Source organism: Triticum urartu, chromosome 7 (assembly GCF_003073215.2).
Source record: "Triticum urartu cultivar G1812 chromosome 7, Tu2.1, whole genome shotgun sequence".
NCBI classification, from domain to species: domain Eukaryota; kingdom Viridiplantae; phylum Streptophyta; class Magnoliopsida; order Poales; family Poaceae; genus Triticum; species Triticum urartu.
In genome coordinates, this window is record NC_053028.1 from 603746862 (window position 1) to 603818950 (window position 72089).

Here is a 72089-nt window from a genome sequence, read left to right on the forward strand (position 1 = left end):
ACCTTTTGAGAGAGCCATGTATGAATTGAAATTTGTTAGAATACTCTATGTGCTTCACTTATATCTTTTTGAGCGTGATAATTTTTGCTCTAGTGCTTCACTTAGATCTTTTAGAGCACGGTGGTGGTTTGTTTTAAAGAAACTTGATCTCTCATGCTTCACTTAGATTATTTTGAGAGTCGTTAATAGCATGGTAATTTGCTTAATGTTAATATACTTGGTATTCAAGATATGTGAAACTTTCTTTTTAGTGGGTTGAATACTAAGATAAGTTTGATGATTGATAATTGTTTTGAGATATGGAGGTGATAATATCATAGTCGTGTTAGTTGAGTAGTTGTGAATTTGAGAAATACTTGTGTTGAAGTTAGCAAGTCCCGTAGCATGCACATATGGTTAAAGTTGTGTAACAAATTTGAAGCATGAAGTGTACCTGGCTTGTGCATCCTTATGAGTGGCGATCGGGGACGAGCGATGGTCTTTTCCTACCAATCTATCCCCCTAGGAGCATGCACGTAGTACTTGATTTTTGATGACTTCTAAATTTTTGCAATAAGTATATGAGTTCTTTTGACTAATGTTGAGTCCATGGATTATACGCACTTTTACCTTTCCGCCATTTGCTAGCCTCTTCGGTACTGTGCATTGCCCTTTCTCACATTGAGAGTTGGTGCAAACTTCGCCGGTGCATCCAAACCCCGTGATGTGATACGCTCTTTCACACATAAACCTCTCTATATCTTCCTCAAAACAGCCATCATACCTACCTATCATGGCATTTCCATAGCCATTCCGAGATATATTGCCATGCAACTTCCACCACCACCATCATCATCATCATCATCATCATGACATGCTTTACTTTTGTCATATTGCCATTGCATGATCTTGTAGTTGACATCGTATTTGTGGCAAAGCCACCATGCATTATTTTTCATACATCTCACTCTTGATTCATTGCACCATCCCGGTACACCGCCGAAGGCATTCATATAGTCATATCTTGTTCTAGTATCGAGTTGTAATCATTATGTTGTAATCAATAGAAGTGTGATGATCATCATTATTAGAGCATTGCCCAATCAAAAAAAAAGAAGAGAGAAAGGCCAAAAAGAAAAAGAAAGGCCCAAAAAAAGGAGAAAATAAAAAGGGCAATGCTACTATCTCTTTTTCCACACTTGTGCTTCAAAGTAGCACCTTGTTCTTCATGTAGTGAGTCTCATATATTGTGCTTCAAAGTAGCACCATGATTTCATATAGTGAGTCTCATAAGTTGTCTTGTTCATACTAGTGGGAATTTTTCATTATAGAACTTGGCTTGTATATTCCAACGATGGGCTTCCTCAAAATGCCCTAGGTCTTCATGAGCAAGCAAGTTGGATGCACACCCACTAGTTTTCTTTTGTTGAGCATTCTTAGCTCTAGTGCACCCGTTGCATGGCAATCCCTACTCCTTGCATAAACATCAATTGATGGGCATCTCCATAGCTCATTGATTAGCCTCGTTGATGTGAGACTTTCTCCTTTTTTGTCTTCTCCACACAATCCCCATCATCATATTCTATATCACCCATAGTGCTATGTCCATGGCTCGCGCTCATGTATTGCGTGAAGGTTGAAAAAGTTTGAGATTATTTGAGTATGAAACAATTGCTTGGCTTGTCATCGGGGGTATAGAAGTTGGGAACATCTTTGTGTGACGAAAATGAAGCATAGCCTAACTATATGATTTTGTAGGGATGAACTTCCTTTGGCCATGTTATTTTGAGATGACATAATTGTTTAATTAGTATGCTTGAAGTATTATCATTTTTATGTCAATATGAACTTTTGTCTTGAACCTTTCGGATTTGAATATTCATACCATGATTCAGAAGATTTACATTGAAATTATGCCAAAGTATCACTCCGCATCAAAAATTCTCTTTTTATCATTTACCTACTCGAGGACGAGCAGGAATTAAGCTTGGGGATGCCTGATACGTCTCCAACGTATCTATAATTTTTGATTGCTCCATGCTACTTTATGTACTGTTTTGGACTATATTGGGCTTTATTTTCCACTTTTATATTATTTTTAGGACTAACCTATTAACCGGAGGCCCAGCCCAGAATTGCTGTTTTTTGCCTATTTCAGTATTTCGAGGAAACAGAATATCAAACGGAGTCCAAACGGAATGAAACCTTCGGGAACGTGATCTTCTCACCGAACGTGATCCAGGAGACTTGGACCCTACTCCAAGAAGTTTCCGGGGAGGTCACGGGGGGGGGGGGCGCCCCCCCCCCCCCTGGGCGCGCCCCCTGCCTCGTGGGCCCCTCGGAGCTCCACCGACGTGCTCCTTCCTCCTATATATACCTACGTACCCCCATTAGACCAAAGACGGAGCCAAAAACCTAATTCCACCGCCGCAACTTCCTGTATCCACGAGATCCCATCTTGGGGCCTGTTCCGGAGCTCCGCCGGAGAGGGCATCCATCACGGAGGGCTTCTACATCAACACCATAGCCCTTCCGATGAAGTGTGAGTAGTTTACTTCAGACCTTCGGATCCATAGCTAGTAGCTAGATGGCTTCTTCTCTCTTTTTGGATCTCAATACAATGTTCTCCCCCTCTCTCGTGGAGATCTATTCGATGTAATCTTCTTTTTGCGGTGTGTTTGTTGAGACCGATGAATTGTGGGTTTATGATCCAACTTATCTATGAATAATATTTGAATCTTCTCTGAATTCTTTTATGTATGATTGAGTTATCTTTGCAAGTCTCTTCGAATTATCCGTTTGGTTTGGCCAACTAGATTGGTAGTTCTTGCAATGGGAGAAGTGCTTAGCTTTGGGTTCAATCTTGCGGTGTCCTTACTCAGTGACAGAAAGAGTTGCAAGGAACGTTTGTATTGTTGCCATCGAGGATAACAAGATGGGGTATTTATCATATTGCATGAATTTATTCCTCTACATCATGTCATCTTGCTTAAGGCATTACTTTGTTTTTAACTTAATACTCTAGATGCATGCTGGATAGCGGTCGATGAGTGGAGTAATAGTAGTAGATGCAGGCAGGAGTTGGTCTACTTGTCACGGACGTGATGCATATATACATGATCATACCTAGATAACCTCATAACTATGCTCAATTCTATTAATTGCTCAACAGTAATTTGTTCACCCACCGTACAATATCTATACTCTTGAGAGAAGCCACTAGTGAAACCTATGGCCCCCGGGTCTATTCTCATCATATCAATCTCCATTACTTTATTTTACTTGTTTTGCTTTTACTTTTCACTTTGCATATTTATACCAAAAATACCAAAAATATTATCTCTATCAGATCTCACTTTCGTAAGTGACCATGAAGGGATTGACAACCCCTAAGCGTTGGTTGCGAGTTGCTATCGTTTTGTGCAGGTACGAGGGACTTGCGCGTGACCTCCTACTGGATTGATACCTTGGTTCTCAAAAATTGAGGGAAATACTTACGCTACTGTGCTGCATCACCCCCTCCTCTTCGGGGAAAACCAACGCTAGCTCGAGACGTAGCATGCACCAGGCGGAGTGGCACTGGCAGCACCGCGTGCCTCTGCCATACCCCGACGTGATCCTGCCGCACGACTGGCATCTGGATCCAGATAGGATCCCAGTGCCGGCGGCGCCGCGGACGGCTAGGGCGCACGCGGAGGAGGTGTGGCGCCGGCGGGCGCTGCTGACGCCGGGGCAGCGCCAAGACGCCGCCTACGCATCTGACTCGCCGAACTGGAAGAGGTGGTTCGCCTTCGAGCACGAGGAGACGAGGCGACGCGGCGTGCGCGAGGTCGACCGCAGCATGCCGCCGCCCCCGCTCGTTGTCCGCGAGGAGGACCAGGCGGCGGAGGACGCCTACCAGGCGACCCTTGCGGCGGTCTACCGCAAGAGCGAGGAGGACGAGCGGCGCAGGGTGGAGGCGGTGGAGGAAGAGGAGGCTCGGTACGAGGCGGCCATGGCGCAGGCCCTTGCCCTCTCCGCGACCGAGGATTGCGTGGTGCCGCCGGTGGCCCCGCCGTCCCCTCCCCGACGCAGCGTCAAGGCCGAGCCGGAGCCCGAGCCCGAGCCCATCAAGCGCTACTCCTGAACGGGAGTGCTACGCGAGTGGGTGTCCGCGCCACCGGTTTGGATGGGGGCGTCCCTGGCGCAAGAGCAGCCATACCTCGAGATGTGGCGTCAGCACCGGCTGGCTGAGGAGCGTCGTCGCGGTGAGTACGAGGAGATGCTCGAGCGCGACCTCGAGGAGGAGGCACGCGAGGCTGAGGAGGAGGCGCGCCAGGCCGCGGCTGCACAGGCGGCCGCACAGCCCCCCGCACCGGAACAGCTGCCCGCGGCCTACATCGCCACTGCCTGGAACACGCCGTTCCCCTGGGCTGGCACTGTGCCAACGCTCATTGACCCCGAGGACGACGACGACGTCTAGGGCAGCGCACCACCTTGTAGTTTAGTTTTTTTAGTTTTATTTAATGCTAATGTGGACGCGTGGACTCTCGCCGGCCTTCATGGCCGGCTTTCATGTTTAATTAAGTTGTTTTTATTTTAAATATGCATGCATAGTTAGTTTTTTGTCGGCGCCGTCAAAATGGGTCGGGCGAGCGTAGTGTTGGGCGCATACGCCAACCCAAACACGGAAGCGGACGTCCGTGTCCGCCTGCCGACCCGAACGGACAAAAAGCAACCGCAGAAGATTGGATTCGATGGGTAGATCTACGTACCTATCATGTCATATAAATAGGCTACAAAACCCCACGTATTTTTGCAACCTTTTTTTTTTTGCATCGAACTAGGGAGCTTTATTAATGAACTAGAAGTCGATTACAATCCGCCCGTAGGCTACTAATAAGGAAACTAGGGCTCACATCGAGCCAGCTCTTCGTTCCATCTTGGGCACCAGCTCGCTGGGCACATAGATGAGCCGGTTAATTGATAGTCCTTCCGACATGAATGACAGAGAAGGAAGCAAAACTGGTTATCAAATCACCTAGTTCTGAAAGAATGGGCGAGGCAATAGATCGCGTATTGTCTCGCGAGTGCCATAGGTTGACTAACTCAAGGCAGTCGACCTGCATGACCACATGTGAGTATCCACGGAGGTTGGCGAAGATCACTCCCTCCCGGAATGCTTTCAGCTCGGCGATGAAGGGGTCTGTCACGCCGGGCAGTGACTTGCTCCATGCTGCTAGGAACGCTAGGTGCGAGCGAGCAACACCACCTGCTCCACCTTTCATAGCGTCAGAATTGATCGCACCATCTGTGTTGATTGTCACCCACCCCACGTCCGGTGGCCGCCAACACTGCATGGGAGAAAGCTTAGATTTACTTGCTGGCAATTCCAATATTGTCAACGATTCATGCACCCATTTGATCGCCTGAACAGGGTCATAACCATCCCTGTCATGTGTCCAGTGGTTCCGTGAGGTCCATATGGAGTGCATAATGGTAATAATCTTGCACCTTATGTCGTCAGAAAACATGTCATCGAGCAAGATATCTCTAGCCCAAGAAACTGGATGAAGTCTCAGAAGTGAAAATTCAAACCGATCCCTCGCTGCTATCCAGAAAGCTTTGGCGTGCACACAATATATGAGTGCGTGCATCAGATCCTCATTCATGGCTTTGCAGATGTTGCATAAGCCATGAGTTTTGATGTGTCGATACTGAAGAGTGACAGAGTCCGGGAGAATACCTCTCAAGACATGCCACCAGAAGACTCGTACTTTGGGTACCACATGAAGTTTCCAAAGAGCATCCCACATATGTTTATCTGTCCTTGAAGTTTTTGTAATTGTCCCTTCCTCTAGAGTTCTAAGCTCGTTGTGAGTCACAAGAGAACGATACGCTGATTTAACAGAGTAGATGCCGGATTTTTCTAGGGCCCAAGCAATTGTATCTTCGCCTCCCGCATAATTCAAGGGGATGTTCAATGTAGCCTCTGCATCTGGGTGAAGAAAATTCTGCCTTACAACTTCCACTTTCCAACCTCCTGTGTAGTTGTCGAACGTATTTTTACAACCTGGAGCACCATCATAACACATTAACAGACATACTACATCATTACCGAATTACGTCGGCTCTTATTTTTCCTACCAAACTACAAAATATTACAACACTCCTCAGCTCGAGCAGTCATTGTCAGGGAACCATAGCCCTATTAGAACCCCATAGCAACCACTGGGATCCTGACTAGGTGGCGCCGGTCGCCCTTCATCGTGATCTCGCCGAAACTGTAGGTGCCCGTCACCGACCTCGTCGTGAGGGTCACGGTGATCTCTCTAGATGACCCGGGGAGCACCGTCAGCGCGGGAGGCGAGACATCCAGCGCGATCTCCGGCGACATCCTGGTCATGATGGTGTAGGTCTCCGCCTCGTCGGCCACGTTCGTGACTGTCCGCTTCACGGTCTGTGTGCCTTTGAGCTGTGACACCGTGATCGAGGGGATGTTGAGGTCACAGGGCTGCTGCCCCTTTGGGCCGGAGCCGCAGCGTGAGCCGGTTATGTTTGATACTTCGCTTGGATCAACGTCAGGGATGGAGCACAGAAATGTGATGTAATCTTGGTGAGCTGCCAACACAAGCATTGCAATGTTAGATTTGAATATGGCATCACTATGGTAATAATAACATGGAAGGGACATGCTTATTTAACAACAGACTTGCAACACAAATGCACAGTAGGGCAGAAGAGAAATTCACAATAGACTTGCATAAAGAAAATCAACTTACTTGCATCTAGAACTAGCCCAGGATCCAGGGCAGCTTTTGGGTTAACCGCGCCACTGCCATAATCAAATGGTGTGGCCCGTGCAAGCGTCATCATTTCTGATGTGGAGTATTGCTGCGCTCTGAGAGGATGGCTCCCTTTGTCGATCGTATTGGCAGTAGTCATCAAGGCGGACTTTATTGCTGACGGGCTCCACTTGGGATACTTCTGTTTTATTAGTGCTGCAATGCCAGTAATATGTGGTGCAGCCATGCTAGTTCCAGACATCATTGCAAATCCTTCCCCTATTTTTTTTGGCATGCAGAGAATTTGGGTCAGCTCAGAGCCTCAGACAGAATGGCTGTCTTTCAACTTTATTGATTACTACCATTACAAGGGACAAGATTATTTAAACTAGATCAGGTCCTAAAGCATTCAGCATGTGGGCATAAGAGGAATCAAAGCAGCATTTCTTATTTAAAATAGATTAACAAATTATAAGATCATCCTGAAACAAGCTTGTGTGCCATTACTGAGGGATAAACTCTGACAAACTTACCGGCGTAGTTTGCTTCATCTGTTCCATTAGGTGCCCATGCGGACCATATAAGATTGCCAGGAGCGAGTATATCAGGTTTAAGAACATCAGCATCTTGGAAGCTAAAATCTTTTACATCAGGCCCTCGGGAAGAGAACAACGCAACCTGGGGAGCTGAATTGAACAGTGTTGGTGCCAAACCATCTGCAATACCGACTGTTGCTTGGAACGCTGTTGCCCGTCCAGCCCAGTCTCTTGTTGTAGAGGAGTTGTAGTAGTCTATAAGATCCTACATGGCCAAATTGATGTCAATGTGCTATATCAGAAAAATCATTATAGAACTGACATGGTTTTTTTAACTAATTCTACAACAGCAGCAATGCATACAATCCACATCACTGCTCTGGAAGTATTTGCAAGTTGGTTCCTTGAGATTTGAGAACAATTCTAATGCATGTGAACTTAAATTCTGGCTTCTAAGCAGCTTATTGACAGAAAACAAATAAACAGGCTGATTTACAGTACAGGTCACATCTACTTTTACAAATGGTGTTTGTCTATACATATCTGCACAATAGGCTCCATCGAAGCTAAATACCTTTGTTTTGCTGACATCTGTGATGAGAATCCCAGGAATATTGACAGGCACAGGATCAAACTTTGTCCCTGGATAACTATCTTCTACAGCAACAACAAAGCCAGCTGCACCTAGACTCTTGGCTGTTTGGGACACTTTCTTGATTGAAGCCGTCCCAGAAATATAATTAAAAGAATAGCCGCACAATAGAATTTTCCCCTGAACTTTCCTCTTATTTAAGAGTTCTGGCCTTTGACAATCTAGTGCACTGTACTTGGTTGAAGATGAACCCAGCAGAGCATCAGTAGCAGAAATCAGGCCAAACGATTTATTTCCATGTGTTGCAGCTGTAGTCAGATAAGATAATTGTCAACTAACCACAGGTAGAAATGTTAATTGCCAGAATACCAGCACCAGTCACAGTACTATAAAATGGACATTTGTTGACAGTTATTACAAGATTACACAGAAGGACTTCAACTCTACAATCAAGAGCCTACAAAGAGAACAAAACACATTTTCCAACCAAAGCATTTTCACAATCAGATGAAAAGATGCTGGATAAGTAGTATATTAGGATCTAATAAGAGTCTGGGTACATAGTACAATGGGAACTCGAGGTAGAGTCCATGTGTGGACACTAGCACTATAAATAAGTGTGGGGCTCGCCAAGGATACTTTTATGACAGCATGCATCAATCGATGCAGAGATCAGTGGGACTACATCTTTTTGGGAAAAAAAAAGAGAGCCAAGAATACTGTTTACATGTTACAAATGCAGGATATTTCTTGTTATGCAGTATGCACCAAATATCCATATGAACTTACGTGATACTCCAAGTCCAGCAATACGCTTTCCATTTCCTAGTATCAAATGATTCTTGTATCTGCGGTCATCAACTCCAGCGGCAACAGTGGTAATCCATGGGCTGAATGACACCAGCGTTTTAGGAAATGGTCCTCCATTTCCTGCAGCTTGGGCAACAAACACGCCAGCTTTTACGGCAGAAAGAAGAGCTGCATCAAAAGGATTGAGAAAAGTAGTCCGTGTAGCTGTTGGTGGGCTATTTGGTCCAACAGAAAGGTTGAGAATGTCAACACCATCTTGAACAGCCTGCAGGTAGCCATCCACATACATTAGCTCCTATATGTTGGAGGCTTACAGTACTAACATGCATTACAGTTATCCAGCAGGTATTCTTTTCATTCATCGCACAATACAGTCTATGGATAATACAGTAGCAAGTTATTACATTCTAGAGATGAGTTTCTAAAGTTACCATTGCAAGTATTTCGTTGTATATCTTGCATGAAATGGAACTCTAAAATTCAAAGCCATACTAGTGAATGCAAACCAGAATTTGAACCCAGAGTTTTTCGATAACTGAAAGTTAATAGCTCCCACTTGATTTAGAAGTAAGCAGGCGGCTCTGTTTTGGGGTTTATACACCCCAAAGGCCAAATCTGTGTCACTTAGATGATCAATCCTACCAAGTACCAAATGATATAGTTAATAGTTTACCAACCATCCCTTTATTTTTCAGTCAACCTCTCACGCAAATGAACAATGTTGTTGAACTGTTAGATAATGTAACATCATAAATCACATCTTTCAACCCCCAAGGCCATAACAGTCATAAAGTTGTCCCTGGTATCTACTCAATATCAAGTACGGTAAACTGTTGGTGGGAAGAATGATAAAAATCAAATGTATACTTTGGTGAGAAGTTTGGCGAAATTAATAGTGTACCTGATCAATCGCTGCCACGACGTCAGATACATAACCACCAAAAAGCCTGTAAAGAACCTTGTACACAGCTATCCTGACAAAGTGACAAGCACAAACTCAAAAAGGTAAGTCATTGTGAGGAAGCAAGATCAAAATGGCTCTCTCAGTGAATCCAGCTATGATGATACTGAGTACTAACTACTGATGAGTGATGAGTGCTTATGTTCTTCTGCCAAACAGATATGTTTCTTTCTTTTTTTTTGGAAGGAAACAGGCACTGTACTTGCCCTAACAGGATAATGCTAGTCATACAAAGATAGAACAAAGCAAAAGCCTATCTTTGAGGTAGGTAATTTAGCATTGCTGTTGGCTGTACAAGGTTTAACTTTGTTCAGAAATTCCAAGGAAATCAAAACTTACCTAGCTCGTGGAGCCATGCCACTTGCTTTGCCAAATTCGTAGCCATGCATTCGCACCGCAATTCCATTGTTTCCAGCAGCAATTGCAGCTATATGACTGTTGAGGGAGGGGTAAAAGGTAAACATATATCAGATAATCCGTGCCACTTTTCACATGACCAGAATGACTTTCTGTCAAAACCAACGTTGCAAACAATCACATTGATTAAATATGAAGATGGTGCTTGGAACGGAAAGGTTTACTTTACAGGCCAACCATCATCATTTGAAACAAGATGCTCACAGGTTTGGAAGTTATAAGCAGATTTTTTTTTCATGTGTGGCATTTTTAGTGCAACAAAGCACAACAAATTACTTAATAAGAGTGAAGTGTATCATCAGGAGCATTACCTTCCATGACCATCGCCGTCTAATGGAGATGCAAACTCAACATCAGGATTAAACGCTCCAGCAGCAATTGCAGCTTTTGCAAAATGTTGGGCCCCAACTATCTTCCCATTGCAGAAGCTTCTTTGTGTTACTGGATCTATCTCACATTTCCCCTTGTAACGAGGAACAGGTCCATAAGGATCAGTTCTGTGGGTAGAGAAGCTTGGATGTTCAGGATAAATTCCTGAATCCACAAAACCAATCACCACATCTTCGCCTGCTCTATCAAATCCACCTCCTGTTGGCCATACCGCTGTTGTCAATCCAAGAAACTGTGGAGTGTGTGTTGTCAATTTCTGTATCTTTGTATCTCTCTCCACGTACTTAACACCTGGGGCTTTCCTTAAGAAATCAGCCTAACACAGTGGAACATTACTGCATTTAGCCACGATAATAATGCAAACTAGAAAGGAAAACATATGAACTGCAGAAAATTTATGATGCCAAATACCTGCAGAGATGACATGTGAACTGCAAACCCATTAATAAGATGATGGTAGCTATAAAGCTTCTCGTAAGTTCCCGCTACAAAAAGCGAGTCCAGAAGCTTCTCATGGTGCCTTCGGAGGTGAAGAGAGTATGATGTGACAGCCTCACTGCAAATCAGGAAAATTTGGAGTGAGCACAGACTATTATCTTTGCATCATAGTATTAATGCTTCAATTAGAGAGGGTAGTTCCAAGTGTAACTGAAGTACTCAAGTTGAAAATTGCAATTCATCAATAACATGTCCTATTTACAACAGTGTGAAATCTCCCAAAATAGACTTGAAAAATCATGAATGCCAGGCAACACAAAGCAAATGTTAAGAGACATGGCCAAGAATATCTAGCAGAGTACAGTACCTGGTAACATCCATCTCTTGATCCAAATCCGCCGCGGTAGCTGGAAATCCTTCCACTCCACCTGCGTAGCTCACAACCGGGTCGCCTTCCATGGTAACAATGTACACATCATGCGTCCCAAGTACCACTTGCGGCACAAGTGCAAGAAGCAAACAGGCAAGGCCGAGCCCCTTCATCTTCACCTATGTCAGAACAGCAACACTGCAGAACCTTTCAAGAAGAGAGACCATCAGAGACAAGCACTTAACATGAGAATCATAATTCATAATAGTGGCAGCTATTGGGCATTAGGTGGTAAGCATGACGGCAAATGTGCAACGACTATATGCCTGTACTGCACTGATGCCACAGTAAATCACACACCGCCCCAGCCACAACAGGAATGGTCCCCATGGTGCCCACCATTGTTCTGTGATGCCGGAGTTTCCGATCTCATAGGTCTCCCATGAGTATGCATTCATGGGACCTCTTAAATTAGGCTGCCCGGTGATATTAATGGCCCTTCAGAGCGAGCGGCTACATGGCATGCACAGTGTATGCATTTCGTATCACTCCATTCCCCTCAGTGGAGAACAGGTGGGCACTCACTCAGTTGAAACTTAACAGTATACTGCTCCACTGAGAATGGTACATCAGTAAAGATCTCTGGATTACGGATTGAATAAAAAATTATGGAGTGCAGTGCGAACACTGAAGAGTGAATCACAGCCGAAAAGCAGTGAGAGGTTAATCTGAAGCTACACGGCCAGTCATTTGATCCAAGGCGCAGCCGTGGGAACTGAAAAAAAAATCCTGTTTTTCAAACAAAAACGCGTGAAGGAAACTGTTAAATCTTATGCTACAGTTTATACTGTTCCCGATAATGCGGCCATCTTATTATGATACAGTTATACTGGCCGGTTCTAAGCTGTGCTGCTAACACCCTATTAAAACCCAATATGCAGAAGTAAATCGAAAGCAGAAATAAGTTAGAAAATATCTCGCTTCGCAGGGGGGGACAAATAATGCGAGTCGGGAGACAAGCAAATCACCTGGGAGCCCAAGCATTCCCCGGCGCAGCTCGGCCGCCACCCGGCGTCGGTCGCACAGCCCGCGCCGGCCGCCTCGGGGAATGGCGGCGCGCCCAGGCCGGAGGAGGATGAGGAGGAGGTGGGGGAGCTCCGGCAGCGGCAGCGGCGGAGCACGGGGGTGGCTAGGGTTTGCGGCGGGGGGGGAGAAGGGGGGCAGGGGGGAGCGGGAGCGGGAGTGGGGGAGCAGTGGAGGAGGCAGAGCAAAGCGTGGTCTAATGGCGACGCCTTTGTCTTTGTCTTTTAATGGAGTCCGGAGGGAGGCCTCGAATATAGCAGGGTTTTTTTCTCCTCCTCTTTCGCTTTCGCCACCTCTGCTGTGCCCGTTTCACGTGGGCCGTGCCTCCCGGGCCCGCACGTCGGCGAGCCGATTCGGGCCGCTCGCTGCGGCGTGGGCAGCTGGCGCTCTCCCCGTGCCCCGCCGACGGACTGACCCGGCGAGGCGTGAATGCGGGCGTGGGTCCCCGGCGGTGGCGCGCCGGGCACACCCGTGTGGCTCTCTGCGGCGCGGGTCCCGGGAACCAGTGCGCGAGGCCGGGCCTCGTACGCCGGGTCCAGCAACCTCGTGCCGGCCAGCGGCGTCGGTGTCGGGCGGAGGGAAACGTAGGGAGAGCTAGGAGGCTAGGAGGGCGGCGGCGCGCGGCTCCGTGGAACTGCCGCAGTAGACCACAGATCCTGGCTGGGCCGAGACGCCGGGAGGCTACGTACGGGGGAGCAGAAGGAGACGTTGGCGATGTCAGGGCCATTGTCGCGCGGTTTTTCGAATCCGTCGGCCACGGGAAGGAACAAGGGACCGGACGAGGACGTGCCGTGCGCGCCAGCGTGTCGGCCGACCCGCCGCAGCTCGCGATCCGGCGCAAGGCAGAAGCAGCCAAAGTGGTTGGAGCATCCAAGAGGACCAACACAGTGACCAGAATACGTATAGGATTTCCTATCACTAGATGACCCGTTGCGCCAATGACGTAAAGGCCGAATATAAGCCAGGTATTGTAAGAGTGTGCATTAACATATTGTTGTTCGAAAAGCATAGCTCATGATACTATATGCAGCAAGCAAGCGATAGTCATACGCATAGGATTGTCATGGTTTGTTTTATGTAAGATCAAAAATGATGCACTAAGTCATGTAGGAAAGGATTCTTGTGATCTGTTTAGATTGAATAGACAATCATGCAGAGGCCTTTGGACGTGTAGTTGAAGACGAAAGCATATATTTATTTTATCATGGTTGTTTCAAAAGCATACCGAACAACAGTCTAAGTAGCAAATAATCGATAGCTAAATGCACAGGATGGTCATAGTGGATTGCATAAGATCCAAAATGATGATAAACACAGAACTCTTGATAGGCTTTATACTAATATTAAGTTATATAACAAGGGGCTTTTGCAGTTGGGTTATATTGAGTAGATGATCAGACGCAGTCTCTTGAAAGTGCATTTGAAGGCGAAAGCATATGCTTGCCCTTTGTTCATGTGTGCGTGATGGAAGAAGTTGCTCCAGCCTTTAGTGATGGTGGCCCTTTTTGTTAACACCCTTGATAAAGCGGGTTCTGAGTTGTGACAGCGGTAGTTCCATCTCCAGTAGGGATTGGCAGTTCACCACGGTCAGCATCCATGTGTGGGAAAAGGGAACCCGTAGAAAAGAGAACGCCAAAGTACTGAAAATAACAGTAAAGGTTAGTTACTATATCATTTTATACCATGCTATTGTATGAAATTGGACAGAGCAATTGCAAAGGATTACCATTCTTTTGCCATCTGTTGCAAATGTTTCTGTCATGTGGCACACATAGTAGCGATCAGGTGTGGTGGTGCTGCGGATGATCTTTCACACTCTACGAACATTATGGTTGTAGCACAATGTGGCGACTAAACTCATCTAAGTAGTGGATGCAAGGCTCACGTATGTTAAATTGTATAAAGCTATATCTTTTAGCAGTTGTTGTGAGAGTTGTTGGAATGAGAGGAGTAATGTAGCCCTTAACACGGAGAATGTACTTTCCTGCCTTTAGATGGATTTTTTGCCTTTCAAACCTGCATGAACTCTAGATGAACCGCTAGCTGCATTCCACTCCACCCCCACCCTCTCTACTTCCCCTCCGCCCCCAAACTCCTTTCGAGCGATCTCCGGCATGGCGGTCAGCGGATCCGAGTCCTACGCATCTTGATCCGTTGACTGGAAACTCGTCCCACGCAGTCTCTAGGAGAAGACGGTTGTCCGCATTGTGCTCCGTCGATCTCGGGAGGAGTCTGCCCAACATCGCTCGGACTCCATCTAGCGGGAACCCATTGCGTCCACCCAAATGACGCACGGATCCGGTGCGACGCGCGTCGCCACTGCCTCGCTGGAGGCGGTGTGATCTGTCTGGTGTCCGAACGCTGTGGCGGATGCTCAACCGCTACATTAGTGCACCGAGGCGAAGGTGCACATCCGCTTCATGTCAGACGCAAATATGGTGTTGCGTTCCCACCATGCGAGGCAGTGGGCGTGGGAGGCGACGATAGCCCTCGCGACAGACATCGGCGTGACGGAGTCGCACTCTTCGACGCTGCAGCAGGTGATCGGTGACCCGTGACGCCACAATCGCGTCGTGATGGACGTGTCGACCTTCGACCACGGCGGATCCATCATCGAGCTCATTTCCACCGACGACATGCAGGCTCCAGGCTCTGACAAGAGTAGGTCATGGGATACATCAGCACCTCGAGTCCCATGAGCTGATGCGTGTCTCATGTCCTATTCTACCTCATCGGTGACCGCATTTCCACTCCAAGGGGCACAACCAGCCGTTGGACATGGACACTGCCGGAACAATAATGACGGTCACCGGCGAAATTTTAGAATAGTTTCATGTTACATGTAATTGTATAAATTTAATGATTTGCAAATGGGATATCCGATTGTGGAAACAACTTTTATGTGTTGATCAATCACTGTCTGCAGACACATCCAGACACGTCCGCGGACCTTTAGATAAGGATTTTGATACGTGTGGTTGCAGATGCTCTTATATTAAGATAAGTGGGAATAAATTTGATGAAACAATACAGATTATACCAGTTACATGAAGTACAAATTAGCACCAAAGATAAAAATACAACCATGACATTGTGAGAAAGAACCACACACTCTGGAGTCTGGACACCTAGACACACGGGTTGACACCTATACACACGGGTTGCACATATAACGCCAGAGATAACCACGTGGTGGACTGTTAGCCTTGATTCCATCGATCAGTTCATCCTCTTCCTCTCCCCACTGTACTGGAGAAAACACCTGGTGAAGGCGATTCACGCTGGGCTCCATCTTCGCGGTGGATCACGCTGCAGCTTCACGGGGGAGCGGATCACGCTGCAGCTTCACGGCATTGCGGCTCCAACTGCATCTCGGCGGCCCGGCAGCTCAAAGGCGCAGCACCGCAGCTGCTCCATCTGCATCTGGGCAGCCTGGCAGCTCCCGCTACAGCTCGGAGCTGCGGAATCTGCAGATGGCGCCGCTGTCACTCGTATCGGCAAGCCAAATCCTCACGGTTGCTGTTGTCGCTCCCTGCCGAAGGTGGCGTCTGTTCTGGCAGCCTGGCACTCCCTGAAGCTGGTGACTTTCCATGGCAAGGGAGGCTCCAGCAAGCCCACGGCAGTCGCCGTTGCCGCCCAGGTAAAAACTAACCTCCTTCGGTGTTTTATGAATATGTAGAATTTTTGTGATTCAATTCCACTGTAGCACGAGGGGCATCATGATCTACTATTTTGCTGAGATTAGTGGCACGGCAAAGTACATCTTCATTTTCTGAAAAATAGAACAAGATGCAGGGACTGATCACTCGTAGAAGTAAACTCCAAAAGGAGAAGCTTATAACTTCACTAAATAACTATACCAGGAGCAACATTACTGTCTGCATCCTCATGGTCTCGTCATTTACAACAGGCCAAGTTGGAAAATGGCCTGTCAGGCCATTGACGTTCCTGACGTGGTGCATCGGCCCACATCGGTGAACCATCGCCGGAGTTGAACTTGTTGATGGACAGTGACGGAATGCATCCACTGAACAAAGTAAGCACTTTCCTGTTTGTTTATCAAATCTCTCATTCTTACCTTAGACATACAAATGAAAAAAAGAGGTACGGGAGACTAAACAAAGAGAAACCAAGATACCGAATGAATACAGAGTGATATGAAAATAGAAAACGAAATGTGAATAGAGACCAAAGACTCGGAAAACAGAGAGTAAGAACGAACACCGAGGACCTAGCACTACTATGTTAATAGGAAAGTCGTGTTGATACTTAGATGAGTGATTCAATGTTGAGTACTAATTAGCACTAATTAGTGGCTGGGACTGCTCCAATCATTGAGCTGGGTATATTGTATATAATACATAGTTGAGTGATGGCCTTTAGATGTTTCAGATGCTAAAGAGTATTTTCTAATTAACATATACATTATGCTATGCATCCTGACATATGCCCTGTTCATCATTTAGTGTATCTAAGAAAATTCATTGTTGGTGTATCTAAAAAACACTACATACCAAGAGATAAAAGGGCCAAATTGCGCCAATTAAGATTGCAATATTTGTTATCTTCTTTTATGAAACAAATGAGTTACGTGCTGACCAAGAATTAAACCAAAGTTTGTCATCCTTGTTCTATGCAAACGCAAGGGAGGTGTGGCTATTCTCTAAAATGCAACAAACTCACATACATTCTCATATATACAGTCTTTGATTCACTTGCACGTTTTTCATAATATTTAGAAGCACGAGATAATAGTAGTAAAGGACTAAAAGAGAAAATAATACCAGAGGTAATGAGCATTGAGCAACACCAAAAAACCTTGTGAAAAAAGGCTTATTGTATTTTTGGCATCTTCCAGATGCTACAGATAGATACCACAGCCCGACAAAAATCAATAAATCTACCGCAATAGTTAATCTATTGTACTGTATCAATTTCTTGTGCTAACCAAAATTCATTGTTGGTGTATCTAAGAAATACTATATACCAAGTGATGAAAGGGCCAAACTGTGCCAATTAAGATTGCAATATTTCTTATCTTTTTTTAAGAAACAAATGAGTTCTTTGAATGCAAAGAACAGATAAGTGCTAACCAAGAATTAAACCAGAGTATGTTCTGATGTAGATTTCTTACCAACATCTCTAGCATAAAGGAAATCAATGTCAATAACAGCCTCTAAAATCTCAGTACACAAAAATTAAGATGCTTCTTAAGTGTTTTTCTGTTTCCATAGTAAATCATCGAGCTTATTATAGCAGCATGAACAGTCAATACACTTCGTTAGTACGCAGACCGAAATACATACTAACATACCACATATTCTTGCCATCTCTTACACTTGATGATCACATATTGTACTTCTGATTGCACAGTCCTCTCTTTCTCGAAGAAAATACATCACTATGAATCAGTGGGTTCCACATAGTCCGTGCAACGTCATGGAATTCAAAGCTGGTGCATAAATTTGTCCTGTAAATCCACCATCCATATGGTAAAGTAGACATGCTTGTGTACTGGCCTTTACATGAACATTCTCCAGGCTGAACATTGACACATCTTCAGAAAAACTCGCTGAAAGAAAATATAAAATATATAGAAAGCTCTAAATATGCCAATGTTCAGTGGAAATATATGTTGACCCAACCATGATCTCTACTGGCAAATGCTACTTTATCTAAAATATACATACTTCAGTACTTAGAAAGTGCAAACAATATGTACATTGAGGAATCTACCTTGGCCTTCAGTTTTTTTTTCGAGAAAACGCAAATGGCTTTTGCATTTCATTGCATTGGAAAGAGAGGGAATTTACATCCTCCTAGGAGGCAGGTTTACACAGCCAGCTTTGACAAACTTTTACACATTGCTAATGTAACTTGTCAAGGGAAAAAAACAGGCCACCATTTTTCATTGCTGGGAAACATCTAATGCTAAATATAACCAAACTTAGCTAATTATTTCTGTACACTAAATCCAAATAAAACTAATGAACATTCTCTCTCTTGGCTCATTATAAGTGAAAGTGTAGCGCGGTTTTGTGAGGCTAGGACTGAATATCAACAAAAGAAAGAGCAAGAAAGAACAAATAACATCTACCTCTTGGCTGAACTTGTTCTAGCTAATTAGTAGGCCTAACGAACTCAGTATGTCTCCAAGCAAAATGACCAATGAGCATATGATGTAGTTCTACTATTTAGTTTCAGGCATAAGCAGTTTCTGCTACCTATCAACTTCATATAAGCATTTTATCTTAGAATTTTGCACGGTCTCAAAGAATATGCAGCAGTAATTAATATTCACAGCCATTCTTACCTCAAAAATGGTATCTACTGGATCCAAAGAAGCTTAGATGATCCTCATAGCGTAGCTTCAGTTGCTTTCAGTAGCATGAAAACTCCGAAAGCATAATCTATTCTCAATCCTGTATAAGACTCTTGTTTAAAGCCTCCTGGTGCATCCGATTTTGATTCCTTGCAGTCAAAATAGAAATGTCACTCTGCACCAAAGTTATTCTTCCACTAAGCAACCTGAGCGAATAAACACTCCTGACCAAGACCAAGGCCTCGACCAGAGACACGGTCATCTTTTGAATGTGTCTTCAACTTAAGTGCCTTTGTGGGAGAAAATATGTAGAATCTCTTGTCGTCGGACTTACTATCCCGAAATGAGGACACCTAGAGACATAAGAACAGATTAGGACCACTATATTCATGGCGGGGAAACCTTTCGATGAAATTTCATCTAAACCACCAAATTTTATCTGAATAACATAGGATTTTAAACAAACTGTTAGTGCACAACAAGATGATGGCGGCATGGAAGGAAATTCATAATTAGAGGTCTACCTTTGAGTGGTACCATAGATGTACTGAAAAGAGTTGTGGCATAGATTTTGTTGTTCGCATATACCCTGCAACGATACTCGGCCTCTGGAATTCCTAGACTTGTCAGCATCAGATGCAGTTTTATTTATCCTACAAGGAATTCTGCCTTTTGTTGGGATATTCTGCAACTTTCAGTAATATAAGACAACAGTTTCAGCTGAGGGTTCAAATAACTAATGATTGTAGATACAGTAAGTAGGGTAAAGGGACTATACTCACGAAAATATGGATGTCTCTTATACATACGAACACACCTGGTTTATACACAAGTGGCTACTATGCCTATATAGGATCACAGGTACACAATCTATCTACTTTGGATGAGACAAACTTACTCTTTATTTACCAACTAAACAAAATAGCTAGAGTACCAAGGTATATCGTGTAAACTATCAACTCCAGTAATTTTCATATGGAATGTGCTATTTGTTAACCAAGCTGATTATACTATCTTTACCTGGGAAAGGAGAGCAATTGTAAAATGGGTTAGTTACAGAAGGAGAGCTAACCTGAGTAATCGTTTGGAGTTGGCTGTTAGTTGATGATGCAGGACCTGGCAAGCCTTGTTCATATAGTCCTCCGGTAGCCATGGTCTTCTTCTGTAACCACAACATAGAATGGTGGTCAAAGTCACCTCTAATTACCGGTGTTAATCTTCTACTGAACTCCATATGGGCACCGAACGTTGAAGATGACAAACTTATAACAACATATACTCTGAAATTACAGAAGCAGAGCTGGCTAGTGAAGTAAATCATTCTCAGATGCTACAACAACTATGATTATAAGACAAACTATCAACCATTGCACTATATCTCAAGAATTTATAGTGTAATCACCAAACAAAGTGGTAACCAAGGCAATATCAATCTGACAAATTCAACAACTGCCGACCAATGATGTTTTAGTCCTTTTGGTTTACTAACTCAGAGGAACCGTAACAAAATTGCTTTTTGGTCAATAGCATCAAGTGATTCTTTGAACTCAGAATTAAGAAAGAATGCCAGAACGCAAAAATCAGAACACCATGCAACATCACAAAAGAACTCTTAACATCGTCGCCGTTTCTTTTGAACTAAAAGTTAATAGAATTCATCACACTGTAAGCAACTAATTTTGAAAAGTACATGTTGTACAAACATAAGCAATTCAATAGGAAGGCGAGGTCCTTGACAGTAATGCTAGCCTAAAGACCATGCTCTCCTGAGTCGAGATTCATTTAAAAAAAGAAAAGAGATGGAAGCAGAGCACATTGCACAAGATTCCAGAGTTGCACAAAGAGAGAGGGAGGGGAAGAAGGATTGGTTGAAGCCCACCTTGACATGTTGAAATCAGCCAAACTCGCCGGCCAGTTGCAGCTGCCTCGGGTGCCCCGCTGGGACACATGACGGGCACCTGCGCCGCAAGCGGCCCTACCCCTCGAGCGCCTCATCGTGCACCCGGCAGCGGAGGCCGTGCCCGCCACCACGGATGTAGAGCCGGTCCAGTGCAGCAAAGATGTTGGCCTGCTTTGCTCTGAACTCTTCTTACACCCAGAAATAAGTTTAATTAGCATACAAGTGCGAGCTGAAAGAAGGCTTCAAGAAATAATTTAAACCAGAAAATGAATAATATTAAGCTAAGCTTTGAGGGTAGGACGTGAATTCCGAATTAGATGACCGTGAGGTTGCCAAACTCGCTACTGCTTGAACATCAACTATAATTATTAAGATCAAAATCAGCATCTTTTGCAACTAATGCAGAGTGTGAATTTCTCTGCACACAAAAAGGCTTTGTAGATTCAGTATAGTCGACACAATCATAATGTATTAACTGCTTTCCTCAAGATCCCATGACTAAAAGCTATGGAAACCAAATTGTAAAAATATGAGCATTAGTACTTCTTAGGTAGCAGAAGAAATCAGTGGCACTTCAACAAGAGCCAAACGGAGGGGAGGACACGGGCACAAAAATTCAGAGGATGGAGGTGAGGACGCAGGAACAAACCTCTAGGGTGGTCGGACGGCGGCGTGAGGGCTGGACAGATCCGGACGTCTCTGCGGCCCACGCTCCTCCTGCTGTGACGGCGATGGCGCCATGGACCCGCTGCGGCTCGAGCTTCTCCCTTCAATCAGCAGAAAGTTAGCACATATTAGAAAGGTAATGCCCCAAACAGATACCACATAATAAAGGACCAAGAAAATATGCAATTGATTACAACTTTCATCAGACAGAAATATTAGAAAGATCCATCTCACACAAGGATCATCACACAAAAATATTAGAAATATTAGTTATTGTTAGAGAGAAAGGGGCAGAGGCCATGTGCTGCGGCAAGGTGACACAAGGAGGGGCAGGACACATAATTAGCCCTAGATATCTGTGGCCCTAGAAGATACTGTAACATATTGTAATGGAATATAAGATAACATTGCCAAGAAAGCGTTTAAATACTAAAATCAACATACTTACTTTGAAATGCATAGATATTGTTCACAGCCATATTCTTATACCCACAAAGTAGCATGAACTTCAGTATCATTAGCACTGCCAAATCTGCAAACAGGAGAACTAATCTCGTAAGAAACTTTTCTTTACACTGCCTGTGATATCTTGTTGTATGCCATTCCAACTGTGAACCTGTCCTGTTACTGATGCAAAGTAGCTGCCATTTATGTGATTTACATTCCCATATGCAGTTAACTCATGCCTGCGGATATTACATTTTGTCCGGACCAATTGCTTAACCCTTCTACAAAATGAGGATTTTTGATAATAGTCTCAATTCCGCTTGGTGATTCTCCTTCAAATGAAAGATTAACAGGCCAAAAGCATTGCAAGAAAAGAACATGATTGCATACTGCACATCTAAGAAAATGAATATATGCATAACTGAGAACAAGTTCGAATGCATATTCATGCTGAAATTTGCAAAAAGTAACAGACGAAGACTTAGTAAAATCGATGGTCTGCACCAAAAACATTATAATGTAAAGACTATCAGAAATCCTCAATGGCTCACACATAAAATGCAGTAAGTTTTCTCTGAATTTTGTTCCTAAAATTACATGATGGCGAACACTACAGGCCAGCAAGAGAATTGATGAATTGCTTGGTATACAACATCTAGTCAAGTGTCTAGAATATTCTATCGACGAATAGACCAAACAAAAGGTTTACCTGATTGTAGAATTTCATTGACAAATTCCAAAACTGTAATTTGAGACAAGATCACTGGCCAAGTCAAAGCGCTTAACCAGAATTTCATTAACAAATTCCAAAAACACAAAAAGTCAGCATAGTGACGTTGCAACAAAATCCTGCCAGATAGAAATAAAGGTGGAACCACCATAAGAACAAATTAGCTCATGAACACATCATAAAAACATGACAGGGCAAATACTGCCCAAACAAAGTACAGAGAAAAAAGAAGAAGCAAAGAGTGAGGAGCACCTCGACCAAATTCTGGAGGAAGACGTCTTCCACTCCTAGAGCTTCTGGAGCCGACGCCCTCATCCATGAGATGAGACGAAGAGGAGAGACGAGCTGCTCCTGCTGCTGCCGCCATATCTCTCTGCCCAGCACCCCTGCCTAGAGCGCCGCCTTCCTCTCCTCCCCCAAGCACTCTCCTGCCGACGACGGGTCGAGGCCGCCGGGCACCGACGGAGCACGGGGCGAGGCTGCTGCTCCCCTCCTGCCGAGGCCGGATCGAGGCCGACGGGCGTCGGCAGAGCACGGGCCGGCCGAGGCCGAGGCGACGGCGGCGGCAGGAGAGGAGGCGGACGAGGCCGAGGCGGCGGCGGCAGGAGAGGAGGCGGCTGCGGGGGCGCGGGCTAGGTCTGGCTGCCTCTTCTCTTTACTCTCGCTGTCGCTTCCCCTTTTCTTTTCTATCGTGCCCGCTCGCCGAGGCCGCCCGCTCGCTCGCTAGCCGCGCACTCACGAGACCGACAGATGGGCCCGCCGCGGCTGAAGCGGAGGCGTCGCCGCTGGGTGCAAACGAGGACGGTAAAAAAACGCCCTGCCAACCCACGACACTGGCAACCCACGATCGATCGCCAATGCTTTCATCCCGACGAACGCACGCACACACCCTGTCGCTGCTAGGCTGGCCCGTGCGCAAGGATGGCCCATGCGTTAGTCGCTCTAGCCCGATTACGCAACATACACAAAAAAAATGTTCTTATACTATGGGACAGAGAGAGTATTTGCGAACAATGCTTTGGATTGTGTTATAAACTTTCAACGTCGTCATAACGGCATCTATAGTCGGACTTCACAAATCTTTGCCCATATACGTTTGTGGACGCGTCCGCAGTCAGTGATCAAGCACCCCTCATTTCTCTGTGTCCGCGGCCGTCACTCTAAAATTCAGTGCCTCAAATTCATGCGACATGATCAACGTTTCACATAGAACAAGAACATAGATGTAAGATAGGGTGTTTGGGAATATGCATCGCATTGTATTGATCCATGGGAAAATTATATATATACACAAGTAGACTTGACCCTCCAAGGCTCTATCTCTATATAAAAGGAAGAGATCAATCTGAGGACGCGACTAATCTGCACCCAAGCTCATATGCTCCCGCATGAACAGTAAAATTGAAAAAAAATCAAAAAAATTCAAAAAAATTCCAAAAAAAATTTGAGAGAAACATTGACAAAAGTTCTAAGTGCCTGCAAAAATTCGTCATGAAATCACATTCCTAGAAGGCGTGGCAAAAAAACAAAAATAGTACTCTGAAAAAGCTACTTTCAAATGCATTTTGAAGCACTGAATTTGTTTTTTTTTGTCACGACTTACAGGAATGTGATTTCATGACAATTTTTGCAGGCACTTAGAACTTTTGTCAATGTTTCTCTCAAAAAAATTGGAATTTTTTGAATTTTTTTCGATTTTACTGTTCATGCGGGAGCATATGAGCTCGGGTGCAGAATGGACTTTTCGTCAATCTAAGGCTAAGTATAGAAGTAAAGATCCTACGTGATCGCATCCCCCCCCACCCCCACGAACGCAGTCGAAGGGTTGCCAGAATGGATGCAAGACTATTGCGAAAAGCTCCTAATGAAGTAGTTGGAAGCCCCTTGGTCATGATGTCAGCCAGCTGATGATCGGTTGGAGCATGAAAAACATGGAACTATCTGAAGGCCGCCTTCTCACAGACAAAATGAATATCCAACTCAATGTGTTTGGACCTTGGTGCGGCAGTGATGAATGTGGTTAGCCGAGCGGTAGATAGCGGAGATATTGTCACAGAATACCATCGCAGGCTTCTCAATGACGCAATGAAGTTCATCAACAAGTTGACAAGCCAACAACATTCATCAACTGTGTTTGTACTTTGGTGCGGCAGTGATGAACGGGGTTAGCCGAGAGGTAGATAGTGGAGATATTGTCACAAAATACCATTGTAGGCTTCTCAATGACGCAATGAAGTTCATCAACGAGTTGACAAGCCAACAACATTCATCAACTGTGTTTGTACTTTGGTGCGGCAGTGATGAACGGGGTTAGCCGAGAGGTAGATAGTGGAGATATTGTCACAAAATACCATTGTAGGCTTCTCAATGACACAATGAAGTTCATCAAGAAGTTGACAAGCCAACAACATTCATCAACTATATTGGCCATGACTCGATAATCTGCCTCGACGATGGATCAAGAGACAATGGGTTGTCGTTTGGATGACTATGACACGAGGGAATCACCAAGATACACACAAGACCCCAAGGTGGAATGGCGAGTATCCCAACAACTAGCCCAATCAGCGTCATAGTAAATGGCAATGTCAACGGAGGAGCTGCCAGTAAGCCAAAGACCGTGAGAAATAGTGCCACGAATATAGCAAAGGAGGTGTTTGACCATCCCCCAATGAGCACACAACGGATGCAGGATATATCTTCCTCTTCCAGGTGTGTTTTGGCTTATCATGTGTAGCCTCTCGGTCCATATAACCGAGATCAGTTTGCGTGTTCAAATTTGGTTGCAGGGGGGCATATACCCCTCTGAAACCGTATCTGCATCCTCTTCCCGTAACACAGACGAGGGTACTAAATCCTCACAGAGGCATTCTAGTGCCCCAACCCCTAGAGCATTAATGTTAGAATCATTCATGGGTGTGGGAGTCCTGGATTAGGGGGTCTCCGGACAGGCGGACTATCTTCATTGGCCGGACTGTTAGACTATGAAGATACAAGATTGAAGACTTCGTCTCGTGTCCGGATGGGACTCTACTTGACGTGGAAAGCAAGCTAGGCAACACGTATATGGATATCTCCTCCTTTGTAACCGACCTTGTGTAACCCTAACCCTCTCCGGTGTCTATATAAACCGAAGGGTTTTAGTCCGTAGGACAACAATCACAACATACAATCAAACCATAGGCTAGCTTCTAGGGTTTAGCCTCTCTGATCTCGTGGTAGATCTACTCTTGTAACACCCATATCATCAATATTAATCAAGCAGGACGTAGGGTTTTACCTCGATCAAGAGGGCCCGAACCTGGGTAAAACTTCGTGTCCCTTGCCTCTTGTTACCATCCGGCCTAGACGCATAGTTCGGGACCCCCTACTCGAGATCCGCCGGTTTTGACACCGACATTGGTGCTTTCATTGAGAGTTCCTCTGTGTCGTCGCCGTTAGGCTTGATGGCTCCTACTATCATTGATAGCGATGCGGTCCAGGGTGAGACTTTTCTCCCCGGACAGATCTTCGTATTCGGCGGCTTTGCACTGCGGGCTAATTCACTTGGCCATCTGGAGCAGATTGAAAGCTACGCCCCTGACCATCAGGTCAGATTTGGAAGTTTGAATTACACGGCCAACATCCGTGGGGACTTGATCTTCGACGGATTCGAGCCACAGTCGGGCGCGCCGCACTGTCGCGATGGGTATGACCTAGCTCTGCCACCGGACGGTACCCCAGAGGTCACGCCCACATCAGCTCCGACCCTTAGCTCGGAGCCAACTGCGCCAATTGAGGACGGGTGCTAAACACCGCCTCAGGGGCTGCAGTCTCGACGATGATTGAGCCAAACACCAGCATAATCCTCTGCGCAGCACGTGACTCCAAGGTGCCGGACTCTTTCCCGGACTCCGAACCATCCGCGCCCCTGCCGATCGAATCCGATTGGGCGCCGATCATGGAATTCACCGCCGCGAGTATCTTTCAGCACTCGCCCTTCGGCGACATTCTGAATTCACTAAGGTCTCTCTCTTTGTCAGGAGATCCCTAGCCGTATTATGGCCAACAGGATTGGGATGCGGACGACGAAGAAATTCGACGCCCACCCACCACCCACTTAATAGCCACTGTCGATGACTCAACCGACATGCTCGACTTCGACTCCGCAGACATCGACGGTATGGACAACGATGCGGGAGGCGAAGAGGAACCACCGCCCACAGGGCGCTGGATGTCCACTTCATCATATGACGTATACATGGTGGACACACCAAAAGAAGACGACGACGAGGAACAGAAGGACGCACCGAAGGCTTGTTCCCTCGAGAAGCAGTCAAAGCGGCGGCACAAGCGCCGCCCCAAATCCCGTCTCGCCAGAAATAACGATCACGCAGACCCAGCATTGGAGCAGGGCGAACCATTGCCGGACCACGGCAATACGGAGAATCAAACCGAACAAACCAATTTTGTCAAAGATAATAGTCCGGATGATACAACGCCGGACAGGCACCCGGAGCAGCAGAATGCCCGTCAAAGGCTTGTTGCCACCGCGAGGAGTCTGAAAAGGCAGAAGCAAAGGCTTAAGGCTGCACAGGACACACTCCAAATCAGATGGAGTAAAGTACTCAACACAGCAGCGAAGTACGGCGACAATCGCCCCACCAAGAGCTACCCAAAGCGGAAGTTGCTACCTGAATTCAATGAGGAGGCCTCAGACCCCTCACAACCAAAAATCAAAACAGCCACATGGCCGGATAGACGACCTCACGGCCAACATAGAGCGGCAAACAATGCCACTCACAAGACAATACGCGATTCACACGAGGGCTTGCACCAAAAGGACAGCGCAACTAGATCCATCTATGGACCACGCAAGCGTGCCCCAGCATACGATATAACACAACAAACATCCGAACAACGCGGTACACCCAGATACAGGGGTGCCGCACACCCCCTATGTTTCACCGATGAGGTGCTGGATCATGAATTTCCAGAGGGATCCAAACCTGTAAACATAGAGGCATACGACGGAACAACAGACCCTGGGGTCTGGATCGAGGACTATATCCTCCACATCCATATGGCTCGAGGAGATGATCTCCACACCATCAAGTACTTACCACTCAAACTCAAAGGGCCAGCTCGTCATTGGCTTAAAGGCCTCCCCGAAAACTTCATTGGAAGCTGGGCAGAGCTCGAAGACGCTTTTCAGGCAAACTTTCAAGGGACTTATGTCCGACCTCCGGACGCGGATGAGTTGAGTCATATAACTCAACAGCCTGGAGAGTCAGCCCGAAAGCTTTGGAGCAGCTTTCTTACTAAAAAGAACCAAATTGTCGACTGTCCAGACGCCGAAGCCTTGGCAGCTTTTAAGCACAGCGTCCGTGATGAATGGTTTTCCCGACACCTCGGCCAAGAAAAACTGAGAACAATGGCAGCATTAACAAGCCTCATGACCCGCTTTTGCGCGGGTGAGGACAGCTGGCTAGCCCGATGCAGCACCAGCGACCCCAGTACATCTGAAGTTAGAGATGAAAATGGGAAATCACGGCGCAACAGCAATAACAAACGCCGGAATAAAGGAGACAGCATGAAGAGCACGACAGTAAACGCCGGATTCAAAAGCTCTCGGCCAGGTCAGCAAAAGCCGCCCTCTAAAGGCGCCAGAGACGAACTGTCCAGCCTAAACAAAATTCTGGACCAAATATGTCAGGTCCATAGCACCCCTGGCAAACCAGCCAATCATACCCACAGAGAATGTTGGGTCTTCAAGCAGTCCGGCAAGCTCAACGCCGTACACAAGGGGGAGGATACACCAAGCGAAGATGAGGATGAGCCTCTCAAGGAAGACACTGGGGAACAAAAGAAATTTCCACCAGAAGTCAAAACAGTAAACGTGTTACACGTGATCAATGGAAGAAAGAAAACGACACTCCCAGAAAAATACGCCCGAAGGCCTATCACCGCGGAGTCCTGCCACTGGTCGTCTCAACCGATCACTTTCAACCATCGTGATTACTCAGCAAGTATCCGGCGTGCAGGATGGGCTGCCCTGGTATTAGACCCAATAATTGACGGATACCACTTCACACGAGTCCTGATGGACGGTGGCAGCAGTCTAAACCTGATATACCAGGATACAATCTGCGAAATGGGGATAGAACCAACAAAAATTTGCCATAGCAATATTACCTTTAAAGGAGTAACGCCAGGCCCAGGGGCTCATTGCACGGGCTCCCTGCTACTAAAAGTTATATTCGGCTTCCCCGATAACTTCCGTAGCGAACATTTAACCTTCCACATTGCTCTGTTCCAAAGTGGCTATCAAGCACTACTCGGACGCAAAGCTTTCGCTCGCTTTAATGCAATACCACACTACGCTTCCCTCACACTCAAGATGCCTGGTCCACGTGGCATCATTACAGTGAACGGAAGTATTAAGCGATCTTTGCACGCCGAAGAGCGTGCGGCTGCCCTGGCAGCCGCACACTAAAAACGGCCTCACCAACTAAAGCATTTAGCAGGTCGTCACGACCTCGGACACGGTTAGACGAGTCCTGCGCAGCTATATGCAATTTATACCGGATCAATGATCACACCCCTATTACAAATACAAGGGGCTCAACGTGCACAGACAAGTGGCAATTCTTACTCACCTTGAATTATACATGGTTTCTTTAAAAACTATCTTTTTGCACGACAGCTTTTTCACCTAAGCTCCTCTCTTTTACAGATAATCATCGTGCTACACCCGTTCAGGATACGGCACAACGGAGACACAGGCGCAGACATGCAGCAGGGACCCGCTCCAAGGATTCTTTTTAGATTAAGACCCTGCGTAAACCTTTTTTACTGTCTCTTGTTGATACATATCCATCGAATTCTCAGCACAGTTGAGAAGGATGCTGATGTCTTGGCATGTGGCCATGTCAGAATAATGCACGTACTTGGACACAAGGGGCTTCTTACAAGCGGCACTATTTTGGCCCGGTTTATACCATAAAGACCGAATACCTTAGGGAGTGTTCGGCGTCGCGAGTTTGGCCTTATATGCATCAGCTCCGAATCATTGTCTTTGGTCAAATGTTGGGTTTACCCGGCTCCTGTGTTTTGGTGTCTTACGTTCCGCTTTACCGGCTAAGGTGGCACCAGGAGAACTACTGCGATTGTCCCTGTTTCATCCGGACAAGCACCTCAGTAGAGAAAGCCGAAAACTGACTGTCATGATATAGCGTGAGACTGGTCAACCACTCGATGACCTATCAGAATGTTAGAATTCCTCCGCCTTAACGAAGGGCCATTTTCCGGCCAGGCATGTACGCACCCCGCGATCGGGAGAGTGCGGAGCCACCAGGGGCTATCTAGTAGCCCCACTGTCAAACTCCTATGGCTAAGTGAAAGTGTTAAAGCATTATAGTCCGGTTGCCTCGCTCGCTGCGCTATCACCTCCTTATTAGGACCAAGACGTTGGGTTAAGTGTGAACACGCGTTTTTTGCGAGCACCTCCGCATTATATGCGTGGGGGTTGAAGCCGACGGCTACAATCTTTCAGGTTATACACATGTATACATAAACGGCCGCCCAGGAGGCATCATACTACTTTCAGGCAAAAGTATAAACATAGCCTCATAAAAACTTCATAAAAGCATTGTGTTTACAATGAGAATACATATCACTCAAACATAATATTCTTCGAGCACTGGGCCTCTATCAAACGAGCACCCTCGAGAACCTCCTCGAAATAATGCTCGGCTGCCACTCGGCCTATGGCCGAACCCTGCGCCGCGACTACGGAAGCGTCCATCTCCGCCCGGTATGCTTTAACACGGGCAAGGGCCATCCGCGAGCCTTCTATGCACGCCGACCTCTTCATCGCATTAATGCGCGGCATCGCACCAAGGAACTGCTGCACTAAGCTGAAATAGCTATCCGGCTTTTGCTTCTCCGGCCACAGCTGATCCACAACAGCCCTCATGGCGAGTCCGGACAACCTATTCAGTTCGGCCCATTTGGCTAGCTAGTCAGTCAATGAAAGCGGATGCTCTGGAACGTTGAACTGCGACCAGAACAGCTTGTCCACTTCATGATCTGTCTGACCTTGGAAGTACTTGGCAGCATCGGCAACACTCGCCGCCAAATCCATATACGCATCTGCCGAACTCCACAGCCGATCCAGAGGGGCATACCGTGGATCTCCGAACTTCCTCCGTAACATAAAGGGTTTCCCAGCCGCAATATCCCCGGCTTCCCGCAGCTCCTCCTTCTTCGCTCTCATAGCAGAACGGGTGTCCTTCTCCGCCGCCGTGGCCTTCTCAAGGTCCGCTGCCTTTGCTCGGTTTTCCTTTTCAAGGACCTGGCAACGGTCGGCGGTGTCTTTTAATTCCACGGCCATCTTGGCCATCTTCTCTTGGCTCTCGCAATGTGCGGCCTTCTCGGCCTTCAACTCTTCGGCCGCTTTTAAAGCAGCGGTATTACTAATCCTCACTTGTTCCTTGGCTCGGGAAAGTTCTGCCCGCAAGGCTTCCACGGAGGCAGCTCCATCTGCAGTCACAACATATTAAAGATACTGGCATTATACTGCTCTTACTATGTGGCATTCACCAGATAATAACACTTACCCTGTGCCTCGTCAAGCCTCTTGTTAACAAGCTCAAGGTCGGCGTCTGCCGCATTCAGTTGCCATTTTAATTTGGCAAACTCACTAGTCCGGCTAGCCACCGGAGCCTCCACCACTTGCACATAAGGGCAGTCTGGTTATTGCCTGAGAATATGATCCTCTGTTCGCCGCCGTTCTCGACGGCAACCAGAGTCTCAGGGGCTACTATCTACACAGGGCACACCTAACACGTGCAGTACTATCACATATTATCTTACGTACCTCAAAGCCTGTCAGTAGACTCATAAAGGCTTCATGTAATCCGCTTTCGGCGGACGAGATTCTCTCCATCACCGTACCCATCAGCACACGGTGTTCTTCTGAGATGGCCGCTCGCCCCACCAACTCCCTCAGAACGTCCGACCGCACACCAGACGGTGCCGGACTCTTTTGTCTGCTCTCCTCGGGAGCCGGACGCTGGGGACTTCGGGGGTCTATGGGATTATCTTCTGGCCTCACCGGATTCGGAGAGGCCCTCCGTGACGACACTTCGGGGTCGCCCGCTTCTGGAGCGGAGGAGTCCGGGGGAGGCGTTTTGCTCTCCATCGTCTCTGGAAGAAGATCCCCCGAAGACGAGCTCATCTGAGAGGGGTTAAGGCCCGAACTACAAGATATATGCGGTGGTTATTTTCTCAGAAGAAAGATAGCATACCTTAAAGTATTTTGGGATCACTTACAACTCGTTGGAGGGCAGATCCCCCCGCGGACTGTGTGCGGCAGGAGCACCCCCCAAGGCGGGACCTTCTGTGGGAGATTTTTTGTCCCGTTTGGAGGCTTCGGCTTCCGGTTCCTCGAAAGCAGTCATTTTCCTCCCCCGGTTGCCCTCCTTCATGGAGACGCTCATTCCCTCAGTTGGAACGAGCAGTGACGGGGGCCCGTGTCCGCCCGTATTATCCCCCCGGTATCTTCCTTCGAGGGATCCGGGCAAGGTGCGACCTCGAGCATCTTTTCCAATACCGGATTTTCCAAACCCTCAGGGAGGGGGGCCAAACACCGAATCATCTTCGCCTTTGTTAGCCAGTCCTGGTCAAAAAGCGAACTCCTAGAAACAACTTCGAATAAAAGACAGTGTGTTCGGCCAGAGGATTTCTTACTTGTTCGGTGGCGCGGTTACTGCTCAGGCCCACGTCCTCGGTAATATCCGGTCACTCCACTTGAGATCCGAATAATGACTTGTACATCTCCTCATGTGTCAGGCCGAGGAAACTTTGAATGGCATGCGGTCCCTCTGGGTTGAACTCCCACAAGCGAAGGGGCCGGCGTCTGCAAGGCTGGACTTGACAAACCAACATAACTTGTATTACCACAGCCAAATTAAAATCTCCCTCGGAGAGATCTCGAATGCGGCTTTGCAGTATAGGCACGTCCTTGGCTGGACCCGAGCTCAGGCCTCTGCTAACCCATGACATCAATTATGGTGGGGGCCCGAGCGGAAAGCGGGGGCAGCCGCCCACTTGGCACTTCGGGGAGCCGTGACATAAAACCACTCCCGTTGCCATAATACGGACACCTCTGGAAAGGAACCTTCCGGCCATGGAGCTCTTGCCATCTTGCCTATTGATGCACCTTCGCACGCTGCCTGTTGCCCCTCGATCATCTTTGGCTTTACTTCAAAGGTCTTGAGCCACAAGCCGAAGTGAGGGGTAACGCGGAGGAAGGCTTCACACACGACAAATACACGTCGAGATGTGGAGAAAGGAGTCCGGAGCTAGATCGTGAAAATCTATCCCGTAATAGAACATCAAACCCCTGACGAAAGGATCCAGAGTGAGGCCTAGACCTCGGAGGAAGTGGGAGATGAACACAACATCTCGTTGGGTTCGGGAGTAGGGACGACCTGCCCTCGAGCAGGCAGCCGATGCGAAACCTCGGCGGTCAGGTATCTGGCCTCCCTCAACTTCTTAATATCCTCTTCCGTAATGGAGGAGGGCATCCATCGGCCTTGAAGGCTGGATCCGGACATGATTGAAGATCCGGAGCACCTAACCTGGGCTTTGGGTGTTAGAACTCGAGGCGGAGGAAGGGTTCGATTGAGCACGAGAGAGAAAAAGCAAAAACCTCGTCCCTTTATAAAGAGGGTGAATATCAAGCGTCCTCTCCGTAGCCGTTTAGGACTTTCCTATAATCTAGGAGTCCTAGACACGGTTGGGTTACCCACGACCGCATTAATGAGAATCCCGTAATTGGGGGAACACGGTCTCCGCTTTGGCAAGACGTGTCACAAAACCGCCTCGCGTTATGTGTGGAGCTGGTTAAAAGAAACGGTTCGAATAATCACCGGGCCGTGACGTAACGTCATGCTGCCAAAACAAGCCAGCAAATTAGATCTGCGAAAACGTTATTCTCTCTGCGGTGGAATATGGAATTTATTTTGCAGGGTCGGACACTATCCTCGTATTCAACTTCTATCATGTATTCGGAGAAGGAACCCGCCTTGCAATGCCGAAGACAATACTGCGCGCCGGACTCGTCGTCATTGAAGCCTGGTTCAGGGGCTACTGTGGGAGTCCTAGATTAGGGGGTCTCTGCATAGCCGGACTATCTCCATTGGCCGGACTGTTAGACTATGAATATACAAGATTGAAGACTTCGTCTTGTGTCCGGATGGGACTCTACTTGGCGTGGAAGGTAAGCTAGGCAATACGTATATGGATATCTCCTCCTTTGTAACCGACCTTGTGTAACCCTAACCCTCTCCGGTCTCTATATAAACCGAAGGGTTTTAGTCCGTAGGACAACAATCACAATATACAATCATACCATAGGCTAGCTGCTAGGGTTTAGCCTCTCTGATCTCGTGGTAGATCTACTCTTGTAACACCCATATCATCAATATTAATCAAGCAGGACGTAGGGTTTTACCTCCATCAAGAGGGCCCGAACCTGGGTAAAACTTCGTGTCCCTTGCCTCCTGTTACCACACGGCCTAGACGCACAGTTCGGGACCCCCTACCCGAGATCCGCCGGTTTTGACACCGACAATGGGCTTTACCGTTGCAATCTTACGAATCATCTCCATGACTCTATCAGCCTCTAAGTCTAGCAAGCCATTAACTGATTTAGCTATTTCTTTACCGTTGGGCTTTTCTTTACCATTGCTACCCAACGAAACACCCAATTTATTGGCATTATGAATGATCTCGTCATCGAAAAAATGCAAAATTGAGTAACTTGTATGAACTGTCATACCTGTAGTGGCCTTGATGTCACGAAGCTTGGTCGCCCTCATGGCGCGCCCCAACTGCAGGACGTCGGCATCTGGTTGAGCCTGAATCGGTGGCTCACCCGTCTGTCCTCGAACATCGGGTTCGGGATCCCTCCAAAGGCGATGATGTCGACAGTGGTAGGTCCAGCTGGGGTGTAGCCACCTGCCAGGTGCCCAACTATACCCACCGCCACCGAACCAACAGGTGGCATCCTCATAGGTGACCGCGGGCTCTGCTTGCGCGGACTGTGTGACGAGCTCAGCCTCGAAGGAGACATCCCTGTCTGAATGAGCCACAATCTTCGCCGAGGCAACCCCCCCGGGTCATGGTAGGGGTCTGGGCCGATGTCAGCAATGGGCTAGTGGGACATGAATATTTCTTTCATAGGATTTTACAAACATGGGAACATGACTCCATACTAAATCTTTCAAAGAAAAGAAAGCATTTGGTGTCACGCCATACTAAATCCCTTCAGAAGTAGAACGCACATACGTGTGTGCTACATTTTTTTGAGAAATTATGCGTGTGTGCTACATGACTCCATGTTGTTTGCTTGCGCAACAAGGAAGGACGATCATGAGTTTTTCTGAAAAATTTAGATACATCGTAGTTGTTGCCTAAACAAATAAAAAAATCATGAGATTGGATTCAATGGAGATTTGTCTATGAAATTCATACATAGTATATCATAGGAAAAAATTATGTAATTTATAACCCTACAAGCCTAACAAGAACCATGTGAGAATTCCTAATGAATAGAACCCTCTAAAATCCTTTGTTTTACTTTGAACCAAAGAGTCTCTCCATTTAAAAAATGAAACCTTGTGAAACTAAAACATTACATGTGCCATTCTAGGTCAAAACAGCAAGATAGCATATTTTAGTAATTATGCCTCTCATTGAAATAACATTCATCATTGGTGTGAGAAAAGGTAAACATCATGCAAGCACGGTTGATAATACCAATTCATAACTTAGTTCATGCACTAAAATAAAATGCTAGGACCTACTCGGTTTGCGGGCTATAAAAATACAAGAATATAGAAAAAATAGGGTTAAGATGGCGTTGCCATATGGAGTCCTACGGAAATAAATATATAATTTGTAATAAGTTTTTTGATTTTGCCAAAAAAACACTAGAACTTGTGATACGTCCATTTTGCATCATGCTTTTATATCGATATTTATTGCATTATGGGCTGTTATTACACATTATGTCACGATACTTATGCCTATTCTCTCTTATTTTACAAGGTTTACATGAAGAGGGGGAATGCCGGCAGCTGGAATTCTGGGCTAAAAAAGGAGCAAATATTAGAGAGCTATTCTGCACATCTCCAAAAGTCCTGAAACTCCACGGGAATTATTTTCAGAATATATAAAAAATATTGGGCGAAAGAAGTACCCGAGGGGGGCCACCCACCGTCCACGAGGGTGGGGGCGCGCCCCCTGCCTCGTGGGCCCCCTAGTGGCCCTCCGATGCCCATCTTTGGCTATATGGAGTCTTTCGTCGAGAAAAAATCATAAGCAAGCTCACGGAAGAAACTCCGCCGCCACGAGGCGGAACCTTGGCGGAACCAATCTAGGGCTCCGGCGGAGCTGTTATGCAGGGGAAACTTCCCTCCGGGAGGGGGGAAATCATCACCATCGTCATCACCAACAATCCTCTCATCGGGAGGGGGTCAATCTCCATCAACATCTTCACCAGCACCATCTCATCTCAAACCCTAGTTCATCTCTTGTATCCAATCTTTGTATCCAAACCTCAGATTGGTACCTGTAGGTTGCTAGTAGTGTTGATTACTCCTTGTAGTTGATGCTAGTTGGTTTACTTGGTGGAAGATCATATGTTCAGATCCATTATGCATATTAATAACCCTCTGATTTTGAACATGAATATTATTTGTGAGTAGTTACATTTATTCCTGAGGACATGGGAGAAGTCTTTCTATAAGTAGTCATGTGAATTTGGTATTCGTTCGATATTTTGATGAGATGTATGTTGTCATCCCTCTAGTGGTGTCATGTGAACGTCGACTACATGACACTTCACCATTGTTTGGGCCTAGAGGGAGGCATTGGGAAGTAATAAGTAGATGATGGGTTGCTAGAGTGACAGAAGTTTAAACCCTATTTTATGAGTTGCTTCGTAAGGGGTTGATTTGGATCCATATGTTTCATGCTATGGTTAGGTTTACCTTAATACTTCTATTGTAGTTGCGGACGCTTGCAATAGGGGTTAATCATAAGTGGGATGCTTGTCCAAGTAAGGACAATACCCAAGCACCGGTCCACCCACATACCAAATTATCAAATTACCGAACGTGAATCATATGAACGTGATGAAAACTAGCTTGATGATAATTCCCATGTGTCCTCGGGAGCGCTTTACTTTATATAAGAGTTTGTCCAGGCTTGTCCTTTGCTACAAAAAGGATTGGGCCATATTGCTGCACCTTATTTACTTTCATTACTTGTTATTCGTTACAAATTACCTTATCACAAAACTATCTGTTAACGATAATTTCAGTGCTGGCAGAGAATACCTTACTGAAAACTGCTTATCATTTCCTTCTGCTCCTCGTTGGGTTCGACACTCTTACTTATCGAAAAGGCTACGATAGATCCCCTACACTTGTGGGTCATCAAGACTCTTTTCTGGCGCCGTTGCCGGGGAGTGAAGCGCCTTTGGTAGGTGGAATTTGGTAAGGAAAATTTTATATAGTGTGCTGAAATTTACTGTTAGTTGTTACTATGGAACATAATCCTTTGAGGGGCTTGTTCGGGGTATCTTCACCCCGACTAGTAGAGCAAAGAGTTGCTCCTCAACCTACTGAACCTACTGAAAATGTTTACTTCGAAATTCCTTCGGGTATGATAGAGAAACTGCTAGCTAATCCTTTCACAGGTGATGGAACATTACATCCCGATTTGCACCTAATCTATGTGGATAAAGTTTGTGAATTATTTAAGATTGCAGGCATGCCCGGGGATGTTATCAAGAAGAAGGTCTTCCCTTTATCTTTGAAGGGAGATGCATTGACATGGTTGAGGCTATGTGATGATATGGGATCATGAAACTACAACCGATTGAAATTGGAATTTCATCAGAAGTTTTATCCTATGCATCTTGTTCATCGTGATCGTAATTATATATATAATTTTTGGCCTCATGAAGGAGAAAGCATCGCTCAAGCTTGGGGGAGGCTTAAGTCAATGTTATATTCATGGCTCAATCATGATCTCTCAAAAGAAATGATTATTCAAAAAATTTATGTTCGGCTTTCTCTCAGTAATCACTCCATGCTCGATACTTCTTGGACTGGATCTTTTATGATGAAGACTATTGAATTCAAATGGGATTTATTGGAAAGAATTAAACGCAGCTCTGAAGATTGGGACCTCGACGAAGGTAAGGAGTCAGGTATAACACCTAAGTTTGATTGTGTTAAATCTTTTATGGATACCGATGCTTTCCGTGAATTTAGCACTAAATATGGACTTGACCCTGAGATAGTAACTTCTTTCTGTGAATCCTTTGCTACTCATGTTGATCTCCCTAAGGAGAAGTGGTTTAAATATAATCCTCCCATTGAAGTAAAAGTAGTTGCACCTATTCAAGTTGAAGAAAAGACTATCACTTATAATGATCCTGTTGTTCCTACTGCTTATATTGAGAAACCACCTTTCCTTATTAGAATAAAGGATCATGCTAAAGCTTCAACTGTGGTTAACAAAAGTAATATTAAAACACCCAAACCCCTTGAGCAAATTAAAGTTGAACCTAGTGTTGCTATGGTTAAATATCTCTTGGCCGATAATATTGATGGGCATGTTATTTACATCTGCAATGAATCTGCTAGAATTGCTAAACCTGATACTAAAAATAAACATAGACATGTTGTAGGCATGCCTATTATTTCTGTTAAAATAGGAGATCATTGCTATCATGGCTTCTGTGATATGGGTGCTAGTGCAAGTGCAATACCTCATTCCTTATACCAAGAAATTATGCATGATATTGCACCTGCTGAGATAGAAGAGATCGATGTTACAATTAAGCTTGCCAATAGATATACTATTTCACCAGTTGGGATTGTTAGAGATGTTGAAGTCTTGTGTGGGAAAGTTAAATACCCCGCTGTTTTTCTTGTTCTTAGTTCCCCACAAGATGACTTTTGTCCCATTATATTTGGTAGACCCTTCTCGAATACTGTTAATGCTAAGATAGACTGCAATAAGGATATTGTTTCTGTTGGTTTAGGGGATATGTCTCATGAGTTTAATTTTGCTAAATTTCGTAGACAACCCCATGATAAAGAATTGCCTAGTAAAGATGAAATTATTGGTCTTTGCTTCTATTGTCGTGCCTCCTACCGATCCTTTAGAACAATATTTGCTAGACCATGAAAACGATATGTTTATGAATGAAAGAAGGGAAATAGATGAAGTATTCTTTAAATAGGGACCTATTTTGAAACACAACTTGCCTGTTGAAATCCTAGGGGATCCTCCTCCACCTAAGGGTGATCCCGTGTTTGAGCTTAAACCTTTACCTGATACTCTTAAATATGCTTATCTTGATGAGAAAGAGATATATCCTGTTATTATTAGTGCTAACCTTTCAGAGCATGAAGAAAAGAAATTATTGAAAACTCTGAAGAAGCATCGTGCTGCTATTGGATATACTCTCGATGATATTAAGGGCATTAGTCCCACTTTATGCCAGCACAAAATAAAATTGGAGAAAGATGCTAAATCGGTCGTTGATCACCAACGACGGTTAAATCCTAAGATGAAATAAGTGGTAAGAAAAGAAATACTAAAGCTTCTGGAGGCAGGTATAATTTATCCCGTTGCTGATAGTCAGTGGGTGAGTCCTGTCCATTGTGTCCCTAAGAAGGGAGGTATTACTGTTGTTCCTAATGATAAAGATGAATTGATCCCACAAAGAATTGTTACAGGTTATAGAATGGTAATTGATTTCCGCAAATTAAATAAAGCTACTAAAAAGGATCATTACCCTTTACCTTTTATTGATCAAATGCTAGAAAGATTATCCAAACATACACATTTTTGCTTTTTAGATGGTTATTCTGGTTTCTCTCGAATACCTGTGTCAAAAGAGGATCAAGAAAAGACAACTTTTACTTGCCCTTTCGGTACCTTTGCTTATAGATGTATGCCTTTTGGTTTATGTAATGCACTTGCTACCTTTCAAAGATGTATGACTGCTATATTATCTGACTTTTATGAAAAGATCGTTGAGGTTTTCATGGATGATTTCTCTGTTTATGTGACTTCTTTTGATGATTGCTTAAGCAACCTCGATCGAGTTTTGCAAATATCTGAAGAAACTAATCTTGTCTTGAATTGGGAGAAGTGCCACTCTATGGTTAATGAAGATATTGTCTTGGGGCATAAAATTTCTGAAAGAGGTATTGAAGTTGATAAAGCTAAAGTTGATGCTATTGAAAAGATGCCGTGTCCCAAGGACATTAAAGGTATAAGAAGTTTTCTTGGTCATGTCGGTTTTATAGGAGGTTGATGACACACAAGTATAGGGGATCGCGACAGCTTTCGAGGGTAGAGTATTCAACCCAAATTTATTGATTCGACACAAGGGGAACCAAAGAATATTCTCAAGTATTAGCAGCTGAGTTGTCAATTCAACCACACCTGGAAACTTAGTATCTGCAGCAAAGTAATATGATAGTGATGGTAACGGTAACAAAAGAGTAACGAAAGCAAAGTAATGTTTTTGGTATTTTGTAGTGATTGTAACAATAGCAATGGGAAAGTAAATAAGCGTAAACCAGTATATGGAAAGCTCGTAGGCATCAGATCAATGATGGATAATTACGCCGGATGTGGTTCATCATGTAACAATCATAACATAGGGTGACACAGAACTAGCTCCAATTCGTCAATGTAATGTAGGCATGTATTCCGAATATAGTCATACATGCTTATGGAAAAGAACTTGCATGACATCTTTTGTCCTACCCTCCTGAGGCAGTGGGGTCCTAATGGAAACTAAGGGATATTAAGGCCTCCTTTTAATAGAGAACCGGAATAAAGCATTAGCACATAGTGAATACATGAACTCCTCAAACTACGGTCATCACCGATAAGTATCCCGATTATTGTCACTTCGGGGTTAACAGATCATAACACATAATAGGTGACTATAGACTTGCAAGATAGGATCAAGAACTCTCATATATTGATGAAAACATAATAGGTTCAGATTTGAAATCATGGCACTCGGGCCCTAGTGACAAGCATTAAGCATAGCAAAGTCATAGCAACATTAATCTCAGAACATAGTGGATACTAGGGATCAAACCCTAACAAAACTAACTCGATTACATGATAAATCTCATCCAACCCATCACCGTCCAGCAAGCCTACGATGGAATTACTCACGCACAGCGGTGAGCATCATGAAAATGGTGATGGAGGATGGTTGATGATGACGACGGCGATGAATCGCCCTCTCTGGAGCCCCGAACGGACTCCAGATCAGCCCTCCCGAGAGGTTTTAGGGCTTGGCGGCGGCTCCATATCGTAAAACGCGATGATTTCTTATCTTCTTTTTTTCTCCCCGAAAGCAGTTATATAGAGTTGGAGTTGGAGTCGGGGAGGTCTCCAGGGGGCCCACGAGGTAGGGGGGCGCGCCCTAGGGGGGGGACGCCCCCCACCCTCGTGGCAAGGGTGTGGTCCCCCTGATCTTCATCTTTGGCGAGGATTTTTTATTATTTATTGTGAGATATTCCGTGGAGTTTCAGGTCATTCTGAGAACTTTTGTTTTCTGCACATAAAACAACATCATGGCAATTCTGCTGAAAACAGCGTCAATCCGGGTTAGTTCCATTCAAATCATACAAGTTAGAGTCCAAAACAAGGGCAAAAGTGTTTGGAAAAGTAGATATGACGGAGACGTATCAACTCCCCCAAGCTTAAACCCTTGCTTGTCCTCAAGCAATTTAGTTGACAAACTGAAAGAAATAAAGAAAAACTTTTACAAATTCTGTTTGCTCTTGTTGTTATAAACATGTCAAGCTAGCATTCAAGTTTTCAGCAAAGATTATAACTAACCATATTTGCAATAATTCTCAGGTCTCATGATTACCCATATCAATAGCATAATCAACTAGCAAGCCATAATAATAAATCTCGGATGACAACACTTTCTCAAAACAATCATAATATGATATAACAAGATGGTATCTCGCTAGCCCTTTCTGGGACCGCAAAACATAAATGCAGAGCACCTTTAAGGACCAAGGACTGACTAGACATTGTAATTCATGGTAAAAGAGATCCAATCATAGTCACACCCAATGTAAACTAACAATAATGAATGCAAATGACAGCTGCGCTCTCCAGCTAGTGCTTTTAATAAGAGGGTGATGACTCAACATAAAAGTAAATAGATAGGCCCTTCGCAAAGGGAAGCAAGGATTTGTAGAGGTGACAGAGCTGGGTTTTGAAATAGAGGTGAATAATATTTTGAGCGGTATACTTTCATTGTCAACATAACAACCAAGAGATGGCGATATCTTCCATGCTACACACATTATAGGCGGTTCCCAAACAGAATGGTAAACTTTATACTCCCCCTCCACCAACAAACATCAATCCATGGCTTGCTCGAAACAACGAGTGCCTCCAACATATATCAGGTCCCAGGGGGAGATATGTTTGCAATTATTTTGATTTAGTTTGCATAAAGCATGTGATTGGGCATCCCGGTGACCAGCCATTTTCTCGTGAGTGAGGAGCGGAGCCACTCCTCTTGAGAATAACCCGCCTAGCATGGAAGATATAGGCAGCCCTAGTTGATACATGAGCTATTCGAGCATACAAAACAGGATGATTATTTGAAGGTTTAGAGTTTGGCACATACAAATTTACTTGAAACGGCAAGTAGATACCGCATATAGGAAGGTATAGTGGACTCATGTGGAATAACTTTGGGGTTTAAGGAGTTTGGATGCACAAGCAGTATTCCCGCTTAGTACAGGTGAAGGCTAGCAAAAGACTGGGAAGCGACCAACTAGAGAGCGACAACAGCCATGTACATGCATTAAAATTAATAAACATTGTATGCAAGCATGAGTAGGATATAATCCACCATGCACATAAATATCGTGAAGGCTATGTTGATTTGTTTCAACTACATGCGTGAACATGTGCCAAGTCAAGTCACTTAAATCATTCAGAGGAGGATACCACCCTATCATACCACATCATAACCATTTTAATAGCATGTTGGCACGCAAGATAAACCATTATAACTCACAGCTAATCAAGCATGACACAAGAAACTATGATCTCTAATTGTCATTGCAAACATGTTTATTCATAACAAGCCGAATCAAGAGTGATGAACTCATCATATTTACAAAAACAAAAGAGGTCGAGTTCATACCAGCTTTTTTCATCTCAGTCAGTCCATCATATATCATCATAATTGCCTTTCACTTGCACGACCGAACGATGTGAATAATAATAAGAGTGCACGTGCATTGGACTAAGCTGGAATCTGCGAGCATTCAATAAACAGGAGAAGACAAAGCAATATGGGATCTTGGTTAAATCAACAATAAAGCATATAAGAGCCACTTCAATAATTTAATCATGGTCTTCTCCTACTGACCCCCAAAGAAAAGAAATAAAACTATTTACACGGGAAAGCTCCCAACAAGTAAAAGAAGAACAAGAAATCTTTTTGGGTTTTCTTTTTAATTACTACTACAAGCATGGAAAGTAAATTAATTAAAATTACAACTAATTTTTTTGGTTTTTTCTTAAGGTTTATTGAACACACAAGAAGAAAGCATAAAAGGAAATAAACTAGCATGGATGATACAATGAAAAAGTATGAGCACCGACATTTAGCAATGAGTGTGTGTGAACATAAATGTAATGTCGGTGAGAAATACGTACTCCCCCAAGCTTAGGATTTTGGCCTAAGTTGGTCTATGGCCACGGCTGGCCTGGCTGATATCCATAATAATAGTTGGGGTCGTACTGCGATGCAGTGGCTATCGCCTCCTGAGCTGCAGTGTGGCGACGAGCGGCCTCCGCTCTCCTCTCATACTCATCTGCCTCCTCTCTGGTAATAGTATATCATCCTCTTGCGTGATAATCAAAGAAAGAAGGAGCAGGGAGAGTAATACGGACAGCACGACGTCTGTCAAAGATTAGTCGGTACTGGAGAGGCGATCCATTCCTCTCGACAAAATGGTGAAAAACCATAGAATCAAAATCTAAATAAGTAGGAGGCAACTCCATGTCTCCTTCACGAACGTCTATCTCAAGAAATTTAGCTAAGCGGGTTGCATAAATTCCTCCAAAGAAATCTCCATTATATCTATTATGATGCAACCTACGAGCTACAATGGCTCCCATATGATAAGATTGGTCTCCTGACACAGCACTCCTGAGAATGCTAAGGTCAGGGACACACATGTGAAATGCTTCATCCTTAGCATTTATGCACCTACCTATGAAGAGAGCAAAATAATGTATAGCAGGAAAGTGAATGCTCCCTATGGTAGCTTGCGTTATATCTCTAGATTCCCCTACAGTTATACTAGCAAGAAAGTTTCTAAATTCAGATTTAGGGGGATCCCTAACACTACCCCATTGTGGAAGTTTGCAAGCAAAAGTGAAATCCTCTAAGTCCATGGTATAAGATTTGTCATAAAGATCAAACATGACTGAAGGAGAATTACGTGAAGATGAATACTCAAACCTCTTCACAAAAGAGCTTGTGAGATCATGATACTGGGGGCATTTGTCTGCCTCAAAGTCCTCAAGACCGGCATTACACAAATATGCGTTAAATTCTTCTTTAATTCCCGCTCGATCCATAAAATTTTCAGAAGGCCACTCACAAGGACGCACTGGAGCGTCTCTTGGTGGCTGTTCGTCAGCATCACACATTGCAAGCCTGGGTCCTTGCTTCCTTGAAGAACCGCCTTGGAACATTTTCCTAAGCATATTTCTTCCTCTGAAATTTTTTGAAATTTTTTAGTAACTTCAAAATAAAAGTAAACCAAACTCAATAATATTGATAGCAACTACTCCTACAAGTGCCTAGGGCCTATATCATGCATCAAAACTACTTTTGACCATATAAATTTGACATGCAAGCTCAAGAACAGGGTCACATAAGCAGCAAAAAATTGCAATGAATAAAGCACTAGAACAAAAACTAATTGGACCAATGGAGGAGTTACATACCAAGGAACAATCTCCCCAAGCAGTTTTGTGAGAGGTGCTTTGAGCAAGGAGATCGAAAATGGCAGCAAAGAGGGCTGGAACTCGTGCTTGAGTTGGTTTTTCGTGTTTGTGGGAGGAAGAAGAAGAGGATGGGTGCAGGAATAAGTGGAGGAGGGCCACCGTGGGCTCACGAGGCAGGGGGCACGCCCTAGGGGGGTGGCGCGCCCTCCACCCTCGTGGCAAGGTGGTTGGCCCCCCTGGTGTGTTCTTTGTTCCATAAATCCTCAAATATTCTATAAAAAATCATATTTAATTTTCAGGGCATTTGGAGAACTTTTATTTTCGAGGTATTTTTATATTGAACGGATAATCAGATAACAGACAGAAAATTATTTATATTTACTTTATTTCAACTAAATAACAGAAAGTATAGAGAGGGTACAGAAGGTTGTGCTTCTAGTTTCATCCATCTCATGCTCATCAAAAGGAATCCACTAACAAGGTTGATCAAGTCTTGTTAACAAACTCATTCCGATTAACATGAAACCGGAGAAATTTCGAATAACACTAAGTTACCTCAACGAGGATATGCACATCCCCAATAATAAGTATATCATATTTCTTCTTGACAGTAGGAAGAGGAAATTCAAAACCTCCAAATATAATCGATGGATTTTTTCGATAGAATTGATACTATGAACTTGAGGTTGTTTCCTCGGAAAGTGTACCGTATGCTCATTACCAGTAACATGAAAAGTGACATTGCCTTTGTTGCAATCAATAACATCCCCTGCAGTATTAAGAAAATGTCTTCCAAGAATAATAGACATACTATCGTCCTCTGGAATATCAAGAATAACAAAGTCCGTTAAAATAGTAACATTTGCAACTACAATAGGCACATCCTCACAAATACCGACAGGTATAGCAGTTGATTTATCAGCCATTTGCAAAGATATTTCAGTAGGTGTCAACTTATTTAAGTCAAGTCTATGATATAAAGAGAGGGGCATAACACTAACACCGTCTCTAAGATCACATAAAGCAGTTTTAACATAGTTTCTTTTAATGGAGCATGGTATAGTAGGTACTCCTGGATCTCCAAGTTTCTTTGGTATTCCACCCTTAAAAGTATAATTAGCAAGCATGGTGGAAATTTCAGCTTCTGGTATCTTTCTTTTATTTGTAACAATATCTTTCATGTACTTAGCATAAGAATTCATTTTGATCATATCAGTCAATCGCATACACAAAAAGATAGGTCTAATCGTTTCAGCAAAGCGCTCAAAATCCTCATATCCTTTTTCTTGGATGGTTTGGGAGGAAAAGGCATGGGTTTCTGAACCCAAGGCTCTCTGTCTTTACATGTTTCCTAGCAACAAAGTCTTTCTTATCATAACGTTGATTCTTTGATTGTGGGTTATCAAGATCAACAACATGTTCAATTTCTACATCATTATCATTACTTGGTTGAGCATTATTATGAACATCATCATTAACATTTTCATTAGGTTCATGTTCATTGCCAGATCGTGTTTCAACATCAGACATAGAGATATCATTTGGATTATCAGGTGGTTCAGCAATAGGTTCACTAGAAGTTTGCATAGTTCTATCATTTTTATTTTTCTTCTTTTTAGGAGAACTAGGTGCATCAATATTATTTCTCTGAGAATCTTGTTCAATTCTCTTAGGGTGGCCTTCAGGATACAAAGGTTCCTGAGTCATTCTACCAGTTCTAGTAGCCACTTTAACAACATAATCATTTTTCTTACTATTCATCTCATCGAGCAATTCTTTTTGAGCTTTAAGTACTTGTTCTACTTGAGTGGTAACCATAGAAGCATGTTTGCTAACAAGTTTAAGTTCACCTCTAATATTAGCCATATAATCACCCAAGTATTTAATCATATCAGCATCTTGTTTTAATTGTCTACCAAAATAAGCATTGAAGTCTTCTTGCTTAAACATAAAATTATCAAGCTCATCCAAGCATTGACTAGCAATTTTAGCAGGAGGGATTTCAGCTTTATCATATCTATAGAGATAATTTACCTTTACTACCTATGTCGGGTTATCGGGGTCTGGAGGTTCTTCAATAAATAAAGGATCAAGATCATATGTTTCTTCGACAGGCGGTAAATTAAGACCATGTATTTCTTTAATAGGGGGTAAATTCTTAACATCTTCAGCTTTAATACCTTTTTCTTTCATAGATTTCTTTGCCTCTTCCATATCTTTGGGACTGAGAAATAGAACACCTCTCTTCTTCGGAGTTGGTTTAAGAATAGGATCATTAATTGGAGCAGGAGCTGGCTCAGGAGGTGCCAAATTATTTTCATTTGTCAACATATTATTCAATAAGATTTCAGCTTCATCCAGTGTTCTTTCCCTGAAAAGAGAACTAGCACAACTATCTAGGTAATCTCTGGAAGCATCGGTTAGTCCATTATAAAAGATATCAAGTATTTCATTTTCTTAAGAGGATGATCAGGCAAAGCATTAAGTAACTTGAGAAGCCTCCCCCAAGCTTGTGGGAGACTCTCTTCTTTAATTTGCACAAAGTTGTATATTTCCTTTAAAGCAGCTTGTTTCTTATGAGCAGGGAAATATTTAGCAGAGAAGTAGTAAATCATATCCTGGGGACTACGCACACAACCAGGATCAAGAGAATTAAACCATATCTTAGCATCACCCTTTAATGAGAACGAAAATATTTTAAGGATATAAAAGTAGCGAGATCTCTCATCATTAGTGAACAGGGTAGCTATATCATTTAATTTAGTAAGATGTGCCACAACAGTTTCAGATTCATAGCCATGAAAAGGATTAGATTCAACTAAAGTAATTATATCAGGATCAAGAGAGAATTCATAATCCTTATTAGTAACACAGATAGGTGAAGTAGCAAAAGCAGGGCCAGGTCTCATCCTAGCATTTAGAGATTGCTTCTTCCATTTAGCTAATAACCTTTTGAGTTCATATCTATCTTTGCAAGCTAAAATAGCTAAAGAAGCTTCTTGATCAAATAAATAACCCTCAGGAATAACAAGTGATTCTTCATCATCACTTTCATCTTCATAATCAGATTCAATATTTTCAATCTCTCTAGCCCTAGCAAGTCGTTCCTCGAGAAAATCACCCAAGTGGCACAGTAGTATCAAGCATAGAAGTAGTTTCATCATAAGTATCATGTATAGCAGAAGTAGCATCATCAATAACATGCGACATATCAGAACGAATAGCAGAAGCGGGTTTAGGTGTCGCAAGCTTACTCATATCAGAAGGTGAATCAAGTGCAGAGCTAGATGGCAGTTCCTTACCTCCCCTCGTAGTTGTGGGATAGATCTTGGTTTTTGGATCTCTCAAGTTCTTCATAATGATAAGCAGATATAAATCCCAAGTGACTCAAAGAATAGAGCTATGCTCCCCGGCAACGGCGCCAGAAATTAGTCTTGATGACCCACAAGTATAGGGGATCGCAACAGCTTTCGAGGGTAGAGTATTCAACCCTAATTTATTGATTCGACACAAGGGGAGCCAAAGAATATTCTCAAGTATTAGCAGCTGAGTTGTCAATTCAACCACCTGGAAACTTAGTATCTGCAGCAAAGTGTTTAGTAGCAAAGTAATATGATAGTGATGGTAATGGTAACAAAAGAGTAACGAAAGCAAAGTAATGTTTTTGGTATTTTGTAGTGATTGTAACAATAGCAACGGGAAAGTAAATAAGCGTAAACTAGTATATGGAAAGCTCGTAGGCATCGGATCAATGATGGATAATTATGCCGGATGTGGTTCATCATGTAACAATCATAACATAGGGTGACACAGAACTAGCTCCAATTCATCAATGTAATGTAGGCATGTATTCCGAATATAGTCATACGTGCTTATGGAAAAGAACTTGCATGACATCTTTTGTCCTACCCTCCCGTGGCAGTGGGGTCCTAATGGAAACTAAGGGATATTAAGGCCTCCTTTTAATAGAGAACCAGAACAAAGCATTAGCACATAGTGAATACATGAACTCCTCAAACTACGGTCATCACCGGTAAGTATCCCGATTATTGTCACTTCGGGGTTAACGGATCATAACACATAATAGGTGACTATAGACTTGCAAGATAGGATCAAGAACTCTCATATATTGATGAAAACATAATAGGTTCAGATTTGAAATCATGGCACTCGGGCCCTAGTGACAAGCATTAAGCATAACAAAGTCATATCAACATTAATCTCAGAACATAGTGGATACTAGGGATCAAACCCTAACAAAACTAACTGGATTACATGATAAATCTCATCCAACCCATCACCGTCCAGCAAGCCTACGATGGAATTACTCACGCACGGCGGTGAGCATCATGAAATTGGTAATGGAGGATGGTTGATGATGACGACGGCGATGAATCCCCCTCTTCGGAGTCTTGAACGGACTCCAGGTCAGCCCTCCCAAGAGGTTTTAGGGCTTGGCGGTGGCTCCGTATCGTAAAACGTGATGATTTCTTCTCTCCTATTTTTTCTCCCCGAAAGTAGTTATATAGAGTTGGAGTTGGAGTCGGGGGGTCTCCAGGGGGCCCACGAGGTAGGGGGGAGCGCCCTAGGGGGGGACGCCCCCACCCTTGTGGCAAGGGTGTGGGCCCCATGGTCTTCATCTTTGGCGATGATTTTTTATTATTTATTGTAAGATATTCCGTGGAGTTTCAGGTCATTCCAAGAACTTTTGTTTTCTGCACATAAAACAACATCATGGCAATTCTGCTGAAAACAGTGTTAGTCCAGGCTAGTTCCATTCAAATCATACAAGTTAGAGTCCAAAACAAGGGCAAAAGTGTTTGGAAAAGTAGATATGACGGAGACGTATCAGAGGTTCATTAAGGACTTCTCTAAAATTTATCGGCCTCTGACTAATCTCTTACAAAAAGATGTCCCTTTTGTCTTCGATGATGATTGTGTAGAAGCATTTGAAATACTTAAGAAAGCTTTGGTTTCTGCACCTATTCTTCAACCTCCTGATTCGAATTTACCATTTGAAATTATGTGTGATGCTAGTGATTATGTTGTTGTTGGGGAACGTAGTAATTTCAAAAAAAATTCCTACGCACACGCAAGATCATGGTGATGCATAGCAACGAGAGGGGAGAGTGTTGTCCACGTACCCTCGTAGACCGTAAGCGGAAGCGTTAGCACAACGCAGTTGATGTAGTCGTACGTCTTCACGATCCGACCGATCAATTACCGAACGTACGGCTCCTCCGAGTTCAGTTCAACACATGTTCAGCCCGATGACGTCCCTCGAACTCCGATCCAGCCGAGTGTTGAGGGAGAGTTTCGTCAGCACGATGGCGTGGTGACGATGTTGATATTCTACCGACGCAGGGCTTCGCCTAAGCACCGCTACAGTATTATCGAGGTGGACTATGGTGGAGGGGGGCACCGCACACGGTTAAGAGATGATCAACTTGATCAACTTGTGTGTCTAGAGGTGCCCCCTGCCCCTGTATATAAAGGAGCAAGGGGGGAGGCGGCCGGCCTAGGAGGAGGGCGCGCCAAGGGGGGAGTCCTACTCCCACCGGGAGTATGACTCCTCCTTTCCTTGTTGGAGTAGGAGTGAAGGAAAGAGGAGGAGAGGGAGAATGAAAAGGGGGATGCACCCCTTGTCCAATTCAGACCAGAGGGGGGGGGCGCAGGCCTCCTTCCTTTTGGCCTATCTCATCTATTCCCGTATGGCCCAATAAGGCCCATATACTCCCCGGCGAATTCCCGTAACTCTCTGGTACTCCGAAAAATACCCGAATCACTCGGAACCTTTCCGAAGTCCGAATATAGTCGTCCAATATATCGATCTTTACTTCTCGACCATTTCGAGACTCCTCGTCATGTCCCCGATCTCATCCGGGACTCCGAACTCCTTCGGTACATCAAAACATATAAACTCATAATATAACTGTCATCATAGCGTTAAGCATGCGGACCCTACGGGTTCGAGAACTATGTAGACATGACCGAGACACGTCTCTGGTCTATAACCAATAGCGGAACCTGGATGCTCATATTGGCTCCTACATATTCTACGAAGATCTTTATCGTCCAGACCGCATAACAACATACGTTGTTCCCTTTGTCATCGGTATGTTACTTGCCCGAGATTCGATCGTCGGCATCTCAATACCTAGTTCAATCTCGTTACCGGCAAGTCTCTTTACTCGTTCCGTAATACATCATCCCGCAACTAACTCATTAGTTGCAATGCTTGCAAGGTTTAGGTGATGTGCATTACCGAGAGGGCCCAGAGATACCTCTCCGACAATCGGAGTGACAAATCCTAATCTCGAAATACGCCAACCCAACAAGTACCTTCGGAGACACCTGTAGAGCACCTTTATAATCACCCAGTTACGTTGTGATGTTTGGTAGCACACAAAGTGTTCCTCCGGTAAACGGGAGTTGCATAATCTCATAGTCATAGGAACATGTATAAGTCATGAAGAAAGCAATAACAACAAACTAAATGATCAAGTGCTAAGCTAACGGAATGGGTCAAGTCAATCACATCATTCTCCTAATAATGTAATCTCGTTAATCAAACGACAACTCATGTCTATGGTTAGGAAACATAACCATCTTTGATCAACGAGCTAGTCAAGTAGAGGCATACTAGTGACACTCTGTTTGTCTATGTATTCACACATGTATTATGTTTCCGGTTAATACAATTCTAGCATGAATAATAAACATTTATCATGATATAAGGAAATAAATAATAACTTTATTATTGCCTCTAGGGCATATTTCCTTCAGTCTCCCACTTGCACTAGAGTCAATAATCTAGTTCATATCGCCATGTGATTTAACATCAATAGTTCACATCACCATGTGATTAACACCCATAGTTCACATCGTCATGTGACCAACACCCAAAGGGTTTACTAAAGTCAATAATCTAGTTCACATCGCTATGTGATTAATACCCAAAGAGTACTAAGGTGTGCTAATGTTTTGCTTATGAGGGAAGTTTAGTCAACGGGTCTGCCACATTCAGATCCATACGTATTTTGCAAATTTCTATGTCAACAATGCTCTGCACGGAGCTAATCTAGCTAATTGCTCCCACTTTCAATATGTATCCAGATTGAGACTTAGAGTCATCTGGATTAGTGTCAAAACTTGCATCGACGTAACCCTTTACGACGAACCTTTTGTCACCTCCATAATCGAGAAACATATCCTTATTCCACTAAGGATAATTTTGACCAATGTCCAGTGATCTACTCCTAGATCACTATTGTACTCCCTTGCCAATCTCAGGGCAGGGTACACAATAGGTCTGGTACACAGCATGGCATACTTTATAGAACCTATGGCTGAGGCATAGGGAATGACTTTCATTCTCTCTCTATCTTCTGCCGTGGTCGGGTTTTTGAGTCTTACTCAACTTCACACCTTGTAACATAGGCAAGAACTCCTTTTTGACTGTTCCATTTTGAGCTACTTCAAAATCTTGTCAAGGTATGTACTCATTGAAAAACTTATCAAGCATCTTGATCTATCTCTATAGATCTTGATGCTCAATATGTAAGCAGCTTCACCGAGGTCTTTCTTTGAAAAAATCCTTTCAAACATTCCTTTATGCTTTGCAGAATAATTCTACATTATCTCCGATCAACAATATGTCATTCACATATACTTATCAGAAATGCTGTAGTGCTCCCACTCACTTTCTTGTAAATACAGACTTCACCGCAAGTATGTATAAAACTATATGCTTTGATCAACTTATCAAAGCGTATATTCCATCTCCGAGATGCTTGCACCAGTCCATAGATGGATCGTTGGAGCTTGCATATTTTGTTAGTACCTTTAGGATTGACAAAACCTTCTGGTTGCATCATATATAACTCTTCTTTAATAAATCCATTAAGGAATGCAGTTTTGTTTATCCATTTGCCAGATTTCATAAAATGCGGCAATTGCTAACATGATTCGGACAGACTTAAGCATAGATACGAGTGAGAAACTCTCATCATAGTCAACACCTTGAACTTGTCGAAAACCTTTTTGCGACAATTCTAGCTTTGTAGATAGTAACACTACTATCAGCGTCCGTCTTTCTCTTGAAGATCCATTTAATCTCAATGGCTCGCCGATCAATGGGCAAGTCAATCAAAGTCCATACTTTGTTCTCATACATGGATCTCATCTCAGATTTCATGGCCTCAAGCCATTTCGCGGAATCTAGGCTCATCATCGCTTCCTCATAGTTCGTAGGCTCGTCATGGTCAAGTAACATGACCTCCAGAACAGGATTACCGTACCACTCTGGTGCGGATCTCACTCTGGTTTACCTATGAGGTTCGGTAGCAACTTGATCTGAAGTTACATGATCATCATCATTAGCTTCCTCACTAATTGGTGTAGTAGTCACAGGAACATATTTCTGTGATGAACTACTTTCCAATAAGGGAGCAGGTACAGTTACCTCATCAAGTTCTACTTTCCTCCCACTCACTTCTTTCGAGAGAAACTCCTTCTCTATAAAGGATCCATTCTCAGCAACGAATATCTTACCTTCGGATCTGTGATAGAAGGTGTACCCAACAGTTTCTTTTGGGTATCCTATGAAGATTTATTTCTCCGATTTGGGTTCGAGCTTATTATGTTGAAACTTTTTCACATAAGCATCGCAGTCCCAAACTTTAAGAAACGACAGCTTAGGTTTCTCGCCAAACCACAGTTCATACGGTGTCATCTCCACGGATTTAGATGGTGCCCTATTTAACATGAACGTAGCTGTCTCTAATGCATAAACCCAAAACGATAGTGGTAGATCGGTAAGAGACATCATAGATCGCACTATATCTAATAAAGTATGGTTATGACGTTCGGACACACCATTACACTGTGGTGTTCCAAGTGGCGTGAGTAGTGAAACTATTTCACATTGTTTTAACTGAAGGCCAAACTCGTAACTCAAATATTTTACTTCTGCGATCATATCGTAGAAACTTTTTTTTTGTTACGATGATTCCCCACTTCACTCTGAAATTCTTTGAACTTTTCAAATATTTCAGACTTGTGTTTCATCAAGTAGATATACTCATATTTGCTCAAATCATCTGTGAAGATCAGAAAATAATGATACCTGCCGCGAGCCTCAATATTCATCAGACAACATACATCAGTATGTATGATTTCCAACAAATCTGTTGCTCGCTCCATTGTTCCGGAGAACGGAGTCTTAATCATCTTGCCCATGAGGCATGGTTCACAAGCATCAACCGATTCATAATCAAGTGATTCCAAAAGCCCATCAGCATGGATTTTCTTCATGCGCTTTACACCAATATGACCTAAACGGCAGTGCCACAAATAAGTTGCACTATCATTATTAACTTTGCATCTTTTGGCTTCAATATTATGAAAATGTGTATCACCATGATCGAGATCCAACAAACCATTTTCATTAGGTGTATGACCATAGAAGGTTTTATTCATGTAAACAGAACAACAATTATTCTCTAACTTACATGAATAACTGTATTGCAATAAACATGATCCAATCATATTTATGCTCAACGCAAACACCAAATAACATTTATTTAGGTTCAACACTAATCCCGAAAGTATAGGGAGTGTGCGATGATGACCATATCAATCTTGGAACCACTTCCAACACACATCGTCACTTCACCCTTAAGTAGTCTCTGTTTATTTTGCAACTCCCATTTCGAGTTACTACTCTTAGCAACTGAACCAGTATCAAATACCGAGGGGTTGCTATAAACACTAGTAAAGTACAGATCAATAACATGTATATCAAATATAGCTTTGTTCACTTTGCCATCCTTCTTATCCACCAAATACTTGTGGTAGTTCCGCTTCTAGTGACCAGTCCCTTTGCAGTAGAAGCACTTAGTCTCAGGCTTAGGTCCAGACTTGGGTTTCTTCACTTGAGCAGCAACTTGTTTGCTGTTCTTCTTGAAGTTCCCCTTCTTCCCTTTGCCCTTTCTCTTGAAACTAGTGGTCTTGTCAACCATCAACGCTTGATGTTTTTCTTGATTTCTACCTTCGCCGATTTTTGCATCACGAAGAGCTTGGGAATCGTTTCCATTATCCCTTGCATATTATAGTTCATCATGAAGTTCTACTAACTTGGTGATGGTGACTAGAGAATTCTGTCAATCACTATTTTATCTGGAAGATTAACTCCCACTTGATTCAAGTGATTGTAGTACCCAGACAATCTGAGTACATGCTCACTGCTTGAGCTATTCTCCTCCATCTTTTAGCTATAGAACTTGTTGGAGACTTCATATCTCTCAACTCGGGTATTTACTTGAAATATTAACCTCAACTCCTGGAACATCTCATATGGTCCATGATGTTCAAAACGTCTTTGAAGTCCAGATTCTAAGCTGTTTAAGCATGGTGCACTAAACTATCAAGTAGTCATCATATTGAGCTAGCCAAACGTTCATAACGTCTGTATCTGCTCCTGCAATAGTTCTGTCACCTAGTGGTGCATCAAGGACATAATTCTTCTGTGCAGCAATGAGGATAAACCTCAAATCACGGATCCAATCCGCATCATTGCTACTAACATCTTTCAACTTAGTTTACTCTAGGAACATATAAAAATTAAACGGGGAGCAACATCGCGAGCTATTGATCTACAACATAGATATGCTAATACTACCAGGACTAAGTTCATGATAAATTAAAGTTCAATTAATCATATTACTTAAGAACTCCCACTTAGATAGACATCCCTCTAATCATCTAAGTGATCACGTGATCCAAATCAACTAAACCATAACCGATCATCACGTGAAATGGAGTAGCTTTCAATGGTGAACATCACTATGTTGATCATCTTGCCTGTAAAGTTGTTAGAGTTGACTTGATCCTCGTAAGCAAACTCAACGGGCTCCTCGTTAGCGAACTCGTCTCCCGGCTCTACCCAAACAAGACAAACAAGCAAAAGGAACACAATCAACCACGTGCAAAGCTCAAACAACATGATGCGAACATGGTATGCTATGCGGAATGCGATATGTGATGCATATGCAAGATTTGACAGGGAATGATTGAACCTGGCCTCAACTTGGAAATCCAAGAGTGCCACTTGAAAGGTGAGATGATTTCTCTTGAAATCGATATAAAGATCACCGGAATCGGATGCACGGTTTGGAAATGGCAAGCAAAACAAATGTCACCGGTCTGCGATAAACAGCAAGTAGCCATCTAAATGCATCAAGATAAATATGCTACAGCACTCAAACATGACAACAAAATACATGGCAGGGATCCACTCATGATGCTTGACAAAAGATGAACACTGAGCTACGGCCAATTCATCCATTAACAGGTTCAAACAAGCATGGCAAAAATGCAAACTATAACAGGTTTCAGACATAGTGAAATTAACACAAGTCTAGAATTTAACATCAGGTAGCACACTTTGGAGCATGAAAACTATATGCTACAGGAACTTAACATGGCAAACCAAGGCATGAAATTAAGCTACTCAAAGCACTTAACAAAAGTCCCTTAGTGACCTTGAGCCAAAATGGATCGTAAAATACACTTGCAAGCATGTGAACATGGCAAAAACATAATCAGATTACAGACTTAGTGAAAAACTGGAGCATGCAAATCTGTTAGCGAGTAGGCATGTTTACGAGCTCGATGCACTCACTACAGAGCAAGGCATGACAAACTAAGCATACACCCATCAAGAATACATATCATAGCAGCCAGGCATGGCAAGAACAACAACATAGCATGCACGGATCAACAACAACATCCTCGGCAAAATCGCTAACAAGTAAACAATCTGCCAGGGTTCACGAAATAGCAAAAGTAGAGCTCGATTGACTCAAGCTAGGGTGCTCCATAATTGCAAACAAGGACATGGATGGATAGAGAACCACAATATTAACAAATCATCCTTACTTATCATCCTCAAAAGAGGCACGGATCACTAGGAAACAACATGAACATATAGCATTTTGATAAAAACAGATCAAGGACTTAGTGAAAAACTAAGTCCCTGAAATCAGTATTAACGAATGTACTACTTTGCAAGCTTGTGATAGTCACCACACATATCACAAAAATACATGGTAAGCACCTCTGTAAAGATGGCATGGCATATAACAAAACTCATGTAGAGCTCAGGAGCATATCATGCACACATTAATCATGGCAAAAATAACAAATAGCTATTTGGTGCAGCAGATCCGACAATTATACCAAATAGCTCTCTTCCAACAGCATTTCGGGCATCAAGATGAGCTCAAAAGGAAATGATGCAGTGAGATGAAATGATGTACTCTCTGAGACGAACATTTTGATATGCTACACGCGCCAAACGGAGCTACGGATGCGGAGTTATAGCATGATGAAAAACACAAATAAGTTAGGGTTTCGGGGAAAGTCAACCCTAGCGGATCTCAGATCCAGATCGACAAGGACTTCGAGGAGCTCGCCGGAGTTCCTGTTCACTGGAGTTGGATAGACGGCCGGAGAGGCGAGGTGGCCGCGGGCGTCGGGCTGCGAGGTGGCGCCGGACGCGGATGGCGGCGGGGCGGCGCCGACGTGGGATAACCGGAGTACTACGGCGGCGGGCGGCGAGGTGCCTCGTTCGGTGAGGAGCTCTGACCGGCGCGGGCGCCGTTGCGGCGGAGGGAGAAGCTTCGGGCGGCGGCTCCCAGGCGGGGAAGACGACGCGTGGGGCGGCGACGCGGGGAACGGGCTCGGGGGCCCGAATCGGGCTTCCCGGGCCGCGGTGGCATGGCGCGCTGGCCGGGACATGTGGCACTACGCCACTGGTGTGAAAACGGCGGCGCGGTGCAGGTCGGACACGTCCGGCGTCGGCGGACGTGTCCGGCGGCTGGAGGAGGACGAAAGCTAGGGTTTGGGGTGGAAGATCCGAAAATTTTGGGAAGGAGCTATATTTATAGGTAGGAGGGGCTAGGAGAGTCCAAATGAGGTGCGGTTTTCGGCCACGCGATCATGATCGAACGCTCTAGATGATGGAAGGGTCTTTGGTGGGTTTTGGGCCAGTTTGGAGAGGTGTTGGGCTGCAACACACACGAGGCCTTTTCAGTCCCTCGGTTAACCGTTGGAGTATCAAACGAAGTCCAAATGGTATGAAACTTGACAGGCAGTCTACCGGTAGTAAACCAAGGCCGCATGACAAGTCTCGGTCCAATCCGGAAATGTTTAACCCCCCCACACAAAAATAGGTAGAAAGGACCACCGGAGGAGATAGGAGCGCCGGAATGCAAAACGGACAACGGGGAAAAAGCTCGGATGCATGAGACGAACACATATGCAAATGCAATGCACATGATGACATGATATGAGATGCATGACAAAGACAACAACACACGGAGACAAAAACCCGAAACCGAGGAAAATAAAGATAACTTAGCGCCGGAAATGGCAAGAGTTGGGATACATATAAGGTAAATTACATCCGGGGTGTTACAACACTCCAGCACTACGAAAGGATCTCGTCCCGAGATCTAGGACTGGAAAAACGCCGGGTACTCAGAACGGAGGTGATCCTCGTGTTCCCAGGTGGCTTCATGGTCGGAATGGTGTGACCACTTGACTTTGAGGAATTTGATTGACTTATTGCGAGTCTTGCATTCAGTCTCTTCAAGAATAGCAACTGGGTGCTCACGATAAGAAAGGTCTTCTTGGAGATCAATGTCTTCGAAGTTGATGGTGCGGTCAGGGGTCTTGAAGCACTTGCGGAGCTGAGAGACATGGAACACGTCGTGCACATTTGCAAAGTTTGAAGGAAGCTCGAGTTGATAGGCGAGATCGCCTCTCTTGCTGACGATCTTGAAAGGACTCATGTATCTAGGGGCAAGCTTCCCTTTGATACCGAAGCGACGAGTACCTTTCATTGGAGAGACGCGGAGGTAAACATGGTCTGCGGTCTCGAAAGCCAAACCATGATGCTTACTATCATAGTAGCTCTTCTAGCGTGATTGCGCTGCTTTGAGGTTATCACGAATGACCTTGCACGTTTCCTGCCTCTGTGATCAAGTCATTTCCAAGAAGTTGATGTTCACCGGTCTCTGACCAGTTAAGAGGAGTACGGCACTTCCTGCCATAGAGAATTTTGAATGGGGCCTTGCCCGAACTTGCTTAAAACTGTTATTGTAGGAGAATTCAGCATATGGAAGATAATCTTCCCACTTCATACCGAAGGAGATAACACAAGCCCTGAGCATATCTTCGAGAATCTGATTGACACGCTCAACTTGACCGCTAGTTTGAGGATGGAAAGCTGTGCTGAAGCGGATGTTGGTGCACATGGCCTTCTGAAAAGAATCCCAAAACTTGGAGGTAAAGATGCTGCCACGGTCTAAAGAAATCAACTGTGGACTGCCGTGCAGGGAGACAATCCGAGAGGTATACAACTCTGCCAATTGAGCTGCAGTGACAGACTCTTTGATAGGCAGAAAGTGAGCCACTTTAGTGAGTTTGTCGATGACAACGAATATAGCATCATTGCCACGCTTGAACTTTGGAAACCCAGTCACGAAGTCCATCTCAATATGGTCAAACATCCATTCTGGAATGGCAAGAGGTTGGAGGAGACCAGCTGCCTTTGGTGTTCTGCCTTCACTATTCTGCAGACATCACATTCATTCACGAACTGAGCAATCTCGCGCTTCATTCGAGTCCACCAATAAGCCTGCTTGAGGTCCTCATACATCTTCGTACTCCCAGGGTGGATGGAGAGGAGTGAATTGTGTGCCTCGTTCACGATGGCTTTACGAAGGTCACCTTTAGGCACAACAATACGATCCTCGAAGAAGAGAGTATCCTTGTCATCAAGGCGATAGCACTTGTACTTGGGTTGACTCTTGGCAATCCCAATCTTCACCTTCTTCACCATAGCATCAAGAAGTTGAGCCTCGCGAATTTGATCTTCCAAAGTAGGGGAGACTTGAAGGTTGGCGAGGAACCCTTGAGGAACAACTTGCAAATTGAGTTTGTGGAAAGCTTCACAAAGCTCAGGTTGATAAGGCTTGAGAATCAGACTGTTGCAGTAAGCCTTCCTGCTCAATGCGTCAGCAATCACATTGGCCTTGCCTGGAGTATATTCGATACTCGGATTATACTCTTGAATCATTTCGACCCAACGAGTCTGCCTGAGGTTGAGATTAGGCTGAGTGAAGATATACTTGAGACTCTTGTGGTCAGTGAAGATGTCCACTTTTCTTCCCAATAAGAGATGTCTCCAAGTCAAAAGAGCATGCACAACTGCCGTCAACCCGAGGTCATGAGTGGGGTAGTTCTTCTCGTTGGGCTTCAACTGGCGAGAGGTATAGGCCACAATTTTCTTCTCTTGCATCAACACTGCACCAAGACCTTGAAGAGAGGCATCGCAGAAGACCTCGAATAGTTTGGATTCATCAGGAGGAGTCAGAACTGGAGCAGTGACCAATTTATCTTTCAAAGTGTTGAAAGCGATGTCACATTCCAGAGACCAAACATACTTGACGTGCTTCTGGAGAAGGTTAGAAAGAGGCTTTGCGATCTTTGAAAAGTTCTCAATGAACCTTCGGCAGTAGCTTGCGAGACCAAGGAAGCTGCGGAGTTGCTTCACGTTCTGAGGTGGTTCCCAATTCACAATTGCAGACACCTTCTCAGGATTCACCGCTATGCCCTTGGTAGAGATGATATGCCCAAGATAAAGAACCTCATCAAGCCAAAACTCGCACTTTGAGAACATGGCATAGAACTGATGTTCCCTGAGCTTATCGAGCACCAAACGCAAGTGCTTGTCATGATCTTCCTTGTTCTTCGAAAAGAACAGAATGTCATAGAGGTAGACCAAGACGAAGTCATTAGTGTAGGCGTTGAAGATGAAGTTCATCATGCAAGAGAACGTCGGAGGAGCGTTGGCGAGGCCAAAAGACATGACAGTGTATTCATATGAACCATAGCTTGTTCTGAACGCCGTCTTGGGAATATCTTGCTCACGGTTTCGAATCTGGTGATAGCCCATACGGAGATCAAGCTTGGAAAATACTTGGGCACCTTTGAGTTGTTCGAACAACTCATTGATGTTGGGAAGTGGGTACTTGTTCTTGATAGTCTTCTTGTTCAATGGACGGTAGTCAACACAAAGTCGGTTCGTTCCATCCTTCTTCTTCACAAAAAGAACTCCACAACCCCACGGAGAAGAACTAGGTCGGATGAGACCCATTCTCTCTTGAATATCGAGTTGCTTCTTCAGCTCCTTCAACTCTTCAGGTTCAAGCTTGTAAGGATGTTTGCAAACCGGTTCCGTGCCAGGCTCAAGATCGATGACGAATTCAACTGGCCGGTGCGGAGGCATTCCTGGAAGCTCTTCTGGAAAGACGTCTTGATATTCATAAACGACTGGAATTTGAGATATGGCATCCAGTTCACCCTTCTCGTTAAGAGAAAACAGACGGATGGTATCGTCATTAGCGGCAAAGACAATTACATCCTCAGATGAATGAGTCAATTGAATCTGCCTGGCAGCACAATCAAGTTGAGCCTTGTGCTTAGAAAGCCAATCCATTCCGAGAATAAGATCAATATCCGAGTTACCAAGGACCATTGGAGAAGAAAGAAACTTGAAATCACCCATCATGATAGAAACATCCGGGACTATTGAAGTAGCCCTCATAGACTTAGCCGGAGAAACCACTCCCATAGGTTTACCCAACATTTGCGAAACGAAGTCATGCTTGGAAACAAATGATCTTGACATGAAACAATGTGATGCACCAGTGTCAAAAAGAACTTTTGCAGGAACAGAGTTCACTGGAAAGTTACCCATGATGACATCTGATGAGTCCTCTGCCTGAGCTGCATTCATCAAGTTAACCTTGGCGTGCTTGGGGTTATGCTTGACCACAGCTGTACTTGCCGATCTCACAGGAGGAGGAGGAGGGAGACGCCTTTGATTGAAGCATTTGTTGACATAGTGACCCTTCTGTTGGCACTTGTTGCACGTGACCTCTGAAAGGGGACGGTGATACGGAGCACTCGATCTTGGAGCTTGAGACGAAGTCTTGTTCTTAAAGCCGGGGTGGGGGGGGTGGGAAGATCCACTGCCACCTTTGCTCTTCTGCTGATAAGGCTGACAGAATGGAGGAGGAGGAAGCCAATACTTCTGCTGCTTAGCCACTTGAGTTGAGGAAGAAGGTGTAGCATCTCTAACTCGCTTCTTGGAAGCATCACACTTCAGTTGAGCAGACTCTTGCTTCAATGCCATGTTGTAAAACTCATCGTACCTCTTGGGCTCAAAGAGAACGAGAGCTAGCTGGATTTCTTCTCTGAGACCACCCCTGAACTGGTATATCATGCTCTTCTCGTCAGGGACGTCCTGCTTAGCGAAACGAGCGAGCTTCTGAAACATCTTGTTGTAATCATAGACAGACATAGAGCCTTGCTTCAGGTTGCGGAATTCCTCACGCTTGCTTTCAACCACGCTCTGAGGAATATGATGAGCTTTGAAGTCTTGACGGAATTCATCCCAAGTAATCACACGGCCTCCTCTGGAATCTTTGTACTGCTGAAACCATTCTACAGCTTGGTCTTTGAGTTGGAAGAAAGCGAACTTGACAAAGTCCTCAGGCCTGATGTTACTCCACTCGAAATGCTTGCATAAGTCCACAAGCCAATCATCAGCGTCAGTTGCCTCAACACAATTGCTGAAAGTCTTTGGCTGGTTAGCAAGGAACTGGTTGAGTGTAGCAAAGTGATTCTTATTGTTGCCTTGGTTCCCTTGGTTCCCTTGATTGCGCTCTTGAAGAAGTTGCATGATCAGCTGCGTGTTTGCATTGGTAGGGGCCATCACAGCTTGCCATGCCTCCAGAGGTGGAGGTGGTGGTGGCGGATCAGGATTCAGAGTCGTGCGCGTTGGAGGAGCCATCCTGAAGAGGTTGACATCCATTAGCACATTGACAGACAAATATTGAAGCTGAATCAAACGGGTTGAAATTGCAACATATAGTCTTCACATCCGAACAAAATGAATGAATGCATTCCAATTGAAATGGTCACATATCCATAAATTGAGAAGCCACTTAGAATTGAGGTAGAAGAAAAACAAAACAACAAGGTACAGAACAAGAACGAATACTCGGTAAGGATCACCCAATCTCAAACCAAATATCCGTGGAAGAAGAACTAGAGCTACAAGAATTCCCACCTATGAAACTCCCGAACCTCTCCGGTTATGCAATCAGGTGTTGGGGATACAGGGGAAGCATAATATCTCACCCAAATCTAGCAAATCCTACATCCAGCTGTATCCATCCTTCAACACATAACCGAGAAAAACTTCGGAAATCGTCTACCTCAACCTTCGAAAAGCATCTGTTATACAAGTTATGGCAATACTCCCAAACTCCCGCCCCAGTACTGGGTGGCGTCGAGGTTATCTCACCAACAACTGTATAAAAGAGATTTTCGATGTCGGCGAAACTAAACTCAGGTATTCCATTACTGCAATGATAAAATTGTGACGACAACACCTTGGAGCTCAGCTCCCCGGGACACTGCCACAACCCCTAAATGACAGGAGGCACCAAGAACAATGTTCTTGTCACAAATCGATCGGAACGATTCCAAGATACCCGCATGATCCTAAATTTTTTTAGTGAAATTTGAGAAGAGAAGAGTCAAACTCTACGTCAGGATGCCTTACCAGAGCGATGAAGGGACTGGGGAGTAAAAAGAATTCCTAACTCTCCGATATATAATTCCTAAATGACTCAAAACATTTTTCTAGACTCAACAACGTCAGCTAATTCGATCAAGTAGGGGGGCTCCTAAGGTCGGGGAAGGCTCTGATTACCAACTTGTAACGCCCTCGATGCGGCTATATCTCCTACGTGTCGAAGCACGACTTAGAGGCATAACCGCATTGAAAGCAATGTCGCAAGTAAGGTAATCTTCACAACAACCCATCTATATAAATAATAGTGGAGAAAGGTACATAGTTGGCTTACACTCGCCATGTCACACAAATACATAAATAACATTACAATCATCCAATACACTCATGGTCCGACCACGGCACCAAAATAAAAGATCAACCCCAACATGCGACACGGTCCCGATCGCCCCAACTGGGCACCACTACTGATCATCAGGGAAAGACACATAGTAACGGCGTGAGTCTTTGTCGAACTCCCACTTGAGCTCAAGCGCATCATCTGGAACGGAGTCATTGGGCCCTGCATCTGGTTTGGAAGTAATCTGTGAGTCACGGGGACTTAGCAATCTTGCACCCTCACGATCAAGACTATTTAAGCTTATAGGGAAGGCAAGATAATATGTGGAGCTGCAGCGAGCGACTAGCATATATGGTGGCTAACCTGTCCGCAAAAGAGAGTGAGAAGAGAAGGCAAAGCACGAACGAAGAACTATGATCAAGAAGTGATCCTAGAACAACCTACGTCAAGCATTACTCCAACACCGTGTTCACTTCCCGGACTCCGCCGAGAAGAGACCATCACGGTTACACACACAGTTGATTCATTTTAATTAAGTTAAGGTTCATGTTATCTACAATTGGACATTAACAAATTCCCATCTGCCCATAACCACGGGCACGGCTTTCGAAAGTTCAAATCCCTGCAGGGGAGTCCCAACTTAGCCCATCATAAGCTATCACGGTCAACGAAGGATATTCCTTCTCCCGAGACATTCCGATCAGACTCGGTATCCCGGTTCTACAAGACAACCTCGACAATGGTAAAACAAGTCCAGCAAGACCACCCGCTGTGCCGACAAATCCCGATAGGAGCTACACATATCTCGTTCTCAGGGCACACCGGATAAGCTAAGCGTACGGGAGCCAACATAACCCAAGTTGCCAAGGGACGGCCCTGCACGATGCTCTGGGTTGGACCAACACTTAGAGAAGCACTGGCCCAGGGGTTTAAAATAAAGATGACTCTTGAGTCCATGAAACCCAAGGGAAAAAGGCTAGGTGGCAAATGGTAAAACCAAAGTTGGGCCTTGCTGGAGGATTTTTATTCAAGGTGAACTGTCAAGGGGTTCCCATTATAACCCAACCGCGTAAGGAACGCAAAATCCGTGAACATAACACCAATATTACGGAAAACTAAGGCGGTAAGAGTGGAACAAAACACTAGGCATAAGGCCGAGCCTTCCACCCTTTACCAAGTACATAGATGCATTAAGATAACAAGATAATATAGTGATATCCCAACAATAAACAATGTTCCAACAAGGAACGATCTCCAAACTTCACCTGCAACTAGCAACGCTATAAGAGGGGCTGAGCAAAGCGGTAACATAGCCAATCAACGGTTTTCTAGGACATGGTGGTTAGAGGTTTGACATGGCAATTTTTGGGAGGCATGATAAGCAAGTGGTAGGCATCATAGCATAGGCATAGCAAAAGAGCGAGCATCTAGCAAGCAAAGATAGAAGTGATTTCGAGGGTATGATCATCTTGCCTGTAAAGTTGTCAGAGTTGACTTGATCCTCGTAAGCAAACTCAACGGGCTCCTCGTTAGCGAACTCGTCTCCCGGCTCTACCCAAACAAGACAAACAAACAAAAGTAACACAATCAACCACGTGCAAAGCTCAAACAACATGATGCGAACATGGTATGCTATGCGGAATGCGATATGTGATGCATATGCAAGATTTGACAAGGAATGATTGAACCTGGCCTGAACTTGAAAAATCCAAGAGTGCCACTAGAAAGGTGAGGTGATTTCGGTTGAAATCGATATAAAGATCACCGGAATCGGATGCACGATTTGGAAATGGCAAGCAAAACAAATATGGCACCGGTCTGCGATAAACAGAAAGTAGCCATCTAAATGCACCAACATAAATATGCTACAACACTCAAACATGACAACAAAATACATGGCAGGGATCCACTCATGATGCTTGACAAAAGATGAACACTAAGATACGGCCAATTCATCCATTAACATGTTCAAACAAGCATGGCAAAAATGCAAACGATAACAGGTTTCAGACATAGTGAAATTAACACAAGTCAGGAATTTAACATCAGGTAGCACACTTTGGAGCATGAAAACTATATGCTACAGGAACTTAACATGGCAAAGCAAGGCATGACATGAAGCTACTCAAAGCACTTAACAAAAGTCCCTTAGTGACCTTGAGCCAAAAGGGATCGTAAAATATAGTTGCAAGCATGTGAACATGGCAAAAACATAATCAGATTACAGACTTAGTGAAAAACTGGAGCATGCAAATCCGTTAGCGAGTAGGCATGTTTACGAGTTCGATGCACTCACTACAGAGCAAGGCATGAGAAACTAATCATACACCCATCAAGAATGCATATCATAGAAGCTAGACATGGCAAGAACAACAACATAGCATGCACGGATCAACAACAACATCCTTGGCAAAATCGCTAACAAGTAAACAATCTGCCAGGGTTCACGAAATAGCAAAAGTAGAGCTCGATTGACTCAAGCTAGGGTGCTCCATAATTGCAAATAAGGACATGGATGGATAGATCACCACAATATTAACAAATCATCCTTACTTATCATCCTCAAAAGAGGCACAGATCACTAGGAAACAATATGAACATATGGCATCTTGATAAAAAATAGATCAAGGACTTAGTGAAAAACTAAGTCCCTGAAATCAGCATTAACGAATGCACTACTTTGCAAGCTTGTGATAGTCACCACACATATCACAAAAATACATGGTAAGCACCTCTTAAAGATGGCATGGCATATAACAAAACTCATGTAGAGCTCAGGAGCATATCATGCACACATTAATCATGGCAAAAATGACAAATAGCTATTTGGTGCAACAGATCCGACAATTATACCAAATAGCTCCCTTCCAACAGCATTTCGGGCATTAAGATGAGCTCAAAAGAAATGATTCAATGAGATGAAATGATGTACTCTCTGAGGCGAACATTTTCATATGCTACACGCGCCAAACGGAGATACGGATGCGGAGTTATAGCATGATGAAAAATGCAAATCAATTAGGGTTTCAGGGAAAGTCAACCCTAGCGGATCTCAGATCCAGATCGGCACGGACTTTGAGGCGCTCGCCGGAGTTCCTGTTCACCGGAGTTGGATAGACGGCCGGAGAGGCGAGGTGGCCGCGGGCGCCGGGCGGCAAGGTGGCGCCGGACGCGGATGGCGGCGGGGCGGCGCCGGCGTGGGATGACCGGAGTACTGCGGCGGTGGACGGCGAGGTGCCTTGTTCAGTGAGGAGCTCCAGCCGGCGCGGGCGCCGGCGCGGCGGAGGGAGAAGCTTCGGGCGGCGGCTCCCAGGCGGGGAAGACGATGCGTGGGGCAGCGACGCGGGGAATGGGCTCGGGGGCCCGAATCGGGCTTCCCGGGCCGCGGTGGCGGGGCGCGCTGGCCGGGACACGTGGCACTACGCCACTGGTGCGAAAAAGGTGGCGGGGTGCAGGTCGGACACGTCCGGCGTCGGCGGACGTGTCCGGCGGCTGGAGGAGGACGAAAGCTAGGGTTTGGGGTGGAAGATCCGAAAATTTCGGGAAGGAGCTATATTTATAGGTAGGAGGGGCTAGGAGAGTCCAAATGAGGTTCGGTTTTCGGCCATGCGATCGTGATCGAACGCTCTAGATGATGGAAGGGTCTTTGGTGGGTTTTGGGCCAGTTTGGAGAGGTGTTGGGCTGCAACACACACGAGGCCTTTTCGGTCCCTCGGTTAACCGTTGAAGTATCAAACGAAGTCCAAATGGTACGAAACTTGACAAGCGGTCTACCGGTAGTAAACCAAGGCCGCATGACAAGTCTCGGTCGAATCCGGAAATGTTTAACCCCCACACACGAAAATAGGTAGAAAGGACCACCGGAGGAGATAGGAGCATCGGAATGCAAAACGGACAACGGGGAAAAAGCTCGGATGCATGAGACAAACACGTATGGAAATGCAATGCACATGATGACATGATATGAGATGCATGACAAAGACAGCAACACACGTAGAGAAAAACCCGAACCCGAGGAATATAAAGATAACTTAGCGCTGGAAACGGCAAGAGTTGGGATACATATAAGGTAAATTGCATCCGGGGTGTTACATAGCGATAAAGTAAAGTAATTACATGACGTTTATGTTGACACGCGGGTCATAAATAAATTAAGACAACTCCTATGGCTCCTGCCGGTTGTTATACTCATCGACATGCAAGTCGTGATTCCTATTACAAGAACATGATCAATCTCATACATCACATATATCATTCATCACATACTTTTGGCCATATCACATCACATGGCACATGCTGCAAAAACAAGTTAGACGTCCTCTAATTGTTGTTGCAAGTTTTTACGTGGCTTCTATAGGTTTCTAGCAAGAATGTTTCTTACCTATGAAAAAACCACAACGTGATATGCCAATTTCTATTTACCCTTCATAAGGACCCTTTTCATCGAATCCGATCTGAGTAAAGTGGGAGAGACAGACACCCGCTAGCCACCTTATGCAACTAGTGCATGTCAGTCGGTGGAACCAGTCTCACGTAAGCGTACGTGTAAGGTCGGTCCGGGCCGCTTCATCCCACGATGCCGCCGAATCAAGATAAGACTAGTAACGGCAAGTAAATTGACAAAATCAACGCCCACAACAACTTGTGTTCTACTCGTGCATAGAAACTACGCATAGACCTAGCTCATGATGCCACTATTGGGGAACGTAGCAGAATTTTAAAATTTTCTACACATCACCAACATCAATCTATGGAGTCATCTAGCAACGAGGAAGAGGGGAGTGCATCTACATACCCTTGTAGATCACGAGCGGAAGCGTTCAAGAGAACGAGGTTGATGGAGTCGTACTCGTCGTGATCCAAATCACCAATGACCGAGCACCGAACGGACGGCGCCTCCGCTTTCAACACACGTACGGTTGGGAGAGACGTCTCCTCCTTCTTGATCCAGCAAGGGGAGAGGAGAGGTTGATGGAGATCCAGCAGCACGACGGCGTGGTGGTGGAAGCAGCGGGATCTCGGCAGGGCTTCGTCAAGCACCAACGAGAGGGAGAGGTGTCACGGGGGGAGAGGGAGGCGCCAGGGACTTGGGTGCGGCTGCCCTCCCTCCCCTCCACTATATATAGGGGCTAGGGGTGCGGCGGCCAAGGGGGTGGCTTGGCCCCCAAGCCAGGTGGAGGCGCCCCCACCCCTAGGGTTTCTAACCCTAGGCGCAGGAGGAGGCCCATGGGGGTGCACCAACCCACCAGGGGCTGGTTCCCTTCCCACTTCAGCCCATGGGGCCCTCCGGGCTAGGTGGCCCCACCCGGTGGACCCCCGGGATCCTTTCGGTGGTCCCGGTACAATACCGATGACCCCGAAACTTTCCCGGTGGTCGAAACTGGACTTCCTATATAAAAATCTTTACCTCCGGACCATTCCGGAACTCCTCGTGGTGTCCAGGATCTCATCCGGGACTCCGAACAACTTTCGGGTTACTGCATACTAATATCACTACAACCCTAGCGTTACCGAACCTTAAGTGTGTAGACCCTACGGGTTTGGGAACCATGCAGACATGACCGAGACAACTCTCCGGCCAATAACCAACAGCGGGATCTGGATACCCATGTTGGCTCCCACATATTCCACGATGATCTCATCGGATGAACCACGATGCTGAGGATTCAATCAATCCCGTATTCAATTCCCTTTGTCAATCGGTACGTTACTTGCCCGAGATTCTATCGTCGGTATTCCAATACCTCGTTCAATCTCGTACCGGCAAGTCACTTTACTCATTCAGTAACACATCATCCCGTGACCAACCCTTAGTCACATTGAGCTCATTACGATGATGTTTTACCGAGTGGGCCCAGAGATACCCCTCTGTCATGCGGAGAGACAAATCCTAGTCTCGATTCGTGCCAACCCAATAGACACTTTCGGAGATACCTGTGGTGCACCTTTATAGTCACCCAGTTACGTTGTGACGTTTGGCACACCCAAAGTATTCCTACAGTATCCGAGAGTTGCACAATCTCATGGTCTAAGGAAAAGATACTTGACATTAGAAAAGCTCTAGCAGACGAACTACATGATCTTGTGCTATGCTTAAGATTGGGTCTTGTCCATCACATCATTCTCCTAATGATGTGATCCCGTTATCAATGACATCTAATGTCCATAGTCAGGAAACCATGACTATCTGTTGATCAACGAGCTAGTCAACTAGAGGCTCACTAGGGACATGTTGTGGTCTATGTATTCACACATGTATTACGATTTCCGGATAACACACTTATAGCATGAACAATAGACAATTATCATGAACAAGGAAATATAATAATAACCATTTTATTATTGCCTCTAGGGCATATTTCCAACAGGACATGGGTCCTCTGAAGCAGGACATCGTCGTGAACGGGTCGACGATGAGGATGCGGGCCGGGCATCGTCGACAACAAATACTATATGCAAATGTAACACTAATTATGCTACCATTGCATATGTCAAAATTCTATATGCTATTTCATACTAATTAAGCATCTAACACTGAAAACAGAAAAAACAACTTCTATACATCCATTAAAACAGAAAAACAACATTATATAAAAAAATTCCATACTAATTAAACACTAATTATATCCATCTAACATGCATTCATACATATATACTAGTGAAAAAATAATAATCTAAAAAATCTAAACTAATTAAACATACAAAATACGTATATACTAATTAACTTAAGGAAATGTGTGTGTGTGTGTGTATGGGCTCGGGGAGGGGCGGCACCCATGGTGGTCGCCGGGGGTGAGGGAGAGGGGTTAGAGGGGGAGAGCTCACAGCGGGGCGACGACGACGGCGAGGCGACGGGCCAGGGCGTGACGGGGGCGGCGACGCGGGGACGGCGCGACGGGGATTAAAGACCCCCCCTTTAGTACCGGGTGGTGGCTCCAACCGGTACTAAAGACCCCCCCTTTAGTATCGGTTGATGCCACGACCCGGTACTAAAGGGGGTGCGCTGCCAGGCGAGGGGCGCAGAAGTTTAGTCCCACCTCGCTAGCCGAAGGGCGCTCACACCGGCATATAAGTCCCGTCGCTGCTGCTGTCTCGAGCTCCTCTCTAAAGCAGGCCTTCTGGGCCTACCTCTGCTACTCTGCCCTGTGGGGCCTATTGGGCTTGTGGGCCTGCATCCTGGCCCAACAACAGGTTGGGTTTCTAGTCGTATGCAGGCCGCTGTGGCCCGGTAGATGGGCTTTTTTTCATTTAGTTTTTTCTTTTCTGCTTTATTTATTTGGTTTATTTATTTTTAGTTGTTTTTTGCTGTATTTAGAGTTTCTTTATGAATATTTTTGATAGTTTTTAGAAACTTTCAGTTAGTGCCGGTAGTTTTTAAATTTGAATAGTTTAAATTTTGAATTATTTGAAATTTGTCTGAATCACTAGTTTGTGAATAACTTAACTTTAAAAATACATTTTTCAGTGATTCTTTTTTATTATGTTTAATATTAGTGTGTTTTATCATTATATTCAATTTGGTAATGCTTAGGTTATTTAAAAAATGAAATGTCTTTTTAGCTGAAAAAATCAGTAAAGGCATGAAAGAATTTGCTTGCACATAAAATTTCTTCGCGTTTCAAATGCCAAAACACATAACTACCCTAACTATTACAGAGATTCCCTCCTGGGTGTGAAACACAGAAGAAAGTGATGATAGTGAAGCCGATCACATCCCAGATCTTTGGGTGTGAAACTTTTTCTTCACGTGTGTCCCTTTGCGCCGTAACCATGGAAAATCTTCATCATTTAACGGGATGCTCGGGTTAATATTCACGGTGAACGGAGCAATTTCATCAAACTTTTCATAATCTCCTGACATGTCTGCCTTGTCATCCACTCCCACGATGTTTATCTTCCCAAAAAGAACTATGTGCCGCTTTGGCTCATCGTACGATGAATTCGCTTCCTTATCTTTTCTTTTTCTTGGCTTGGTAGACATGTCCTTCACATAGAAAACCTGTGCCACATCATTGGCTAGGACGAATGGTTCGTCTGCATACGCAATATTGTTGAGATCCACTGTTGACATTCCGTACTGCGGGTCTTCCATTACCCCGCCTTGTATCATATTGACCCATTTGCACCGAAACAAAGGGACCTTCAAACCACGTCGATAGTCAAGTTCCCATATGTCCTGTATATAACCATAATATGTTTCCTTTCATGTCTTGGTTTCTGCATCAAAGCGGACACCACTGTTTTGGTTGGTGCTCTTCTTATCTTGGGCGATCGTGTAAAATGTATTACCATTTATCTCGTACCCTTTGAAAGTCATTATATTCGAATATGATAACTGGGACAGCAAGTACAGGTCATCTTCAATAGAGGCGTCATGCATGGTACGTGTCTGCAACCAGCTGGCGAAACTCCTGGTTTGTTCACGTGTAATCCATTCATCAGACTGCTCCGGGTGTTTGGAGCGTAGCAAATTCTTGTGTTCATCCATATACGGAGCCACCAAGGCGGAATTCTGTAGAACTGTGTAGTGTGCTTCAGTGAGAGAATGTCCGTCGATACATATTATTTGT

At 44.6% G+C, this 72089-nt stretch overlaps 1 protein-coding gene and 1 long non-coding RNA gene across 10 annotated transcripts; both read right to left on the reverse strand.

Annotated features, from left to right (window-relative positions):
• Nucleotides 1-4721: 4721 nt before the first annotated feature.
• Nucleotides 4722-12463, reverse strand: LOC125518771 (subtilisin-like protease SBT2.6). Of its 3 annotated transcripts, XR_007288093.1 has the most exons (12): nucleotides 12286-12463; nucleotides 11255-11464; nucleotides 10861-11005; nucleotides 10371-10765; nucleotides 9982-10077; nucleotides 9583-9655; nucleotides 8661-8946; nucleotides 7854-8179; nucleotides 7277-7544; nucleotides 6741-7022; nucleotides 6032-6579; nucleotides 4722-4781 (listed from the first exon to the last, which is right to left on the reverse strand). XR_007288093.1 is itself a non-coding variant. In XM_048683643.1 (11 exons), exons 2-11 carry the CDS (start codon nucleotides 11428-11430, stop codon nucleotides 6170-6172), a joined length of 2457 nt encoding a protein of 818 aa, XP_048539600.1. In that variant the 5' UTR covers nucleotides 11431-11455; nucleotides 12286-12463; the 3' UTR covers nucleotides 5958-6169. The 3 variants fall into 3 exon arrangements, 2 of the variants coding, with proteins under 2 accessions (XP_048539600.1, XP_048539599.1); XM_048683643.1 differs by lacking the exon at nucleotides 4722-4781 and having other exon boundaries at nucleotides 5958-6579; nucleotides 11255-11455; XM_048683642.1 differs by lacking the exon at nucleotides 4722-4781 and having other exon boundaries at nucleotides 5958-6579.
• A 2834-nt stretch (nucleotides 12464-15297) lies between these two features.
• LOC125518772 lies at nucleotides 15298-23072 on the reverse strand. 7 transcript variants are annotated; one of them, XR_007288096.1, is made up of 11 exons: nucleotides 22658-23070; nucleotides 22385-22524; nucleotides 21677-21760; nucleotides 21212-21329; nucleotides 20542-20747; nucleotides 19735-19824; nucleotides 19187-19353; nucleotides 18654-19015; nucleotides 17655-17912; nucleotides 16201-16388; nucleotides 15298-16112 (listed from the first exon to the last, which is right to left on the reverse strand). It is a non-coding gene; the product is annotated as an uncharacterized LOC125518772 (long non-coding RNA). The 7 variants fall into 7 exon arrangements; XR_007288095.1 differs by having other exon boundaries at nucleotides 16201-17912; nucleotides 19187-19347; nucleotides 22658-23071; XR_007288099.1 differs by having other exon boundaries at nucleotides 16201-17881; nucleotides 22658-23071.
• Between the last annotated feature and the right edge of the window lie 49017 nt (nucleotides 23073-72089).

Excerpts from the sequence above, each read along its gene's own strand:
- LOC125518771 (XM_048683643.1), bottom strand. The coding sequence starts at position 11,430 with ATGAAGGGGCTCGGCCTTGCCTGTTTGCTTCTTGCACTTGTGCCGCAA. Across the intron at positions 9,656-9,981 it reads GGCATGGCTCCACGAGCTAG|GATAGCTGTGTACAAGGTTC; the intron begins GTAAGTTTTGAT and ends TCACTTTGTCAG. Across the intron at positions 8,947-9,582 it reads TCGTGGCAGCGATTGATCAG|GCTGTTCAAGATGGTGTTGA; the intron begins GTACACTATTAA and ends GGCTACCTGCAG.